The following is a 70,053-nucleotide window of genomic DNA, read 5'->3' on the forward strand; positions in this document are numbered from 1 at the left end:
ATCCCCATCAGAATCCCCTTCTATTCCATTCTCCCTCATGTTTATCCCGCTTCCCCTTAAATACATTCACCCTGGTTTATCTCAATGAAATTTGTGAGATCCACAATTGCCCCTTTCTCTGGGTAAAAACATTTCACCTGAATTCCTGATTGGATATATTAGTGAGAATGTCTTGAGCTTTGAAATCCCCACCCAATGAAATATCTTCTCCGTGAGTTCCCTATCAAGCCCCGAATAATTTAAATGATCTCGAAGTGGTCGCCCCTCGGTGTTCTCACATAAAGAGCAAAGAGAGCAGGCTGGTCCAGCTTTGTCTTTGATTTCAGTGCTGGGATCTGTGAGGTTCTGTTGAAGGAGCCTTGGTGAGGTTCTGCATTGATGATACACACAGCTGCCAGCGTGTGTCAGTGGTGGAGTGAGTGAATGTTGAAGGTGAGCTTTATCCTGGACAGTGTTGAGTTTCTTGAGTGTTGTTGCAGCTGCACTCACCCAGCCAAGTGGAGTTTTCCATCGCAGTACTGGTGGAAAAGCTTTGCAAAGCCAGGAGACTGCCCACAGAATAATACTTTTTAAAGTTTATTTATTAGTCACAAGTAAGGCTTACACTGACACTGCAATGAAGTTACTGTGTAATTCCCCTAGTCGCCACACTCCGGCTCCTGTCTGGGTCAATGCACCCTAAACAGACATCTTTCAGATTCTGGGAGGAAACCCATGCAGACACGGGGAGAACATGCAAACTCCACACAGACAGTGTCCTAAGCCGGGAATCGAACCAGGTTCCTGGTGCTGTGAGGTAGCAGTGCTAACCCCCTGTGCCACATTGCCACCCATCTGCCTGACCTGCTCCAGCAGCCCTGGCTGGTTCAGGGAAATTTCCAATCAATGGTCAGCCCTGAATATTGATGTCTTTTATATATGAGTGGCACAGTGGCACAGCGGGTTAGCACTGCTGCCTCACAGCACCAGGGACCCGGGTTCAATTCCCGGCTTAGGTCACTGTCTGTGTGGAGTCTGCACATTCTCCCCGTGTCTGTGTGGGTAATTATGTGGGGTTATGGGGATAGAGCCTGGGTGGAATGTTGTAGGTGCAGCCTCAATGGGCCGAATGGCCTCCTTCTACACTGTAAGGATTCAATTCTATTCTATGGCCATGCTAAATTGCCCTCAGTGTCAGGGGATTAACAAGGTAAATCCCTGGGTTTATGGGGACAGGGCCCGGGTGGGATTGTTGTTGGTGGACGATGCTCGATGGACTGAATGACTCTTTCTGCAGTGTAGAGATACACACAGATGGCAAATGGAAGGGTGAAGATTGAGCAGATATGCAGAACCTCAGTGAAGAGAAAATGTCCCAATCTGCCAAAGCAGAGATTGAGAAGAGGGGGAACATAGACCTGACTGAGAAAGTGAAGCAGAATCAGTAACAGTCAACGGCCAAGATGTAACTGGAGTAACACCTGACCTAACAGGAACTGGACTGGTTGTGAATGGAGAAATATCAAGTTCCACAGACTCAACGTCAGAAACATGGGAGACCAACACTGACTTAATTCCAGAGGTGCCCGCCAGAGTGGGAAACAACTGGGTGCAGACAAAGTGCTTATGGAAGCAGAGAGCATTCGCAAAGAAACAGATAATACTGCGGTCGTGCCTGATAACTCAGGCAATGAACACGTTGAAAAGATAACTCTTGAGAGAGGAATGAACAGTAATTCAGAAGTACAGATGGTCAGTCACATCCAGTTCTTCCGAGAATCCAAACAGGAACTTGAGATTGTCAAATATCCTCATGGACAGATTGTCAGCTTTTCAAATCTCTTCCATAAAGTGAACTTGAGTCACGGTCCATTTTATAATCGTATCAAATACACAAAGGACGTCCTCATTGGCATCAGGTAACTTCCTGTTTCTTAACCTTAACATTGTTGATGTAAATTCTTTAATAAGAAACGTTGACGTGGGAATGAAATTGGGACTGTTCTCCATGGGTAAGGGAAGGCTGAGAGAAGATTTGATTGCGGCGTTCGAATTAATGAGCAAATTGGACAGAATAGATAGAGAAGAACTGTTCCCATTGGTGGAAGGATAGAGAAAAAGGGGACACATATTCAAGGCAACAGTAAAGGAACCAATCACGATATGAGGAAAAATTCTGAAAATAGCGAGTGGTTAGGATCTGGAATGTACTGTCTGAGAGTGTGGTGGAGACAGATTCACACAGCGAGTGGTTAGGATCTGGAATGTACTGTCTGAGAGTGTAAGTGATTCTATGAATTAAGTTGTGTGGCCATTATTACACTGCTGTTTGTGGGATCTTGCTTTGTGCAAATTGGCTGCCTTATCTCCCATGTTCCAACAATGACTAATACTCCAAACACATTCCATTGGCTGTAAAGTGTTTCGAAAACATCCTGAAGTTGTGAACGGTGATATGTAAATGCAATGTTTTCCTCAAGTCAACACTCGAAAAAAATTAACAAAGGCAAAATACGGCAGATGTTGGGAATCGGAAATAAGAACTGGAAAAAGTCAGCAGGTCTGGCAGTGTCTGTGGAGAGAGATACAGAGTTAACGCCTAGAGTGTGAATGCCTCTGTGACAGATTCTGCCTGGGTTGGTGCAGCATTTTCAGTCTGGCTGTGAATATTGTCACATTGCAGCTAATGATGAAGATAAAACTCCCCTGTGACTGGGTTGTTTTTGTCCTTGTTTCCCGGCCTTTAGCAGCAGTTGTAGAGTTGGTGAATTAGCCGTGGCGAGGAGAGGGCGGAGAGGAGGGCCTGAGTGGGATCATCGTTCAGAGAGTCAGTGCAGACTCGAGGGGCCGAGTGGCCTCTGACTGCTCTGGGGGGATCCTGCAGACACACGGATAATGAACAGACTGGTTACGATCAGCAGTTTTCACTCAGCTCTTTACCCACATTTACCCCCTCTGTTGTTAATGTTCCAGTGACATTCGGGGTACGGTCAGGATAGAAACCCCCTTATCGCCGCGTTCCTGAGGCTGCTGGGAATAGCAAATGTTTTTAAACTTTAGAAACAGAATGAGTTACACGTTAACCTTTCCAGAAGTCTCACATAAATATTTAACACTTCTCATTCTGAGCTTTGCTATTTTAACCAATCCATTAACCAAAATGAACTTAAATGGATTCATCAACATTAAAATATAAAAACATAGAAACTAGAAGCAGGAGGAGGCCATTCGGCCCTTCCATCCTGCTCCACCATTCATTATGATCATTGAATTCAATATCCTGATCCCCCCCCTCCTCCCCCATATCCCTCAATCCCTTTAGCCCCAAGAGCGAAATCTAATTGTCTGATTTCAAGAAGAAATGTTTTGGCCTCAACTACTTTCTGTGGGAGTGAATTCCACACATTCCCCACCCTCTGGGTGAAGAAATTTCTCCTCACCTCAGTTCTAAAAGGTTTCCCCCTTATCCTCAAACTCTGACCCCTAGTTCTGGACTCCCCCACCATCGGGAACATTCTTTCTGAATCTACCCTGTCTAACCCTGTTAGAATTTTATAAGTTTCTATCAGATCCCCTCTCACTCTAAACTCCAGTGAATATAATCCTAACCCACTCAGTCTCTCCTCAAATGACAGACCTGCCATCCCAGGAATCATTGGAACACATCAATCTTAAATACAAATCGTCATTCCTTGACGATATCTGACACACGAGTAAATAAAAAGAGAAATTCCTAACGCTGGGCACTCTGGAATATTCCAGTTTCCTCTCCTTTTGCACAGCCTGGTAATTCCCTTGCCAGTATTGGGACATCGGATCCTTTTTCATTAAGCAGAACGCTCTCCAAAGATACATCAGGATTCTGCCTCGCTCCAAGGATTAATCTAGCTGCCTTTCAGGGGAATGTTGCTGGACGACAACAATAACCTTATATAGCGCCCTTTAACATAGTAAACCAGCCGGATTCTCCAGCCTCGTCCGCAGCTGGGATTCTCCAGTCCCGCTCCATGAATGGAGATTTGTCTGGGCCCTGAGTTCTCCACCCTCACTGCAGCGGCAACGGGGCTGAACAGCTGAAGAATTCCAGCCTTGGTAGGGTCGTAATCAGATAGGATTAGACACTGAGACGTATAAGGGGATGTTAGTGCGGGCAACCAAAGGCTGTTTAAAGAGATAAGGCTTAAAGAGCATCTTGTAAAGCGAGGTGGGGAGGTGGAGAGGGATAGATGTGGGGAGGGGGAGAGGTTTAGAGAATGTGGCCGCAGAATTTGACACCTCGGCACAGCGGGTTAGCACTGCTGCCTCACAGCGCCAGGGACCCGGGTTCAATTCCTGGCTTGGCTCACGGTATATATGGAGTCTGCACATTCTCCCCATGTCTGTGTGGGTTTCCTCCGGGTGCTCCAGTTTCTTCCCACAGTCCACAGATGTGCAGGTTGGGTGGATTGGCCATGCTAAAATTGATCCCTTAGTGTCAGAGGGACTAGCTAGGGTAAATGCATGGGGCTATGGGGATAGGATCTGGGTGGGATTATAGGCTGTGCAGGCTCGATGGGCCGAATGGCCTCCTGCACTGTAGGGATTCTATGAAAGCAAAGCTGCCGATGGCAGAATGATAGCAGCTGGAGGGTGCAACAGGGTGGAAACTCTGTCGAGATGTTAACTTGCAAATCATTCTGTTTCCAAAGGAATCTCCAACATTCATTCAATGCAAGAAGTTAATAAGTCGGGTCAAATTCCAGTTCCTGATCAGCGGGGAATGGTGAAAATTAATCAGATTTATAAAGTTAAAAATAATTAGCAAGTTACTCTTCATCTTCAATGCTAATCTGAGCTGGTTGGCTCACTCACACTCACTGGGAACTCAGTCAGGCTCAGCTGTTCCACAGGGTCAGCTGGTCACCCGACTACAGACCTGCTGGAAGACCAGAAACGGTGCCTCCAGCGTGGCATTAATCACCGGTTAATCCCGGTGAACCCACAGGCGGCACCACCAGGTACAGGGAGAATTAACACTGAGCAGATATACTGCTGGTACAGGACTTTGCGATGGAGGGAGAGCAGTGCTCAGAATTCTCCAGAACCAGACACCAGCAAGAATGGAGAATCTGGAGCTCCATTCACAGCAGCAAGGCTGGATAACCCTCCAGCAAGCTCGGAGAACCCAGGCCCACATTTAATCATAGAATCCCTAAAGTGCAGAAGGAGACCATTCGGCCCATTGAGACCGCACTGACCTCAGTCCCACCCAGATCCTATCCCCATAACCCCATGTATTTACCCTAGCCAGTCCCCCTGACACCAAGAGGCAATTTGGCACGGCCAATCCACCAAACCCACACATCATTGGACTGTGGGAGGAAACCGGAGCGCCCGGAGGAAACCCACGCAGACACGGGGAGAATGTGCAGTCTCCACACAGACAGTGACCCGAGCTGGGAATCGAACCCGGGTCCCTAGTGCTGTGAGGCAGCGGCGCTAACCCACTGTGCCACCTACATTTTTACAGCACCTTCCATGACTTCAGGATGTCCCAAAGCTTTTGGTAGCCAAATGAAATTCTTTTGCAGTGTGGTCCCAGTTGTAATGTGAGAGGCGCTGCAGCCCATTGGTGCACAGCAAGATCCCATACACTGCAATGTGATAATTACCAGGTAAACCTGGGGTTGGCTGGTTGGTGGGGTAATTATTGCCGTGAATTTGAGAGAACTCCCCCCTCCCCCCAACCCACCACCCCCGTTCTTTATCAGATGGAGACGGTGGATCTTCAATATCCACCCGAGACACAGATACAGTTTAACATCTGATTGGATAGAGGGGTTTTATAATAATTGGATATAGATTGGGCATCGACACGATCTGATTCCTCTCTCTCTCTCTCTCTCTCTGTCTGTCTGTCTGGTGACTCTCTGCCTGATCCTGGGTTGTGTTTTTTTACCCTATGAGAACCAATCGGGTTGGGATTCACAACAGCTCAGTCCAGTCGAGAGCTCGAACACCATTGGGCAAGAATAAAAAATTCAACAAAGGTTAATGAATGAGAACGAGTCAGTAAATGTTACACACACCCCCCCACCCACCACCCCCCCACACCAGCCCCAGGGTCTTCAGCCAATGACAATGGAAAGAATAATGACATATTTCCAAATTAGGATAGTGTGTGACACAGGAACAGGAGGAGGCCATTCTGTCCCTTTATCCCGTGACACAGGAACAGGAACACCAATCACAGCACCCCGTAACGCTCCGATACAGCCAATCACAGCACTCTGTACAGTCCTAGATGCTGCATCCTCTCCTCGGAATAAACTCCCGGATGATATCCCACTCTGTAACTCATCCCTCGAGAGCCAACAACCTTCCTGGGTTTGCACTCACAGATTACTCACAACATCTTAACCAGAACTTTGTACAGCAAGGGAACTCACCAACCATGGAGTTCCCACGTGGCTGTGTGTCCAGAATGGTTGGTGAAGTGTTGGGAAAATGCTGAACCTGGGCAAGGGCAGAGGTACACATTACTGCCCCGTGTACTGGTGGTGGAGAAGATTGGCACAGTGGGTTAGCACTGGACTCGGGTTCGATTCCTGGCTCAGGTCACTGTCTGTGTGGAGTCTGTACGTTCTCCCCATGTCTGCGTGGGTTTCCTCCGGGTGCTCCGGTTTCCTCCCACACGATGTGTGAGTTGGGTGGATTGGCCGCGATAAATTGTCCATTAATGTCAGGGGAATTAATGTCAGCGTAAAAGTATGGGTTACAGGAGTAGGGATTGGGTGGGGTGGTTGTCGGTACAGGTTTGACAGGCCGAATGGGATTTGATGATTCTAAGGTGCCAATCACACTGGCTTTGGATGGTGTCAGGATTCTTGAGTGTTCCTGCCTCGGAATAAAATCGATCCATTAGATTCACAAAATCTTCTCACTGGATTCCTGAGATGAATAGGAATGAGGAAGTTTCTGTTGCAACATCCTAACCCCTCAGCTGGCTCTCAGAGTGAGTCGAGGATGTGGGTGAGATGAAGGGGGCTGGAGAGAGGCTTGTGCAGAGCAGGAACGAGGCAATCTAACCTGAATAAAATCTTTTTGCGCAGCTACAAACTGCCTGAGTAACCGGGAGATCACAGGCTATGATAGGGAAACAGCAGCACGTTTAGGAGGATAGATGCAGAGAGAGAAATCTGTGTCATAATAGTGAACATGGAGAACCACTGATGAAACAAGTCTAACACACAGGGCAAGCTTTTTGGAGAGTATTATTTGATTTGATTTATTATTGTCACATGTATTAACGTACAATGAAAAGTATTGTTTCTTGCGCACTATACAGACAAAGCATACTGTTCATAGAGAAGGAGAGAGTGCAGAATGTAGTGTTACAGTTATAGCGAGGGTGTAGAGAAAGATCTACTTAATGCGAGGTAGGTCCATTCAAAAGTCTGACAGCAGCAGGGAAGAAGCTGTTCTTGAGTCGGTCGGTACGTGACCTCAGACTTTTGTATCATTTGCCCGACAGAGGAAGGTGGAAGAGAGAATGTCCAGGGTGTGTGGGGGGTTCTTAATTATACCGGCTGCTTTTCTGAGGCAGCGAGAACTGTAGACAGAGTCGGTGGATGGGAGGATGGTTTGTGTGATGGACTGGGGCACATTTACTCGTAGGGAGTGGTGTGGTGAATGGGTGATCATTGGTTTAGAATTACCTTGTTAATTTTCCATAGAAAAGATATTTTAATGCAGTGAGTAAGGTTAACTACTTTTTAAAGCTGGAATGGCCAAGATTTTGAACTTTGATAGCAGCGCTGTTTACCAGGAAGCCTGGGGTCCACAGAGAAGGATACAGGTCGAATGTTCGTATTGCCGGTGTGTTACTCACTCACTCCGTAGGTTTGTGGGTCCCACAGGGTAATCCAAACAAACAGATTAAACTGATGAGGTAGAGTTTCTGCTCATTTACACTGTCTCCATCAGTGGGTGAAATCAGCACAGTTAGCGCCACTGATCAGGGGAATTTTGAATTAAAGTCAAGTTGAAGGTGTGTCAAATTTCTGCAATTTTTATTGTTGATTTTTAAAAAAGCACGTAGTCCAAAACAGGCCCAACATTCAGAGGGTGACGATGGTCTAGTGGTGATGTCACTAGACTACCGGGTTAATGTTCTGGGCTTGCAGGTTCAAATCTCACCGCGGCATCTGGTGAAATTTAAATTTAATTAATAACTGTGGAATATAAAACTGTTCTCAGTAATAGTGACCAGAAAACTATCAATGATTGTCAGAAAAACCCATCTGGTTTACCGGTGTCCTTTAGGGAAGGAAATCTGCTGTTCTTACCCGGTCTGGCCTACATGTGACTCCAGAGCCACAGCAATGTGTTTGATTTTTAATGATTCACTAAGCCACTTGGTTCAAAGCCTCTGCGTCTACACCAGAGGAAAGGATGTTTAACTGGACCAAAGAGAATGGAGAATTTTTTCGAGGGATTGGTGAGATTTTTACAATAATTGACACATTTTGAAAGGTCGTGCTAAAGGAATCATTCTTCACTATCACAAACCACAAAATAAAGTAATTTCTATACGGTAATTCCTCAAAATCATTCCTAGTGATTTAAAACTGTTCCTCACAGGTGGTGAGGAATCTTCATTCAGCTCACTGATAATTTAACTGAATTCACAAAACCACATCCAATTTCACAAAATATCAAGAAATATTTTACTGCAAAGAAAACCATTAAGTTCCGCGATGTAATCGTTTTTGTTTGTAGAAGTTTATCATTGGATTCTCCCAACAAAATTCTAAGTTCCCAACACGCGATAAACGGAAATATTTTCCTCCTTTTTTAGCGTAATTGCCAGAATGAATCTCCCACACTCTGAGCACTGCAGAATGCACTAGCATGATTCCCGTGAGAAATACAGGGGTGGGTCCTATTCCCGCTGGAGAGGCCGGCAGCATAGAGCAGAGTGCGCCACTGCGCATGCGCCGATCTGTCAGCACCGAGATTGGCACATGCACAGCAGCCCCGCACTGCCAGCCTCCCGATCCCTGACCAGTCCCTTGATTGTTAGCCTCCTGGACCACCCCAGGCCAGGCCCTATGATCCCCCTCTTCCCCGCCAGCCCCAATCACCTCCTCCCTCCCTCCCTCTCCCAGTCATCCCAAATCAGAGTGACAGCAGGACCCCCCCACAGTGATTTTCCCCCCTCTGCCCAACTCCTCTGCACCCTCAATAGGACCCTAAAGCAGCACAGTGAGTTGGGAGAATCGTACCCCCCCCCCTCCCATTTATGTTGGTGATTTTGCAAAAAGAATTACTGCAGGAAATTGGGACCTGGAGCTGAACTCGCTCATTTGCTCAGCGTTTCCCACCCAGTTTCTGGATGGGACACAGAGCGGGATTTCTACCCCCGAGTTCCTGTTTAAGTTGCTGATATTCGACAATCTCTCGTGAATATTGAACCATCTGGGGTTAGTTAGAATTAAAGTTTTACAGCGTGTGTTCAGCCTGAGTCAGTGACTGGGGAAAGTGAACTGAGTGACGGCTGCTTATTGATCCCAGATCCCACGCTCAGGGATCCAGTGGATTACAGTTTAATCCTGTTCTTCAATCATTGTGAAAATCTAATTCCTTTATTTTCCTTCCTTTACAGAACTGGGCTTTTGTTTTGTTTTTATAGTTAATTGTCCGATGTACAGTAGCATCTCCAACGTTGAACTCCTAATCTCAGAAAAGAAGATTTTCCTGTAAGTGTTATTTTGGTGACAATGTAACAGGGAAGGAATCAGGGAGCAGGGTTTGGGCTTTCTCCGGACAGTGTTCAAAGTGGAATTGTGCAGCACTGAAAGGAAACCATTCGGACCATCACACCTCAGTCAGGGGAAAGAACAATCCAATTGGACAGCACGGTGGGTTAGCACTGCTGCCCCACAGCGCCTGGGACCCGGGCTCAATTCCAGCATCAGGTCACTGTCTGTGTGGATTCTGTACGTTCCCCTCGTGTCTGTGTGGGTTTCCTCCGGGTGCTCCGGTTTCCTCCAAAGATGTGTGGGTTAGAGTGATTGGCCGTGCTAAATTGCCCCTCGGTGTACCCAAACAGGCGCCGGTGACACTAATAAATAAATTTTAAACTTTAGTCCTATTGCTCTGTCCTCAGAGACCTTTTTTAAAGTTGATTAAAGTTTATTTATTAGTCTCAAGTAAGGTTTACATTAACACTGCAATGAAGTTGATGTGAACTTCCCCTAGTTGCCACAGTCCAGCGCCTGTTCAGGTCAATGCACCCTAACCAGCATGTCTTTCAGACTCTGGGAGAAAACCAGAGCACCTGGAGGAAACCCATGCAGACACGGGGAGAACGTGCAGACTCCACACAGACAGTGGCCCAAGCCGGGAATCGAACCCAGGTCCCTGGCGCCGTGAAACAGCAGTGCTGACCACCGTACCTCCCCTTTTTAATAAATACTACCTATAATTCTTTTTCAAGTATTTATCCAACTCTTTTTTGAAAGTTCCTGTTGAATCTGCTTCCAGAGCCCTTTCAGGCAGTCCCTTCCAGATCACAACAACTCGCTGTGTTTAAACATTCTCCTCACCTCCCCCTCAGGTTCTGTTGCTTGTTATCTTCAGTCTGGAGTCAATCCCAGTCACTATAAACATTATTTACCCTGTCAAACCTCTTCATAATTTTGAACACCTCTATTCAATCTCCCTGAATCTTCTCTGTTCTAAGGAGAAGAATCCTATTTTTTAACTATATTAACTCTCTGTTGAACTTGGCTAAGCTGTTACATTTCAAAGAGTTTCTTGAGAGAAAGAGATGGATTATTCCAATAATTTCAAAACTTACTCACGGGTAATAAGAAAAATGTAACGACAACATTTTAAATTCCGCGATACAAAGAACTATTCACCAATGATTATGGAAAATATAACATTCTGTGCAGGACTTATTTTTATGAGCTAAAAATTGAACTGATAGTTTGTGTATGGACAGCAATGAATGTTTAATATTGACTTCACAGATATTCTGAATGGGTATTGAGGAGGGGAATTGTCATTGGGTCAAAGAGGTTTACAGTATGGAACATAAGAACATAAGAACATAAGAAATAGGAGCAGGAGTAGGCCATCTAGCCCTTCGAGCCTGCCCCGCCATTCAATAAGACCATGGCTGATCTGTCGTGGCTCAGTTCCACTTTCCCGCCCTCTCCCCATAACCCTTAATCCCCTCTCTTATCAAGAACCCATCAACCCGCTTCTTAAAAATATTTAGCGAGGCAGCCTCCACCACTTCAACGGGCAGAGAATTCCAGAGATTCACCACCCTTTGAGTGAAGAAGTTCCTTCTCAACTCCGTTCTAAACCGCCTCCCCTTTATCTTGAGGCTGTGCCCCCTAGTCCTACTGTCTTTTTTGAGCGGGAAGAGTCTCTCCACCTCTATCCTATCCATCCCATTCATCATCTTATACGTCTCAATGAGATCTCCCCTCATTCTTCTAAACTCTAACGAGTACAAGCCTAGTTTATTCAGCCTCTCCTCATAGCTCAATCCCCTCAACTCCGGTATCAGCCTAGTAAACCTCCTCTGCACTCCCTCCAGGGCCCCTTCAGCCCAACTTGTCTACGCCACCCAGTTTTTACCACTAAGCTAGTCCCTATGGCCTGTATTTGACCCACATTCCCTCTATACCCATCGTACCCATGTAACTATCTAAATGCTTTTCAAAAGAAAAAATTGTACCCACCTCTACTACTGCCTCTGAAAGCTTGTTCCAGACACTCACCACCCTCTGTGTGAACAAATTGCCCCTCTGGACACTTTTCTATCTCTCCCCTCTCACCTTAAACCTATGCCCTCTAGTTTTAGACTCCCTTACCTCTGGGAAAAGATATTGACTATCTCGCTGATCTGTGCCCCTCATTATTTTATAGACCTCTATAAGATCACCCCTCAGCCTCCTACACTCCAGAGAAAAAAGTCCCTGTCTATCCAGCCTCTCCTAGAATCATACAGTGCAAAAGGACGCCATTTGGCCCATCAAGCCTGCACCAACCACAATCCCACACAAGTCCTATCCTCGTAACGCCATGCATTTACTGCATTTACCGCATTTACCTTAGCCAGACCCCCTGACACTGAGGGACAATTTAAGCATGGCCAATTCACCTAACCCTCACATCTTTGGACTGTGGGAGGAAACCGGAGAAAACTCTCCTTATAACTCAAACCATCAAGTCCCGGTAGCATCCTAGTAAATCTTTTCTGCTCTCTTTTCAGTTTAATAATATCCTTTCTATAATAGGGTGACCAGAACTGTACACAATATTCCAAGTGTTGTGAATAATATTAAGTAAGAAATAGTAAACTATAGCACAATGTTAGGGAAGGGTCATGTTTACGATGAGAAGGTGCCAAATAAATACAAATTATTGTTCATTAATTATATTATAAAAATGTTACCAAACACATCTACCTTTGTACATCAGACATCAAGAATTGTGAGCACATATTTTGAAAGGATTCTAGACAATTACAATCTGAATATCATTTATTAAACTTCATTTTTACAATAGAATTATTATAATTCTGAGCCAGGATTCTCCGGCCTCGCCCCTCCCCGCCCCCCCCCCCCCCCCCCCCCCACGGCTGGGGTTCTCCAGCCTCGCTGCAGCCAATAGAGTTTTGACTGAGTGCCGAATTCTCCGTTTTCGCTGTGAGCAGCAGCAGGGGTGTGAACGGTCAGAGAATTCCAGCCTCGTTCTCTGCTTATTTCCATTGATAAATATCCAGAAATTAGCTCTGTAATTTTAAGTGTCATTCACAATTGCACCTGAAAGGGAAATTTAACCCCACAAATTATTTCACCCACTAATTATTATTCATTTTCCTCCACAATAGCCATGGATATATCAGTGGGTACTATTCTGTACTCGCGGACTTCATTTCCCAGTTATTATTCGATTTGATACCTCTGAGAACCGTGCCGAGTGTTATTTACAACAGTGCAACTTACTTCCTCATCGGAGAGTGAAGATCAGCACATTCCTCAATCTCTCCTCACTCCAAACACAGAACATCTCAGGAAACACACAGACAGACAGACACACTCACACACACCCAGAGGCACACACTCACAGACACACACACACTCACATACGCACACTTGCACACGGACACACACACTCACGGACACGCACACTGGCACACGCACACAGACGCACGCGCACACACGTAGACACCCTTACTCGCGCGCGCGCGCATACATTCACTCAGTCACTCACTCTGAAACTCGCTCATCCACTCACATACACACACACCATACACAGATGAACTTTTAAGTTTGATTTTTCTTAAAGTTTATTTATTAGTCACCAGTAAGGTTTACATTAACACTGCAATGAAGTTACTGTGAAATTCCCCTAGTCGCCACACTCCGGCATCTCTTTGGTTCAATCCACCTAACCGGCACATCTTTCAGAATGTGGGAGGAAACTGGACGAAACCCACACAGACACGGGGAGAATGTGCAAACTCCACACAGGCAGTGACCCAAGCTGGAAATTGAATCCAAGTCTCTGGTGCTGTGAGGCAGCAGTGCTAACCACTGTGCCAGAGTGCCACAGATTAAATATTCTCTCAAAGCCCTCGATATTTAACAGTCGTTAGGTTTTGAGAGATTGCTGAGTTGAGAGTTTACCGGCTTTACAATGTTTTTTAGGATTGAAACAGACAGTTCTTGCAATCTCCATATCGGTGCTCACCTTAATGATGGTCTCCCACACATCTTCAGCCTTGGCCCTGTCCGTTCCTGCTGGGGGACAGGTGGTAACTGTCGCTAATATCATCCTGTCTCTGATCTTTGTCCTGATGACCGTGAGTATCTCACAACAAACTGTTTATTTTCTTTGCGGAAAGGAACCAGGAGGCACTGGGGGTGATTGAGATGGAATTAGAAGGTCAAATGTTTACAGGATACATTGGGATTTTTATCTTGGGAATTCCCACATCAGTGGGGAAGCACTGATCAAATATCTGGGACAATGGGATCAGACTGGACCCTGGCCTGTTCTTCCCAGTGTTGGATTGGGACATTTCTTCGGACACTCCCATTTCTCACCCTCATTCATTGACCCCAATTAGTTCCTGCTCCCAACTTCCCAAATTCAAAACTTTCATCCTTTTATTTCAATCTTCCCAGCTTCCTCTGGATCTGCTGTCCTGCCCCGATTCCTTATCCATGTTCACAGTTTTATTTCAGGTCCCTAAATCAATTCTTGACAAAACTCCTTCCTTCATCCCTCCATACATCACAAAACATTCCAAAGTGACATTTACAGAGAGTGTAATCAAACTCACCTTGTCTCCACACTGTGTGACCACTCTTAGCTGCCTCGATTTAATTGTAATTCTTTTGTTATTTACAATAGGTTTTCCAGGTCTGTTAAACAGTGTTCCCTCAGCACTGACCCTCTGACAGTGCGGCACTCCCTCAGCACTGACCCTCTGACAGTGCGGCACTCCCTCAGCACTGACCCTCTGACAGTGCGGCACTCCCTCAGCACTGACCCTCTGACAGTGCGGCACTCCCTCAGCACTGACCCTCTGACAGTGCGGCACTCCCTCAGCACTGACCCTCTGACAGTGCGGCACTCCCTCAGCACTGACCCTCTGACAGTGCGGCACTCCCTCAGCACTGACCCTCTGACAGTGCGGCACTCCCTCAGCACTGACCCTCTGACAGTGCGGCACTCCCTCAGCACTGACCCTCTGACAGTGCGGCACTCCCTCAGCACTGACCCTCTGACAGTGCGGCACTCCCTCAGCACTGACCCTCTGACAGTGCGGCACTCCCTCAGCACTGACCCTCTGACAGTGCGGCACTCCCTCAGCACTGACCCTCTGACAGTGCGGCACTCCCTCAGCACTGACCCTCTGACAGTGCGGCACTCCCTCAGCACTGACCCTCTGACAGTGCGGCACTCCCTCAGCACTGACCCTCTGACAGTGCGGCACTCCCTCAGCACTGACCCTCTGACAGTGCGGCACTCCCTCAGCACTGGAGCGTCAGTCTTGAATTTTTGTGCTCGGTGTATGCTGGATCCACATTCTTGCACTTCAGAAACAACGGAACTGCAAACGGAGCCAAATATAAGGATTTAGGAACAGGAGGAGGTGATTGTCATCCTTCCAGGATATCTGGAATCAAACTGAATGATTTACATGCAAAACCAATTGTTTTGTGTGTGTGAAAATGACTAACTGTGTAATTGTCCTTAGGTCTATTCTGGACTCTTGGTGCATCTTCCGCGAATCGTTAAGTGGCTGGCTTGGTTACAGTATCACTCGGTAAGGCCTCACTGTAAGTGTAATATCAGAAGTATCAGCAATAAGCTACCTGTATGGATCACATCTGTAACTTGGTGTAGACAGAAAGAAATGACCATCACATCTGTCACTAAGCCACATAAGGAGATATTGGAGCAGGTGATCAGGTTAAAGAGAGACGGGCAGAGACCACGCTGTAGATATACAAATAGAAATATAGAATCATAGAAACATAGACACCAGAAGCAGGAATAGGCTGATTGGCCCCTTTGAACCTGTTCCACCATAACTCTCGATCATGGCCGATCATCAAATTCAATATCCTGACCTCCTCATCTCATTGATGTTATCATGGAATGACTACAGTGCAAAAGGAGGCCATTCGGCCCATTGAGCCTGCACTGAACAATCCCATCCTATCCCTGTAAGCCCACATATTTACCCTAGCTAGTCTCCCTGACACTAAGGCACAATTTTAGCACGGCCAATCCACCTAACCCGCACATCTGTGGACTGTGGGAGGAAACCGGAGCATCCGGAAGAAACCCATGCAGACATGGGGAGAATGTGCAGACTCCACACAGATAATCACCCAAGCCAGGATTCAGACCCGGGTCCCTGGCGCTGAGAGGCGGCAGTGCTAACCACTTATATTTGAGAATGTCCCAACATGAAAGACTGGTTTGGAGTGGCGTATATTTATTTAGATTAATGTGAGGAACCACATAACATTCAGTGAGAAAACAGAGCAGCCTTTGTGTGTACAATTAATAGAGTATTTACTAAAATAAAGAAAAAATATCCAAGATTAAAATACAGACTGACAATTTAATATATGAATGATTGAACATAGTGTTTCTCTGAAATTACCTCTTATTCCCAAACTATACCCACATTCCCTGAACACTCAGATACCCCTTTTCCCAAACAACATCCAATGTAGTAACTCAATAAGCCAAATTCAGGTCGATGTAACCACATGATACAGCTAAGATGGTCGTTGCTGCTGCTGATGGTCCAGAGCGTGTCAGTTTTGAGTTGTTAGATCAGCTCAAAATCTATCCTACTGCGCGGGGTGATAGTGCCACACAAAATGATGGCGGGTATTCTCAATGTGAAGGCGAGACTTTGTCTCCACAAGGACAGTGCAGTGACCATTCTTACCCATACTGTCCTGGACAGGTGCAACTGTTAACGGGTGGAGTGATGTAGATGAAGTCAATATGCTTTTCCCTCTTGTTGGTTCCCTCACTACCCGCTGCAGTCCCAGAGCGATGTTCTTTAGGACCCAGCCAGCTCGGTCTGTGCTGTTATTGAGTCACTCTTGGTGATGGATATTGAAGTCCCCCATCCAGAGTCCGTTCTGTGTCCTTGCCACCCACAGTGCTTCCTCCAAGTAATGTCCAACATGGAGGAGTACTGCCTCATCAGCTGAGATCACTAGTCTCACAGCGCCAGGGACACTGGTTCAATTCCGGCCTTGGGTCACTGTCTGTGTGGAGTTTGCTTGTTTTCCCCATGTCTGTGTGGGTTTCCTCCGGGTGGTCCAAAGCTATGCGGGTTAGATAGATTGGCCATGCTAAATTGACCCTTAGGATCAGGGGGGACTAGTGGGGTAAATATGTGGGGTTACAGGAATAGGGTTTGGGTGGGATTGTGGTTGGTGGAGACTTGATGGGCCGAATGGCCTCCCTTGGCACTGTAGGGATTCTATGAATCTTTCTCTCTTTACAGATGCTGCCAGACCTGCTGAGATTTTCCAGCATTTTCACTTTTGGCTTCAGATTCCAGCATCTGTGTGATTGTAGTCCACTATAATAAGCACTACGCTGTCATTTCCAGTATCGTGTGGCTGTTTGCAAATAACCAAATATTGTCTATCTGTGCTGTGTGTGTCCTATCCCGGTTCCGATTGTAATTATTTGTTTAATAGGTGCTGATGATTAATGAATCTGTGGGCCTAAACTTCTTTTACAACATCTCAGCAACAGGGAAAGACTGTCACTACCCAAATCCAACCCCAGTTCGAATCTCGTAAGTTGTTCTATTAATTAAATGGATCAGAGATCACCAAAGTGTGAATCAGGGGAAGAGGGGAAACAGGGAAGGTGCAAAGATTTACTAGAAGGATATCAGAACAGAGATTTTCCCGGGAGATTGAACAGGCCACGGTTCTTTCCAAGGCTGAGGGTGACCAACCCTAAACACTGTCTCTGAGATTTAATCTCTGTGCATGCCACACTACGGGCTCGGGAGCTATACAAAGCTCACCTGGACTCTGAGTGAGGCCCACAAGAGACTTTGTTCACTGTTGCCCACATACACAGTTGCCACATTCTGATTTCCATCTATGTGGTTATTTTTCCTACTGGTACAACTGAAGTGATATATACGCGAGTGAAGTGAGATGTGTGCTGATTGTTCACAGGCAGTGTGTGAGAGCCGTGTGCTCCCTCTTGTGTCCAAAGTGTCAATATTTCTTTTATTTTTACCATTTGAAGTTGATGATAGTTTGATTACTATGTTAATGATGAAGCATTTTATATAACTCATTATGAAATACTCAGTGTGTATTAAACGTATTTAACCTTACCTGTGGCATCATGGTCAGGCTCTGAAAGCTCATGATTCCAAAATAAACCGGTTGGACTTCAACCTGGTGTTGTGAGACTTCTTACAACAAGATGCTGGGATGGACCCCACCATTCAGAAGAATGAGGGGAGATGTTATAGAAACACATAAAATTATGAAGGGTTAGATAAGATGGAAATAGGGAAGTTGTTTCCATTGGTGGGTGAAACTAGAACTAGGGGGCATGGCCTCAAAATATGGAGAAGCAGATTTAGGACTGAGTTGAGGAGGAACTTCTTCACACAAAGGGTTATGAATCTGTGGGATTCCCTGTCCACTGAAGCAGATGAGGCTCCCTCATTGAATGTTTTTAGAACATAGAACATAGAACACTACAGCACAAACAGGCCCTTCGGCCCACAAGTTGCGCCGATCACATCATCACCTACCAACCTACAGACCTATCTATAACCCTCAATCTCATTAAACCCCATATACTCATCCAGAAGTCTTTTAAAAGACCCCAGCGAGTTCGCCTCCACCACCACTGACGGCAGCCGATTCCATTCACTCACCACCCTCTGAGTGAAAAACTTACCCCTAACATCACTTCTGAACCTCCCTCCCCGCACCTTAAATCTGTGTCCTCTCGTAGCGACCATTTCAACCCGGGGAAATAGCCTCTGAGAGTCCACCCTATCTATTCCTCTCAACATTTTGTAAACTTCTATCAGGTCGCCTCTCAACCTTCGTCTCTCCAGGGAAAAGAGTCCCAGCTCCCTCAACCTAACTTCATAAGGCATGCCTCCCAGTCCAGGCAACATCCTTGTAAATCTCCTCTGTACCCTTTCAATAGCTTCTACATCCTTCCTATAGTGAGGCGACCAGAACTGCGCACAATACTCCAAATGAGGCCTGACAAGGGTCTTATAAAGTTCCAGCATTACCTCCCGACTCCTAAACTCAATCCCTCGATTAATGAAGGCCAGTACACCATACGCCTTCTTGACCACCTCCTCCACCTGCGAGGCCGATTTAAGAGTCCTGTGGACCCGGACCCCAAGATCCTTCTGCTCCTCAACACTACTCAGACTTCTGCCCTTGATAGTGTACTCGTTCATCCCGTTGGTTCTGCCAAAATGGACGACTACACATTTATCCGCGTTGAAGTCCATCTGCCACTTCTCTGCCCAGTCCTGCATCCTATCTATGTCCTGCTGCAACTTTTGCCATCCTTCCAGATCATCCACAACACCACCGACCTTTTTATGGTAAGGATATGGATTTTTGATCAGTAAAGAAATTAAGGGTTATGGTGAGCGGGCGGGTAAGTGGAGTTGAGTCCACAAAAAGATCAGCCATGGTCTCATTGAATGGCGGAGCAGGCTCGAGGGGCCAGATGGGCTTCTCCTGCTCCTAGTTCTTATGAAGATCACAATATTCTGCTACAATGCTAGTAAACAGAAGTGAGGCGGGGTGGAAGGTGGGGATAGTAGGGATTATTAAGCCTCAGGTAATGAACGTTGGTACTTTCATAAACCAATTAGCACGGGTCTGCTAAAACTAAATGAATTTGTGGTCATTCAGAAGAAATGAAAAGCAACATCTATTCAGAGACTGGGACATTTTTCTCTGGAGCGTACGAGGCTGAGGGGTGACCTGATAGAGGTCTATAAAATAATGAGGGGCATAGATCAGCTAGATAGTCAATATCTTTTCCCAAAGGTAGGGGAGTCTAAAACTAGAGGTTTAAAGTGAGAGGTGAGAGATACGAAAGTGTTCAGAGAGGCAATTTTTTCACACAGAGGGTGGTGTGAGGAACAGGCTGCCGGAGGTAGTAGTAGAGGCGAGTACAACTTTATCTTTTAAAAAGCATTTGGCCAGTTACATGGGTACGATGGGTATAGAGGGATATGGGCCAAAAGCAATTGAGATTAGTTTAGGGGTTTAAAAAAAGGGCGGCAGTGGGGAGGGAGGGGAGATTACAGATTACCATCAGATGGAGAAGTTGCTTCCTAGGGTGGTATGGTGGCACACTGGTTAGCCCTGCTGCCTCATTAGTGCCAGGGACCTGGGTTCGATTCCCAGCTCAGGTCACTGTCTGTGTGGAGTCTGTACGTTCTGCCCGTGTCTGTGTGGGTTTCCTCCGGGTGCTCCGGTTTCCTCCCACAGGGTCAATGTACCTGAACAAACAAACACTGGAGTGTGACGACAAGGTGATTTTCATAATAACTTAATTGCAGTGTTAATGTAAGCCTACTTGCAATACTAATAAATAAACTTTTAACTTTTTGATTTTATTCGCTAATAGCCTGGCTTTTAATTTCCCTTGCTCTGGACTCCCTGATCTCCCTTCCCCTTCAATCACAAGAGGAAATAGTTTCTCTCTTTCTAACTGCTCAAATCCTTTAATTATTTTGAACACTTCAATAAGATCACCTATAGGTTGTCTAATCTTTGGAGAATATAAGTCACCTATGCAGCATTTCCACTTAATGAAACCTTTCTGACCCAGTGCTGTTCTACGTTCCCTCCAAGGTCAATATATCTTTCAGATTCTGTCACCACCTAACCTGTTTTATCAAGCGGTTAGCCAACCAGGTAACCAGACTGCTTTTATCACCTGGTCCTCAAACCATTGTCTGAACTTCCTGTCAGGACATTTCAGTTACCACAGCAATCAATACTGGCAGCTCTGTGTAAACACCATCAACAGTGAATCCAAGGATCTGTTTTTCTGTAGAAATAGAAATACAGAAATAAAAGTTGAGGCTGTGGTCAAGAGTAGATGACACTGACCTGGTAGAGAGGGGCAGAGAGATAGAACACATCCAGTTATGAGCATCGGGTTGAAGACCATCTCACAGCCAATGTCTGCCAAGATTTTAGACAAAAATAAACACAGCAAGCACACACTCAGTCTGTATAAAGAAATGGCAGATGAAATATTTCAGCTGAAATTTAAGCCCCATGGCCGTAATCATTTGTCAATTACAGGGACCTTTGCCCAGCAGAATCGGGAATGATCTGACTTACCTTTTAACATTTAGAAATTTATCTACGACATGCTCCTGGACATTTAGAAATTTATCTACGACATGCTCCTGGATTCCTGAGATGACCTGGCTGAAAACCACCATCCTGGGCCCTAATTTATTGAATATCACACTTACTCTGTTAGATCAACAGCTGGTCAAATATTGACTCAAGTATGCGCATCAATCACAAATCAGCATACGGTTAGCAATATTTCCAAAACACCAAGCAAATGACTGCTGTGTTGTCTCAAAGAAAACACAAAATCTGAAGGCATAAGAAAAGCATTTCAAAACTTTTGAAAGGCAGCCTTGGGAAACAGTTTCATTGGCACATGTTATAACACATCAAAGCCAATTTCTGTATCACACCCACTTTACATTGACAAACACAGGCAGATCATTAATTCAGCAGAAAATGATATTGTTTATTAAGTAAAGTGCTTGAATACAAGAGGCTGGTATAAAAGGCTTACAATCTATCAAAAGTTGTTCCTCTACCGTACATCTTGATTAAAACTAAATCAGGAGTTACACTGCACACAGATTAAATTGTAGCAAAATATTTGAGATAAAATGCAGAAAGTATAAAAACACAATTTCTACAAAACTACATTCTTTATGCATTGGTACGCACAGCGTCAAGATACGACATGGATAGCCCATGATATAATGCACTTCAAAATGAAGTTTGTTAAAGTTCCTACACATCACATTAATAGACTTCATTTGGTTTACTGTGTGATGCATTAATAGGTACAAGTCAATTCTTGTTCGACATTACTTAATGTCAAACCTAAGCGATTTAGGAAAAATATACAATAGATAAAAAGATAATCTTACATTTCATTTGGTAAATGCACTTCCCTTCTCAATTCAAAATGTAATCACTTAAATATAATTTCTTCTTTTTTGAAAAACCCGATCCAATTCTCATTCTCTCCTCCATTAGATTAATAGCAAAATTCCCAAGCAATCTGTGCAAATATCTGTATTTAATGATTATTCAAAAATAGTTTACAATTTTAAGCATTCACTTCACGTAACATACTTACTGAGACGGTTCACATGTATGTAATTACTGCCCTCTCGGAGACGGATCGAGTGCCCGCGAGGGATCGCGTGCCTGCGAATGACACTCGAGGGACTGTGTGTGAATTAATAGACTAAACGTGACTGCCCCCGAGCCCCCCAGCCTCGACGCCATCAGTAGACTGCGAGGAGGATGGGCGGGAGCTGCGGGACCGAGATCTACCGTTTATTCCCAGCGGTGTTGCGAGGTGTTGGCTCAGCTGTGAGACAGTTTCATCAGACTCCCAGCGTTCCAGCTCCTCTCGCACCAATCGCTCCATCTGTTCGCGGTGAATGTCGTTGTCACGGCCCAGTCGCTCATCCTGTGGGATAAGTGGATATTTCCTCAATTTGAGTTCAGCATCTTGCTACAGAACCAACATTCTTGGAGTGTTAGCACCCCAGCAGAATAATTAACATTGCTATGTCACTTCCATTGCTGCCCTCGGTTTGTCTGATGCCCCATTTAAAAATGAACCTGTCGCTTGTAATCCAGCTTCTAAGTGTAAGTAAAATGTTTATAGAGTTGATGCAACTCTTTTACCTCACAACTTCTGTTGATTTTTAAATGATATTTTCTGAACACAGGCATGTCAGAACACAAGGTGACCGCTCTGCCCCTCAAGTTTGTCCAGCCATTCAATTAGATTATGGCTCATCTGTTTCTAACTCCATCTCCGCACCCTGGTTCCATAACTCTTTCCTCCTGAAAATTTCAATTGATCTACAGAGTTTTAGGGAAGAGGGTCCTAGATTTCCATGAGTGTTTGTGTGAAACCAAAAGAGAAAACGCTGGAAAATCTCAGCAGGTCTGGCAGCATCTGTAAGGAGAGAAAAGAGGTGACATTGAGTCCAGATGACCCTTTATCAAAGCTTTGACAAAGCACATGTGCCAAAACATCAGCACTTTTCTCTCCTTACAGATGCTGCCAGACTTGCCGAGGTTTTCCAGCGTTTTCTCTTTTGGTTTCAGATTCCAGCACCTGCAGTAATTTGCTTTTATCCAGTGTTTGTGTGACGAAGCATTTCCCCATATCACCATATTAATCCAGAATCTCAGCTGATGTTCAGGGACCCGGGTTCAAATCCTTCCATGTCAGATGGTGGAATCTGAATTTTTAAAATCGTCTGGAATTATGAATCTACTGATGACCATGAAAACACAGCCGATTGTCAGGAAAACCCATCTGGGTCACTAATGTTCTTTAGGGAAGGAAATCTGCCATCCTTACCCAGTCTGGCCTACATGTGAATCCAGATCCACAGCAATGGGATTGACTCTCAACTACCCTCCAAGGGCAACTAGGGATGGGCAATAAATGCTGGCCCAGCCAGCGATGTGCATGTCCCAGGAATGAATAAAAAAACTCTTGAATAGACTTTACCTAATTTTAAGGTTATGCCTGCTTCTTCTGGACAACCCCAGCAGGAAATATATTTTGTATTTTTTCACTCTGTTGATGCTGAAACATCAAACCATTCAATAAATGTTTTTTTCAAAAAGTTAAACTGATGACAGAATTTTCAATAGGTAGTTTGCTTTGTTCAAATTGAAAAGCTTCGAATTGTTTATTTTGGGGCTGGCTGCCTGGGAGAGAACTAAAATATCCTGTTGCCGAACAGGATCATAGCGACTGCCTGTACACTTAAACCATTAACAGCAAAGAAAGCCCCTTATCCACCCAATAATCAAATAGGTTCACCTCACCTCTGTAACACCATCCAGCAACCTGCCCAGCACATCTCTCCTTTTCAGCTTAGCTCTCTCCATGGCCTCCAGTTTAACAATGACTGCATCGATTTTTGACACAATGCTCCCGATGGAATGTTCCATACGGTCCACTCGCCTCACCAACCTGAGCATCAAGAAATCAAATCATTAGATAAGAATCTGCTTTCAAACTAATTCCTGGGCTATTTATGATAGCAGCTGTTTAAATAGCCTCTACTTTATAGAGATAGGTCCTTTAACCCAACTGGTCCCTGCCATTGTCACTGCTCCACATGAACCTCTTCCCAGATCCCTTCATATCCCGATCAGATCATCCTTCTACTCCTGCCTCCGTCAATGTGCTTCCCATTAAGTCCATTTATTATTCCCCAAACTCATTAAATAACCAGACTGAACATTCTGAGCATGCATTTTAACTGTAGGAATAAAACAGCAATTTTGTCAATGCTCTTTTTGAGTTTCTGCTGAAAGTGAATGGTCTCTGTCCGGATGGAAAGTCCATTGGATAGTCATAAGTTTTTTTCCCAGGGTGGAAGAGTCAATTACTAGGGGGCACAGGTTTAAGGTGTGAGGGGCAAGGTTTAAAGGAGATGCACGAGGCAGCTTTTTTATTAAACACAGAGTAGTGGGTGCCTGGAACTCGTTGCCAAGGGAGGTAGTGGAAGTAGATATGATAGTGACTTTTAAGGGGTGTTTGAACAAATACATAATAGGATGGGAATAGAGGGATATGGTCACAGAATCCTACAGTGCAGAAGGAGGCCATGCAGCCCATCAAGTCTGCACCAACCACAATCTCAGCCAGGCCCTATCCCCATAACCCCATGCATTTAGCCTAGTTATTCCCCTGATACTAAGAGGCAATTTACCATGGCCAATCCACCTAACCTGCACATTTTTAGACTGTGGAAGGAAACCCACACAGACACAGGGAGAATGTGCAAACTCCACACAGACAGTGACCCAAGCCAGGAATTGAACCTGGGTCCCTGATGCTATAAGGCCGCAGTGCTAATCATTGTGCCACCGTGCTGCCCCTTTGGAAACAAGTTTATGATTTTAAATAACATAATATCCAGAAGGGTCAGGGGATTTTAGTTCAGACGGGCAGAAGGGTCTGTGCAGACTTGTTCCCGTGCTGTAATTTCCTTTGTTGTTTGAAACTCCCCAGCAGCCTGGCTGCTCCACTCGAGTACACGCTGGCATACCCACATCATGCTCCACTCGAGTCATTGGTTTGAAACCTGGCCCCTGCTGAAGCAGCTGATCCCTGCTGCAATCACAAACTGCCCTTAGTATTCTCAGACAAGGGAGAATGGCAAAGATTCACACTCCTGATTAACAACCAATAACCTCGGCACTGACTCTACAGATAAGGACAATGGATGAGAACTCTGTCATGCTGGGCTCTGATATTTTCTCAAGCTTAGAGCACCCACTGTCCACAATCACATACAAAGGGGAGGTACTAAAAGAAGTTCGAACTTGTGAAAACTTCCCCCCGCCAGCAGAAACCACAGAATCACAGAGGAGACCATTTGCCAACCAAACCTGTGTCAGCTCCTAACATGAGCTTTCCAATTAATTCTACCCACTGCCCAACACCCCCATCCCTGCTCCTCCCCATTCTTTCCCCAGAGCCTTGTTAAATATTCCCCTTCAATTACTTATCCAATCTTCTTTTAAAAGATATCAAATCTGTTTCCTTGCCTTTTAGACACTGCATTCTAAATCACAACTCAGCGTAAAAATGCTTCCTCACATCAGCTCTGGTTACCACCCCTCCGCACGAGAAACAGTCTTCACTTCCTTCCTAGTGCCGAGAATTGAGCACTTGACTCCAGTTGAGGTTTAGCCAATCTTTTTACAAAAGTTAGCATTATTTTTGCTTTTATATTCTAGAGCTTCTATTAATAAAGCCAAGGATCCCATACTCTTCACCAGCCTTCTCACGTTGTCATGCTAGCTTCAAGGATTTGCTTACTCACAGCCTGATTTCTCAGTTCCTGAATTGCCTCTACACTGTAGTGTTTAATTAACTTTTTAGTTTTAATTTTATTTAAACAATGAGTGAATTAAGAACCAATTCTCCTGTACAAAAATGATCTGGCCAAGAAACCAATGCTTCAGTGACAGAAATTACACACTGATTCCACCATTCCATCAGTCTGTTCTCCTGGTCTGTTTACTGTCCTCTCACTGCTGACCATAATTCAGACTTTTAGATCACCTGTAAATGTGGAAATTATCTCTGGATGGGAGATGTTACCTTCCATAAATGAAGTGCAAATCTAAACACTTACACTTGGAACTCTTCGTAGGAAACTCCACTGGAGCTGCTGCCTCTCCTCCTCGAACTGTGGCCACTATCTTCTTCATCTTCCTCCTCAGAATCGTCCAGGCTCCGCGGGAAGCTTCGGCCACTGGTTGATCGAGGTAATGAGCTTCGATCCAAGTCCAAATCATCCTTTAAAACAAAATCCCAGTATTTTGGGCATGACTTTACACTGACAGAACTGAAATCTGAACCCCTGCAGGCTAATAAACGTCACACATCTGCACGTCCCCTGCCCCGCACAGTGCAAATGTCACACTCAAAACTAGTGTAAAATTTAGAAATGAATGTGGATTTAGTGCAAATCTCTTGTAAACACACCCACTGTGAACAGGTTTGGTCCCCTTATCCAAGGCAAGATATACTGGCAGTGGAGGCAGTCCAGAGAAGGTTCACTAGATTGATCCGGGTATGGAGACAAAATGCTAGAGTCTGTTATAAAATAACAATAGCAGAGCACTTAGAAAACAGTCAGCATGGATTTACCAAAGGCAATGGAAGGCACAGTGGTTAACACTACTGCCTCACAGCACCAGGGACCTGGGTTCAATTCTGGCCTCGGGTCACCTCCTGTGCAGAGTTTGCACATTCTCCCCGTGTTTGCATGGGTTTCCTTCCACAATCCAAACATGTGTGAGTTAGGTTGATTGACCATGCTACATTGGCACTAATGTCAGAGGATTAGCAGGGTAAATATGTAGGGTGACAGGGATAGGGCCCAGGTGGGATTGTGGTCAGTGCACACTTGAAGGGCCGAATGGCCTCCTCCTGCACTGTAGGGATTCTATGATCTATGAAATCATACTTGACAAATCTACTGGAATTCTTTACCAGAGTAGGCTGGGTCATTATGAATGTTCAAGGCTGAGATGGATTTTTAATCAGTAAGGGAATCCAGGTTTACGGGGATCAGGCAGGAAAGTGCAGTTGAGGATTATCAAATCAGATCAGCCATGAATGGCAGAGCAGACTCGATGGGCTGAATGGCCTAATCCTGTTCTTATTTCTTATAACTGACCATTTTATGCCAGAACAGATTACTTTAAAAACACCACATTTCTGAGTTATTTCATGAGATCACCAGTCATTTCTGAAAGTGGACCCCATTCTCAAAGATGCGGAGTTTCAGCCACCTTAACAAATACTTCTCCAAAGAACTTCTTCATAGAATTCCTACAGCGCAGGAGATGACCATTCAGCCTATCGTATCTGTACCGAATCTCCAAAAGAGCATCTTACCCTGACCCAACGCACTCCTAATCCCCATAACCCCATGCATTTACCATGACTACTCCACCTAACCTGTACATCTTTGGACTGTGGGACGAAACCCACGCAGACACAGGGAGAACGTGCAGACAGTGACCCAAGCCGGGAATCGAACCCAGATCCCTGGCACTGAGAAGCAGCAAGCTAACCACTGTGCCACCGTGCTCAAAGCTATGCTCAAACTCATCTTTGATTATTATGATTTTGTCTGCAATTAGGGAAATTCAGTAATTTATCCCTGTGCCGCAGCAGGAAAAATGAGTGGAATACGGCAAACACTGCAGTACTCTCCAGCAACTACAAGAAACAACGCGGGCAATCTTTGATAATAGCACAAGATGGTTGGGATCCTAAAATAACAGCCCCATCTCCTGGCTCAACCCAGCCTAGCACTGTAGAGGTCAAAACAGACACAGCTAAAGAAGTTCTTTCCTAGGCAGCTCACCCGTCAAACTCTGTTGATGCGAAGTTTCATGTGTACAAATATCTGCTCAAAGAATCAGTCGAGACAAAGATCCATTTCATTATCATCTTTACACTGCTTCAATACTATCTTTTATGCAAACTTCACAGTTACCCAGCAGACTATAACTTAAATATAATTCACTAAATGAGCACTTAGAGGGTTCAATAAGATGGAATGTAAATATAACTCTAAGTGTGACTGGTTAACTAGATTCTAAGCCTCCATCTACAGCACATTGAGAAAATTTCCAGAAGATTTTATTTCTTTGAAAAAGGTTAAAATTCAAACTGAAATTAGTCAGGGGAGTCTGTGTTTATACCATCAATGATATGTTATATTATTAATCTATTATCTGAATCACATTATTAATCTATTATCTGAAACAGATTCAATCAACTCATACAACTAACTTACATTCACATTGAGGGGTCAGTCACGAGGGGGCATAGTTTTAGGGTAAGGGGCAGAAGATTCAATGACAGAAAAAAAAGACATTGACTCAGTGCTGGGAATCTGAATGCGGTGCCCGGGAAGGTGGAGGAGACCAGAAATCTTACAACCTTTAAAAAATATCTGGATGAGCTCTTGAAATATCATAGCATTCAAGATATGGGACAAGTGCTTGAAAAAGGGATTAGAACATTTTAGTGGTAGTTATTGTCAGTTCAAACTCGATGGGCTGAAAGGCGTTTTCTGCACTGTATTACCCTACGACATTACCATGTAGTCTGATTAACAAATGTAGAAAACATGTTACAACTTACACAAATGAAACCAGCTAACTCACCCGCTCTTTCTCCAAGTCATCCCTCATCTGTTGACGTTCATGTTCCGTCAGTTCTTGATCTCCATCCTGATCATACTTGGCAAAGATTGCTTCTATCTCTGCATCAGTATGACCCTTCCTACACAGAGTGAAAAATGCATATGATTTTTTAAAATTAACTGTACACCAAGCAGAAAACGTTCCTTGTGTAATTTTCACTGTACCCCTTCAAATCCTGCCGTAACTCATCAAAATTCCGTTTGCCTCCAGCTTGACGCAGACTCTCTGTGATATCATCCACTGTTGTCTTTCTCAGCCGCAGTCTCGCCATGGCCTTGCTGCATCCCTAGTTAAAGAAAAGGATAAACAGTCACTGGCGAAGGCAAGGTAACTAATAGGAAAGGAATCAGATTAAAGATCAAAACTTTACAAACACCTGAGACTTCTGGTAACCAGACAACTGCTCAATTTCCTGTAATCGTGTATGTATGCGTGAGTGTGTGTGTGTGTGTGTCTGTTTGTGTTGGGGGGGTGGGTGCGGGTGGTTTCCACTGGTGGTACATTTACAATTTGTATGCACGAGTGATATTTATCACAGGACTAAGCTGCATGGTATCTTCCAGACTCCTGCACAGCTGAACATGTCTGCATCTTAGCAGGAACACTGACTGTGCTGTTATACAAGCCTGCTCTTTGAACTAAAACTCTATTATCACAGGTCCAACATTTGTGCTTTAGTTGTGCATGTATTGGTCAATCACCTAAAGCAGGATATGCTTTGGTTACGGTGGCACCAGCATTCTGAACTGAGCTGTTCCTGTGGAAACATTACTAATTGTGCAGAGATGGAATGCAATGGAATGTAAAGCAGGTATCCACAGGGACAGACAGGAGAAATGAACGTATATGGATCTTTCCCATTGAAAATAGCATTTGCTTGAGATAATAGTGGAATGTGGAAATTCTAGGAGCCTTGGAGCAGAGAACCATTAATAAAATTGGCAAATGGCAGAGTTAGCCACTGTGATTAGAACAGGCTCAAGACAGCACTCCACCAGAACACATCAATACTCCAGGCCAGGTAATACATTACAATAAAAACACAGAATGCTGGATAAACTCAGCAGGTCTGGCAGAACCTGTGGAGGAAGAAACAGAGTTAATGCTTCAAGTCTATATGATCCTTCTCCAAAAGCAAAGAGGAAAATATGATAAATTATTTGGGGGAGTGGGGGGTTGGGGATTGACAATGTCATAGAATCATAAGGGGCAATTTATCATGTCCAATTCATCTAACCCACACATTTTTGTACTCCGGGAGGAAACCGGAGCACCTGGAGGAAACCCACACAGTCACGGGGGAACGTGCGAACTCCATGCAGACAGTGACCCAAGCTGGGAATTGAACCTGGGTCCCTAGCACTGTGAGGCAGCAATGCTAACCACTGTGCCGCCATCATGGACACGAGACAAATTCCATGGCATCTTTGTCAATTTCTCCTTAGCTCTGACCTATCTCTGACCTTTCATTCTTCCCCACCCCCACTCCAATAATATAATTCATTATATTTCCCTCTTCAGTTTTGTAAAAAGGGTCATATTGACACGAAACATTAACTCTGTTTCTCTCTCCACAGACCTACTGAGTTTTTCCAGTATTTTCAAAAAAGACAGTAGGACTAGGGGGCACAGCCTCAAGATAAAGGGGGAGCGTTTTAGAACGGAGTTGAGGAGGAACTTCTTCACTCAAAGGGTGGTGAATCTCTGGAATTCTCTACCCGTTGAAGTGGTGGAAGCTGCCTCGCTAAATATTTTCAAGAAGCGGGTTGATGGGTTTTTGATAAGAGAGGGGATTAAGGGTTATGGGGAGAGGGCCGGAAAGTGGAACTGAGCCACGACAGATCGGCCATGATCTTATTGAATGGCGGGGCAGGCTCGAAGGGCCAGATGGCCTACTCCTGCTCCTATTTCTTATGTTCTTATGTTTCCTGTTTCTATTTCAGGTTTCCAGTATTTAGCTTTTATTATCAGGTAATGCACATTTTTGATCCACACAAAGGTGTCACCAGTTTTGGTTAAATTAAACAGCAAACATCTATATTTCAGGTGTCCAAAGTTACCAATGACACAAACACCTAGTCTGAATCCACAAAATGGCAAAATAATAACCAGGCAAAAGAACAAAACCCCAATAAACAATCTTCAAATTAGGAGTATGGAACATCAAATGGTATGGGATTGTCTCTGCATCGAAGATCAGAAACAAGGAATGGAAGGTGACAACTGTCAACAGCACTGATCCAAGAGTAAGCAGCATCCAGAGGAAAATCAAGCATGTAGTCTTGGAGCTCTTCATGTCACAGCGCCAAGTTGTCATCTGGGCACCTTCCATGCGAAATTCTGAGAATAACCATCACGCACGGCAATTAAAATTTTATCTGAGGCTTCCAGAACCAAATTAGACCAAGAACCATTAGCCGGAAATGCAAAACATGACTGCAGTTAAGGATTTGATAAATTATCAGTAAAATTATCAACCTAGACATATCACAAGACAGCAGCATCTTAAACAGTCAGAATGTTAAATTCTTAAACCAAACCACAAATGTGCCCGTTAAAAATCCCTTCTGCACACGTAACACATCAGCAATGCTTTCCATATGAGAAAATCCAAATAATACCCAAAATCCAATCAATACCTTCTTGATAAGGTCAGCGAGCTCCATCTCACTTTTCTGCTGGGCCATGTCAGATTTCACTTCAGAATAGGTGTCATTAATGATGGCCAAAAACATGTTCTGTTGAAATAAGCAGAAATCAACTGGGAATCAGTCTCAAGCAGAAATAAACAGGATTTTATAAGGTATAAAACGTTTACTTATTAGTATCACAAGTAGGCTTACATTAATACTGCAATGAAGTTACTGTGAAAATCCCCAAGTCACCACACTCCAGTGTCTGTTCTGGTATACAGAGGGAGAAATTAGCATGGCCAATGCATCTAGCCAGCATGTCTTTCGGACTGTGGGAAGAAACCGGAGCACCCAAAGGAAACCCACTCAGATACGGGAAAGTGTGCAGACAGTGACCCAAGCTGGGGATCGAACTTGGCACTGTGAGGCAGCAGTGCTAACCATTGTGCCACCCTACTACTTACGAGGCAATAATAAGAACATAAGAAATAGGAACAGGAGTAGGCCATCTAGCCCTTTGAGCCTGCCCCGCCATTCAATAAGATCAATACTTTTACAGAATGGTAGATCTCCTGTGGTACTGATCATAAAGTGTTAAAGGATCAGTTACTGTGTAAAGAGAGGGGTTATAGACAGTGTACCTCTCTGCCCCTGAATATTTATTAACACAAGATGGTAATCCATTCCCTTTCAAATACTGGAGTCTGCATTGAGAGGTCAGCTTTAGGATAGGATGGTTTACAAAATGACAGGTCTTTGCATCAATCTCCCTGTTTTGGAGTTTCAAGCTCAAGACCGGGTACGATTCAATGAAACTGCGCGCATATCCTCTGGATTTCACCCAGTATCAAGCCAGATTGAACCGTAGTCACTGTGAACGTAACCACAACTGAATTTTGCTGACCTGGACATCACTTGATTTGCAGTCAAGACCAAACCTTGCACTCCTTCAGCCAGCACCAGTGACTAAATACACAGACATGCACGTGCGTGCGCGTGCACACACACACACACACACACACACACACGCACACACACACACACACAGCTGAAACAGTGAGTCTTGTAGCAACAGAAAATAGTGCAGTAACCATGAATGGGGGAATCAATTGCAAGTATTGTGCAAAAACTTTTGTCGTTTCTCGTTCGGGATGATTGCAGTCATTACTCACCAGGAGAATGAAGAAAATGAAGAAGACAAAAGTAACAAAATAAATTGGTCCCAGAACCCGGTCAGCTTCTTCAATCTTGGTGAAATCAAAATCTCCCAGAATGATGCGAAATTGAGTAAAGCTAGAAATAGAAAAAAAGATTGCAATTTCAAAAACAGGCCCTGCCACTTGTGAACAATCACCTCTATCTATATTCAATACCAATAAGGATAGCATACAGAATTTAATTCAGAAATAAGAAATATGTTCTCGATAAGGGAGATGATATCTCCATTGGTTGTAGTTGTACAATGGGTTTATCCAATAAACACTCCAAGAATTGAACAGAAAATGGAATCTTTTGCCAAACATTCCAATCTATATCCATGTATGCTGCAGAAGCATGTACAATGGATCTGTCTAACCCAACTTGTGCAGTGTCAGGGAATGTGACAGTCCCACCCTTCTGCCCATCTTTCATTTCCAGCCTCTCATTGTGCAGCTTTATGGACAGAGATGAATGGCTAATTTCAGTGGGACTGGGTAAAAAGCTGAAGAACTAAGAACTGAAACACAGACAAAATGTCATCAAGCTTCTTCCTCTTACAGCTGAGGCATGTGGGGCTCAGTAAGACAGTGATCACTGAGTATTTCATAAATCAAGGAGAGTTAAACAGCAATATAAAGGAGGAATTAAACTAAACCATAAGGACTGCTGCCTCACAGCACCAGGACCCAGGTTCGATTCCCAGCTTCGGTCACTGTCTGTCTGGAGTTTGCATGTTCTCCCTGTGTCTGCGTGGGTTTCCTCCCACAGTCCAAAGATGTGTGGGTTCGATGGATTGACAGTGCTAAATTACCGCTCATTGTTAGGGAGACTAGCTAGGGTAAATGTACGGGGTTATGGGGATAGGACTGGATGGGATTGTAGTTGATGCAGACCTGATGGTCGAATGGCCTCTTTTTGCACTAGAGGATTCTACAAATAACAGTGAAGCACGACAGTGATTGGAGACCGATGCAGAGAGTAACTGAAAAGGAGACTGAGATCTGCTGTGTGCACATAAGAAAATACATGTAAACTGATGGTTGCCAGATTACATTTTTGGATGTGCCTAAACGCAGCAGGGATTTTGGAGCACTCCAACCAACTGAGACTCAAATTCTCAACCCAAAAGACACTTACATGCAGGTGTGGAAAGTGCTGAAGTCATCAACCTGAGTGCCAAAGACGAGGTATGCCAGCTGAGCATATGCCAAGAAAACAATAAAAAACATGATGGCAAAGCCCAGGACGTCTTTGGCACAGCGGGACATGGTGGAAGATAACTGGGTCATGGTCTTATTGAAGCTAATAAATTTGAAGATCTGTGAAAATAAAAATTTAGTGTCATAAATTCATTTCACTTTCTAATTGCATGATGGCACAGTGGCTAGCGCTGTTGCCTCACAGCGCCAGGGATCCGGTTCAATTCCGGCTTTGGGTCACTGTCTGTTAGGAGTTGGCAAATTCTCCCCGTGTCTGCGTGGGTTTCCTCCCACACTCCAAACATGTGTAGGTTAGGTGGATTAGCCATGCTAAATTGCCCCTTAGTATCCAGAGATGTATAAATTAAGGAGATTATTGGGGTAACTGAATTTGGGTTACAGGGATGGGCAGGATGCTGGTAAGATGCTGTCGGACAGTCGTCACAGACTCGATGGGCCGAATGGCCTCCATGATATTGTATAAAACGAGCCTCAACTCTTAAATGGTACCTCCACATTATTAACTATTGGTGCTGGCACGACATTGCACAGTACCCCCCAGGGCCTGTTTCATCATTTTAATCAGATCACGCTGATCTGCATCTTAACTCCCATCTAACCATCTTCATTCTGAGACTCTTTAACACCCTTCACCAACAAACATCTATCAATCTCATTTTGAAAATTTTAATTGAAGCACAGCCTGGACAAACAGCTGTCTGATATGGAAAGGAAAGTGTGTCTTTTGAAGCACTGAGAGTTTGAGTACAGAATCATAGAATAGAATCTCTACAGTGCGGAAGGAGGCCATTCCCACTCAGGCTCTATTCCCGTACATTTACCCCCTGACACTATAGGGCAATTTAGCATGGCTAATCCACCTAACCCACACGTCTTTCGGACTGTGGGAGAACACCACAGCACTCGGAGAAGACCCATGCAAACATGGGGAGAACCTGCAAACTTCACACTGACAGTGACCCGAGGCCAGAATTGAACCTTGGTCCTTGGCGCTGTGCCACCCAGTTACAGTTTGTAGCTGTTTGCATTTTACGAACCTACCTTTGTCATGTCATGCTGTTCTCAATACGCAGATAAACTTTAAGCCTTATTATGACTTAATTCCAAGTAAAAACAGATACAGAAAATATTTGGAGCTGAAAGACTTAAACAAGGAACTTAATCTTCTGGATGCTCAAGTTATGTAGTTTAACAATAAATATACCTTAATCCATGCAAAAAACACCACCACTGCAGCCATGTTGTTAAACTGAATCTGCCAATATGCCAGAGACTCGAGGTTGGGATACGAATTCTGGTTCTCAAGTAACTCTCCGAGTAATTCTCTGACTATTAATGTGCGATAGAGATTGATGCAAATTGCTACCAAGGACAGCTGGAAAACAAGAAAGAAAAGCAATTACTACCCCTATTGAATCAACATCATCTCTACTTGTTCTCTACTACATTCAGCCTCTGATCTTTGGGCAAGTGTTCTCCAAGGCGGGCTTCAAGACACACGACAATAGAGAATCACCGAGCAGAAACTGATAGCCAACTTCCGCGTGCATGAGGATGGCCTGTACTGGGATCTTGGGTTCATGTCACTCTACCTGTGACCCTCATCATACTGCCTGGGTTTGCAAAATCCTACTAACTGTTCTGGCTTGAGACAATTGACACCTCTTTAACCTGTGATTATCTCTGTCTCCACTACACTATTTGTACCTGTAAAGACTCGCATTTCAATCAGCAATTTTCTTGCAATTGTGCCTTTGCCTCTATATGCTGTGTTTGTGAACCACACCTGTTGAAGGAGCAGCGCTCCGAAAGCTCGTGATTCCAAATAAACCTGTTGGACTTTAACCTGGTGCTGTGAGACTTCTTAATGCCAGTCCAATGCTGGCATCTCCACATCATCTCTACTTGGGGAGACAGAGCAGCATCGTCATAGAACAAAGAACAACCCAGCACGGGAAACAGGCCCTTCGGCCCAACGAGCCCACGCCGCCACTTTAAAGCATTTTCCTACACCTACCTTGCCCCGTTTGTATGCGATGTTATGTCACACGCGATTACATTTAATCAGCTGCTCATAACTTTGTTAAAAGGATTTTTGCCAAGTCGCAGCACTGACCTCCAAATTACTGCTAAATTTGTCCTTGTGAAAGTCATTAAGATTCAATTTCCTTTGGTTACCATAATGCCTAAGAGAATACAAGGAATTAATTATCTGAGTTGTTGGAATCCACTATTGATCTGTAGGGATTTGCATTCTCTCGCCTTTTTTTAATATATATAAAAGATGTGGCATCACAGAATTCTTGCTTTGAATGCTAAAGTTAGTGATTTTAGGGGATTTCTACAGATAATGTAACAAAATCATTGCATTCATTTCACTGTCAGATACTTACCACAATGATCACAATATCCAAACAGTTCCACATGCTCCTGAAGTAATACAATTTGTGAATTTGGATTTCCAGAATCTCCTCAACAATGTAGTAAAATATGAAAACACAGAAGGCAATTTCACAGGCTGCCACAAAATAGTCAAATGAGGATACATAGCGAATAAGTTTCACTGTCTGGAATTGCCAAGATGAAAGAGCACCTCCTGTTGCTGGGAACTCGACGACCAACCTGTCCGATAGGGACAAAAATAAACTGTTAACAATCACAAGGCAGGACTAACATGAGTCAATTCCTGATTTAACACAGAATACATTTCAAATACCTCTTCCTATCCATACAGCTTCCATGGTGAGCGATGAACAATTATATTTGCTAAACTGAGGGAATATGTTATATCCAACTTTAATGTGGTCATCTGTGATTAGGCTAATTTTTTTTTCTCTCTTTTGCCATTTGGTTCATTTTGCAGACAAATCCAAAGAATTTCCTGTGAACATTGCTCACTGGCTTCAGTTTCCTAGGGGAGACATGCCTGAAGGAGTGCTTTCTGGGAGTTTGGGAGGGGAAGGGGATTATCCCAGCTCCGAGTGCCTCATACACTTCACTCTTTTATGGATGCTCCAGCTTCCTCAGATCTGGATTCATTTAGAATCACCATTCACAAAGGCATCTTTACACCTGCTCCTTTCTGATTATTCATATTTCTAAATATTAAAACAACTGACTTTGTCTTTTGTACTAACATTGGATCCCATAATTATTCTATGCTTAAGGCTAATTTAAACCCTTTTAACTTCTGATTTACTCCACCCCTACATCGGAACATTAACAGCAAAAAAATATTCCCTTCAATCAAAGTTGTTAATGACACAGAAACATAGAAGATAGGAGCAGGAGGAGGCCATTCAGCCCTTCGAGCCTGCTCCACCATTCATCACAATCATGGCTGATCATCCAACTCAATAGCCCCATCCTGCTTTCTCCCCATAACCTTTGATCCCATTCACCCCCCAAGTGCTCTATCCAGCCTCCTCCTGAATACATTCAATGTTTTGGCATCAACTACTTCCTGTAGTAATGAATTCCACAGGCTCACTGGGTGAAGAAATGTCTCCTCATCTCTGTCCTAAATGGTCTACCCTGAATCCTCAGACTGTGACCCCTGGTTCTGGACTCACCCACCATCAGGAACATCCTCCCTGCATCTAGCCTGTCTGGCTCTGTTAGAATTTTATACATCTCAATGAGATTCCCCCTCATTTGTCTGAGCACCAGCAAAAACAATCCTAACCTAGTCAATCTCTCCTCATACGTCAGTCCCTCCATCCCCGGAATCAGCCTGGTAAACCTTCGCTACACTCCCTCGAGAGCAAGAACATCCTTCCTCAGAAAAGGAGACCAAAACTGCACACGATACTCTAGGTGTGGCCTCAACAAGGCCCCTGTATAATTGCAGCAACACATCCCTGCTCCTGTACTCGAAACCTCTCGCAATGAAGGCCAACATTCCATTTGACTTCTTTATCGCCTGCTGCACCTGCACGCTTACCTTCAGTGACTGGTGCACAAGGACACCCAGGTCCCACTACACACTCCCCTCTCCCAATTTACAGCCACTCAGGTAATAATCTGCCTTCTTGTTTTTGCTTCCAAAGTGAATAACCTCACATTTATCCAAATTATACTGCATCTGCCATTGATTAGCCCACTCCCCACTAGTTACTGCCGGCCAATTTGAAAAACACTCATTAATTCCTACTCTTTGTTTCCTCTCTGCTAACCAGTTTTCTATCCATCTCAATACACTTCCCCCAATCCCATGTGCTTTAATCTTGCATGAACATCTCGTGTGGGACTTTGGCAAGCGTTTTCTGAAAGTCCAAATATACCACATCGACTGGCACCCCCCCTTGTCAACTCTACCAGTTACCTCTTCAAAGAATTCCAACAGATTTGTCATTTGATTTGCAATTATAATTCAAATTGCACAAAATTGGTCTCCAGTTTGGATTAAAATTCCTAACAGTTAATAATTCCACTGTTTACCAAACAATGTCTAAAAACAAGACTACAGGGTGATATCATGAGACACAACTTGCGCTCTGCAGTTCTCTGGTTTACACCAGTAACTTATGTACAGAACATTATACAGATCTAATCGCATCTTCCTATCCCTAAGCCACTGCAGGCTCTGTCACTTACAGGGAAAGCCCGTGTTTTATTAAAAAAAGCTAGAGAGTTTGCGGTTTCTAACATAGCCACAAATAAAACGGGTCGTACCTGATCACACAAAACAAGTTAATGTTAGCATTGTAGACAGAGAAATCAATAAACACAACCCTGGTGCCTCGGTCAAGCCAGAGATTCTCCTTCAGCACTTTTAGCTTTGTTGCTGTCTCGTCTTTATTGCCTGCCAGGTCCAGGTAATATCCACCTCCGCCGTACGTTGCCACTAATCCCCAGTAGCTGGTCTCTTGCAGTTCTTTCTCACTTGTATAAATCCAGCTGGTTTAATTTGAAAAGAGAAGCAAATTAACCAACACAGAAATGATTCTACTCAGAGTTAAAAATAAAAACTCTAGATCATACTTCAGTTACTGCAAGCAGCCTAAGTGAGACAGGAGAATGATTGTTCCAGGCTATTTGACGATAGAAGACATCACAATCAAGCCTGATGCAGCCTTCAATTAAATATCACATATACACTCTTTCCTCGAGTCACCAAATCCCAGTCAAAGCCCAATGCTGTCACTTTCAGTCCTGAAATGTGCCCAGGGTTCCTCTGGAAGGGCAAGGTATGTAAATATCTGAGCAACAGGTCATAGAGTCATAAATGTTTACAGCATGGAAACCGGCCCGACTTGTCCACGCCACCCTCTTTTTTAAACCACTAAGCTAGTCCCAATTGCCCACATTTGGCCTATATCTCTCTATACCCGTCTAAATGCTTTTCAAAAGACAAAGTTGTACCCACTTCTACTACTACTTCTGGCAGCTCGTTCCAGACACTCACCACCCTCTGTGTGAAAAAAATGCCCCTCTGGACACTTTTGTATCTCTCCCCCTCACCTTAAATCGTGCTAGCCATTTTACGCTGTTACCCTGCAGTTGCAACACAAGTGCTATTTGCCACTAACGCAATGCTACCATCAAGCCAAAAGACATTCTCCCTATCAACAACTGAATAATGTGGTATATGGATTTCAGTGGCAGTGTGATGCCAGGTATGTAGGTTGTACTTCCCAAAAACTGGCGAATCATATCAAACAGCATGCCCCACAACAGACACAATACAGACTGGAACAAATCAGCCTGTGATTGCAGAACTCAAAACACATTAGATATGATTCCGCGACTGAACATCATTTAGTAATGAGTCCTCCATGTGGTAAGAATTAACCTAATAACCAATTTAAGATCATCAGTCAGCTTCATAGAGTGGTATATTTACACATCCTAGAAGCTACATATATTAATACACTGGGTCCTGTCCATTCTGGACAGAAAGAACAGGTACACACATTGTGCCTGTTTCAGCTAGCAGCTGGACAAATGAAAAGCATTCACTGGTTCATTCCTCAGGGCAGTGCTGAGACCGGAATCAAGCTGTCTGGTTTAAATTTCCAGCAATGCTTGGCAATTCACTGTCAGTCACCATCAACAGCTGCATTCTCCATGGCAACATTGCTATCAACACCTCTACACTCTCTTCTTATATGTTTCACAGGTCAGCGCAACATCAAGGGCCGAAGGGCCTGTACTGTTCTGTAATGTTCTATACACTGTATAAAGCCGTTTTAAAAAGCTTTGACAAAATGTAATTTTTCAGCAATATTGAAGTTCTGGAATCAAATATGGAAGTCTGAGTCTATTTGGCTTAGAAACAAACTCCACAATGTGGCAACCAACCATAATTATCAAAGGAGTTATGAATCATTTGATAATGACGCATTGAATTATCTTAAAAGATTAACTAAAATTGAGCAATAAATGGTACCAGTTGACAGGCAGCACTGGAATGGCACTGTATTTCCAGTGCAGCTCAGGTTTATACCCATACAGAGGAAGTTGAAACAGCCACCAGAAGCTGCAATAATAAGGTGTCAATAATCGGACTACAACACACTAAATCCAATTCTCGATTACAAGATTATCCTGTATTTCCTTCAAGCCATTCAGGGTGAGAAGCAAGGTCTCATTGGACAATATCAGCACATTTTGTAGTGAATGCAGTTAAAACATAAAACTATATTCATATCCCTATGCTCAAAAATTTACATGGAGAAAACAGAGTGGTCCCATCTTCCGATGGGCAAGTGCTCCATTAAGGGGGGAAAAAAACTGGATTTAAATAATTCAATGCCTGCTCATAACACAGAGCACCATTTTAAGAATTTATTTTCCATTTGTGCAGTTCAGTGATCACTCCTATAAATAATTTTCATAGTAGGAATAAAAAGTAAAATGACACCTACGCTGTTTTATCCATAAGGCCAAATGGTGCCTTATCTTCATTTGCAACTGAATAGACATCATAGCATTCCTTGATTTCATCTTTTAGATCTTCATGTATTTTACAAGATTCATTCTTCACTTTTAACTGCCTGATGCGAGGAACTCCCAAAAGCAGGTTTTCATAATAAATGAAACTTTTGTTCTCAACCAGTGTTTCGTTGTTGTACCACAGGTCCCAATAAAGCCCATTTAATAAGGGGCCTTCTGTGAACTAGAAGGGAAGACATTTAATTAACAAATGCACAATATTCCCAATTGTCCATAAAATCTATCAACATCTAAACAACCATCAGTGTGTACACAAACCATTCTGTAATTCTGACCCAAGATCTCCTCCCCCCCACCCTGCAACAAATTTATCAGGAGGGTTATTTTATTCATTCTCTCCAAATAGAATGGACAATGTTCATTGGGGTGTTCTTCTTTGAGAGCTGTTTCATCAGCCCTAGACCCTGGACTGGAGACATGGCCCATTTTGGTTAGAGACATGTCCTTCCACAGACCATGTACAATCTGATCTACCATGGACTCGATTTAAGCCATCAATTTATTCTTTTACACCCTCTCTCAAGCCTGATGTCTTCTTAATATCAGATTTGTCATGCACTTGTGTCAACATTTTCCATTTTAAATTCCCATGTTGCCTACATTTGTATCAGAAATTTGCCACAAGGCTATATCCTCCCAGCAAGTAGTGGTTTAGTGCCTCAGTTTCGCCTGTCATACTCCTTACTAAACCTGTAGCACAGAGAAACTATTTTCCAAATAGCTATGGATCTCGCTATTTAAATTCTTTAACTCTGCTCTATGTGTCTCCTCATACATTCCCCAAGCTGGTCCAAACCCACTTCCTTTTAAGAAAAGCTCTCCCAGTTATTTACGAATGCATTTTCAAAGGTGTCTTTTCTTTAACCATCTCGCAATAAATGAAAATTTTGATGCATCCAACTTGTGGCCACAATGAGAAAATAAGTACATGCATAAACGATGATAGTGATAACTAACTCATATAACCAAATGCTCTTTTGTGGTTGCATTTCTACTCATTAATTTAAAAGTATTAAATTTGCAACTGTACCTTCCAGAAATCATCCATGTTGGATACACTTCTGAAACTGGTTCTCTCATTTTCAGAGAAGGAAGAGTCCAGGAAAAGGCTGGCCATGACTTTGGTGTAGTAATACATATTGGAGCTAACCATCCCACATGTCACTGCAACAGAAATCAAAACATGCCAATGGAAACTTTGCTTTAACTCTCATTCTGGAACCTTTAATCTAGATAACCATTTACAACAAGGTCGTGGGGACCTCATGAAACTGCAGTATTTTAGAGGTTCCACATCAGAGCATAAACAAGTGCAGGTGTAGGCCACGTGCCTTCTCAAACCAGCTCTGCCATTCAAGATTACAGCTGATCTTATTGATTTGACTCCAGACTGGAGTTTTATGGAGGATCTGGCCTTATTTATACATAGTGACAGCAAAAGACCCAGCAAGAACAAAGACAACTCTTCAATCCGGTGAAGGAAATGGGATCACCGCATAGCTTAAAGGCACTCAACACTGACTTGCTGCCGGGTATAAATACAAACATCTGATCAAAAGCCAGAGTGCAGGTTTTATCTTCCTCAAGACAGAGTTTGTCACATCTGTACAGCTTTGTGTCTGAATGATGTAGTATTGCAATATCGTATAGCTGCCACTACTAAACCTGCAGCACCCAACTTCAGAGTCGCTTAACCAACTATACCAAGCCAGATCCAGCATCTCAAATTGTTTACAAAGACAGGGGGCCATTTGGCTCTCTGAAAGGACAATTCACAATGCCATCCCCCCACTTTTGCCCCACAACCCTACACATTCTTCCATTCCAGATAATGCAATTCTTTCCTGAATGCCTCAATTGAATCTGCCTCCACCACAATCAGACAGTGCATTCTACTCACCGTGTGGAAAAGATTTTCTTCACACCATCATTGCTACTTTTGTTAACTCTCTTAAATCTGTGTTCTCTCGTTTTCCATCCTTCCACCAATGGGAACATCTACTCTGTCTGGACCCCTCATGATTTTGAGCACCTCGATAAAACCTCCTCTCAACCTCCCCTTCTCCGAGGAAAAGTGTCCCAACTTCACCAATCTATGTGACTGAAGTTCCTCATCCCTTGATCTATTCTTGTGAATCTTTTCTGCACCCTCTCTAATGCAGATTCTGCCAGCGTGCTTGTACGACTTTGGCTGCTGGGTTTTGCAGCTTGTTTCTACTTTGTACACCTCTATTTCTACCACAATGTTTGGTTATCATGGAGCATGAACCCAAAGCATGTAGGATGGGGAGAAAGATACAAAATATATTAATTATTCATCCTACCCCAATACTGATGCCAATGCCCCATAAATTCAAACCCATTCCTCCCACACCAATCCCTGAGCCACCCATTCACTTCCTTAATCTTTGGCCTTGGAGGGAGTGCAGAGGAGGTTTACTAGGCTGATATTGGAGTTGAGGGGGTTGAGCTATGGAGGAGAGGCTGAATAAACCAGGCTTGTACTCGTTGGAGTTTAGAAGAATGAGGGGAGATCTCATTGAGACATATAAGATGATGAATGGGATGGATAGGATAGAGGTGGAGACTCTTCCCGCTCAGAAAGGACAGTAGGACTAGGGGGCACAGCCTCAAGATAAAGGGGGGGCAGTTTAGAACGGAGTTGAGGAGGAACTTCTTCACTCAAAGGGTGGTGAATCTCTGGAATTCTCTGCCCGTTGAAGTGGTGGAGGCTGCCTCGCTAAATATTTTTAAGATGCCGGTTGATGGGTTTTTGATGAGCGAGGGGATTAAGGGTTATGGGGAGAGGGCGGGAATGTGGAATTGAGCCACGACAGATCAGGCATGATCTTATTGAATGGCGGGGCAGGCTCGAAGGGCTAGATGGCCTACTCCTGCTCCTATTTCTTATGTTCTTATGTTTCTTATGTTCTTTGAGGATGGCTGAAGCCCTGACCATGACTTGAATGCAAGCTTCAAAAATAATTCGCTTCACTTTGTATCTAAAATATCCATAGGAGTGAATCACAAGTAGACAGCTCTATAAAGATGCTCCTTCTCTCTGTCTCTTCCCACCAATTTGCTCTTCCTCCTTGCTGGAAACACAAGTCTCTTCTGGAATGGTTCAACTGCCCACAGTATTTTTCATTATACAATGGGGATGGAGGGGGAGGGCCAACCAATCAACACCCTTTTCTCATGTCATATCAATCGTTGCTCCCTTTGAAATTTGGTATTCTTGCATCTGCCCTGATGAGAGCAAGGTGAAAAGCTTCAATGTCATGTTTTTTTTCAGCATTACTCAAGTTCCGTACTGCTAACTGACTGTTGTTTCTGGTTTGTGGATAATCCAATTGAATCGCTCAATGTTTTTCAAGAGATTTCACCCAGTATTTACTCTCTCAACAACTGAAATGTACATTCTAAAAAAAAATTAAATTAAAAATGTAACAAGTTAGATAAACTTTAAGAATGGAATTCAATTTATCCACTCAAATGTCTTTAATCATATTTCTTTTTTAACTCCAAGCCTAGATGACAAATGGTTATTTTTTTTCCATTTTAGTTAAGAGTTTTTCAGTCATATTTGGTCATTCTAGCAGCATGTGCAGTTTGCAGCTTGCAATCTGTGAATCAACAGGAATTACAAGCATCCTGCGAGAATTCAAGAATTTAACTCTTTCCAAAATAAGCAAATTTGGGAATAAATTCCAAGCAGTTATTTTAAGTGAGGGATTAATTATATTAAATTATTCAATATAATAAACTGTTCAGACAGGCAGGAATTACCTAGGCTACTTTGTTGATAGAAAGGAAAATGGATCTTTTGTTTGGGTCATTTGCCTCTATATTGATTTATTGTTAAGGTTAAAATCTCCCCAAGCTTTTGCAATCTTGAGGAAGTTTCATATTTAAATTTAGTGAACTGCACATACAATGACCTTGTGTGTTTTACCATGTAATTTATGGAAATTTATGGTTACTAAAGTTTGGATAAATCAGCAAATTCATTAATAGAGCACAAAGATACATTTAACATTTCTGTGCTCCTGATCCCAAGATCCTGAAACTCAAGCCCAGTATTGGCTAACCCCAGGTCTCTTTCATGTGCTCACAGTCCACAAGACCTCTCTCAGTTATGTCAGTGTCAATGCTCATGTGAACCCCTATTTCTTACAGAATAGTCAATGTGGATAATGCCACAGGAAATGCATCCAAATTTACAGCCAGACACCAGTTTTGTCCTCAGTAAAAGATTCTGATAATGCAAAAAAAATTTTTTTAACTTAAAAAATAGCTAGTTGCTTCAATTTGGGATGTGCTGCATTAAAGGGTGGTGGAAACAGATCAAATAGTGTGTGCCTGTGTTGAAATAAAAGAAAAATACAGGAATATGAAGAAGTAGGGCAGTGGGACTGAATGGATAGCTTGTTTGAGAGCTAACAACAGCATGACGGGCTGAATAGCCCCTATACTGTACAATTTGAAATGTCATATTTTGTCCCAATTTCACATAGAATCAGATCATCCCATTGCTGCCAACCTTGACAGCTGGTTACATAACCGGAGTTGAATGATCTCAGATCATATGGACTCTATTGGGTTTGCCACTGCGAATACACTCGTCTTTTTATAAGCACACCAATTACTATCAGTCTTCAACAGCTCAAATGCATTTTCTATAGAGAGGAAGATGCTCAAATATCACAATAAACTGCTTGATATTGCTGCTATTTCATTACTAAATTTACTAACAGTAGCAATCCACACCAAACTTAGCCAAATAACTTGGAAGTGACAATGACTGAGTTGAGTTTGATACCAGATAGGAACAATTACATAGTTTTTAAAGGGAAGAATGAACTCTCCAGTTAATGGACCTGACTCCTGAAGTGATGCCACTGCACACACACTGGTTTGGTCACTTGTCGGAGGACCCTCTGATCAGTCTTTTATCTAATTGTGATAAGACTAGATGGTATCACCCCATCTATCACACATTAAAGCAGCACACTGGCCATTCCTCTCTTCAAAACAGGTCCAACTAACGTGGGTCATTGATTATACTTCAGTGTTTTGTACAGCTCCCATTCCAAATTTTATTTAATCCTATAAAATTCTACTCCTTTTCATTCAGGTAAGAAAGCGATGGCACTTACAGATACAGAGAATCACCATGAAGACAATATACGTCACCAACTCTCGCAGCATGTTCTTCAGGTATCTTTCTCTGCTAACAGCTTGATCCACAGTCAGTCGTGTTCCCCATAAAGCTAAAGAAAGAAAACGGAACAATGACACAGGCTTTTGAAACGAGGCTAAAAAGTAGCAAGCACCATACAGAATTTAAAACAGGAAAAATTATAAAAGTTAGCAGTTTTTAAAAAATAATCATTAAAAAGAAAACATTAATTGAATACACAGCCCTATAGAGCAGAAATATATTTAAATTTCACAAGATTTAAAATAAGACAAGTCTATACAGAGTGGTTAGGGTGTGGAATAGACCGCCTGCTGTGATAGTGGAGTCGGACACTTTAGGAACTTTCAAGTGGTTATTGGATAGGCACATGGAACACACCAGAATTATAGGGAGTGGGATAGCTTGATCTTGGGATTGGACATAGCTTGGCACAACATTGAGGGCCGAAGGGTCTTTACTGCGCTGTAATGTTCTATAACTTTTGCCACTGATCGGCTTACATCACTACAGAATCAATTCTTTTATCAAAATCAATCCACGTATGATGCATTGATCCTTTTAAACTGTTTAGACTTTGGACTGGCCAAGGTCTCTGTGCAGGCACTCAATATCAGTGGGTCACCAAGACCATCCAGGCTGCTTCCAAACAATGACACATATTGTCGAGGACTGTCTGCTGACTAAATGTGAAGGTGAGTTTAAATAATTCCGTCTAACCACTGGCAAGGCTATCAACAGGTTCTGTGACTCTGTACACACTGAACAAGTAACGCACAATGCGTGGCGTAACTCTGTCAAACTCATTCTTGCTTTGGTATATTGCATAATCTACAAAAGTCTCACATAACTATTGATGTTCCATCAGCTGCGGCTTATATGGTACAAACAGCCTACATTCAAATGAAGAACACATCTACCAACCTGCCTCTACGGTCAGCTTCTCAGAGAACAACCTCAGAATGAAATCTCACCATTTCTGCATTAACACAGTGGCAATGCTTAGCCAAAGTGATCCTAATATATATTTATATAAACATAACGTGTGTGCCAACAGGCTGTCCATAAGATATTCCAAAAGATGAGCTGCAACTTTTTTTTCCAAGTGTGACTTGAGATGGGCTACAATTTCAGACAACAGCAACTTGGTTGGTATCAAATTGCCGCTCTTCACAATGCAGGCTAGGTGGTATTGGCACACCTCAAATCACCTGCCTCACCATAAACAAGGGTCTAACCTAACATCCACACTGCTTACTGTTCAAAATTAAAAGAGAAGATAGGGGTGCAGGTTAGTGATGAGGCAGATTGTTACCAGAAAAGAAACTGGACAGAATGTGTGAACGCCATTTTGCAACAAGGAACTATACAAGAGTAGGGAAATTTGATAATAGAACCAACTTAAAGACACTGAGTCTCATTTGCGTGTTTCGCCCAGCTTTTATTCCCTCCCAAGCGAAAAACCACACGACCTCCTTAGAAGACAAATGCGGGACATAGCGGACAGAATACCCTTCGTTGTCCAGTACTTCCCCGGAGTGGAGAAGCTACGACATCTTCTCTGGAGCCTTCAACACGTCATCGATGAAGACAAACATCTCGCCAAGGCCATCCCCACTTCTTGCCTTCAAACAACTGCATAACCTCAAACAGACCATTGTCCGCAGCAAACTATCAAGCCTTCAGGAGAGCAGTGACCACAACACCACACAACCCTGCCACAGCAACCTCTGCAAGACATGCCGGATCATCGACACGGATGTCACCATCTCAGTGAGAACACCATCCACCAGGTACACGGTAAATACTCTTGCAACTCGGCCAACGTTGTCCACCTGATACGCTGCAGGAAAGGATGTCCCGAGGCATGGTACACTGGGGAGACCATGCAGATGCTATAACAACGGATGAATGAACACCACTCGACAATCACCAGGCAAGACTGTTCCCTTCCTGTTGGGGAACACTTCAGCAGTCACAGGCATTCAGCCTCTGATCTTCGGGTGAGCATTCTCCAAGGCAGCCTTCACAATACACGACAGCACAGAGTCGCTGAGCAGAGACTGATAGCCAAGTTCCACACACATGAGGACGGTCTCAACTGGGACCTTGGGTTCATGTCACACTATCTGTAACCCCCATGACTTGCCTGGGCTTGCAACATCTCACTAATCTCCTAGCTGGAGACAATACACATCTCTTTAACCTGTGCTTAACCCTCTCTCCATTGTATCTTTAAGACTTGATTACCTGTAAAGACTCGCATTCTAACCATTATTTCATAAATTGAGTTTGTGTTGTTATATGCCCTGTTTGTGAACAGAACTCCCACTCAACTGATGAAGGAGCAGCGCTCTGAAAGCTAGTGGCCTGTGCTACCAAATAAACCTGTTGGACTTTAACCTGATGTTGTGAGACTTCTTACTGTGCTTACCCCAGTCCAATGCTGGCATCTCCACATTATGATTACGAAGAACAAGAAAGGAATTCTGAAGGGGAAATTGTGTTTAACTCAGTGAGCTTTTTGAGGTAACGGTAAGGCTCAATGAGTTAAGCTGTTGATGGGGTGCACATGGACTTTCAAAAGGCATTCAAAAGTGTTCATGGAATAAAAGCGACAGTGATGACATTGTCATTACAGGTCAGATCACAACAAACTGTCCTGGTCCCCCCATGCCGACACTATAGTTAAGAAAGCCCACCAATGCCTCTACTTTCTCAGAAGACTAAGGAAATTTGGCATATCAGCTACAACTGTCACCAACTTTTACAGATGCACCATTCTTTCTGGTTGTATCACAGCTTGATATGTCTCCTGCTCTGCCCAAGACCGCAAGGAACTACAAAAGGTCATGAATGACGCGTAATCCATCACACAAACCAGCCTCCCATCCATTGACTCTGTCTACACTTCCTGCAACCTCAGCAAAGCAGCCAGCATAATTAAAGACCTCAAGTACCCTGGACATTCTCTCTTCCACTTTCTTCTGTCAGGGAAAAAGATGCAAAAGTCCCGTACCAACTGACTCAAGAACAGCTTCTTCCCTGCTGCCGTCAGACTTTTGAATGGACTTAACTTGCATTAAGCTGATCTTTCTTTGCACCCTAGCTATGACTGTAACACTACATTCTGCATTGTCTTGTTTCCTTCTCTATGAACGGTATGCTTTGTCTGTACAGCACACAAGAAACAATACTTTTCCCTGTATGTTAATATATGTGACAATAATAAATCAAATGAAACAGATACAAAATTAGCTGAATAATAGGAAGCACAGAGTAAGTTTTCAGGTGGAGGAAGGTTTGTAGTGATTGATGTTCCTTGGGAATCTCAATCTTGGTGTGCAGCAGGCAATTTCAAAGTTTGCAGATGATACAAAACTTGGAATCAGTTGGTGGAGTAGGCAGACAGATGGCAGATGAGGTTCAATGTGGAGAAGTGCAAGGTGATGCATTTTTGTAGGAAAAACAAAGAACAAAGAAAATTACAGCACAGGAACAGGCCCTTCAGCCCTCCAAGCCTGCACTGACCATGTTACCTGATTGAACTAAAACCCCCTATCCTTCCCGGGATCATATTCCTCCATTGTCACATAGAGGGACAGTATAAATAAGGGTTGTAGGAGCAGAGGATCCTGGGTCTATCTGTACAAAAATCATTGAAGGTGGCTGGACAGATGGACAGAGCAGTTAATAAAGCAGATAGTCTCCTCAGCTTTATTAATAGGTGCATAAAGTACAAAAGCACAGTCCAAAAGATGTGCTGGTTAGGTGGACTGGCCATGTTAAATTCTTCTTCAGTGTACCCGAACAGGGGCCACAGTGTGGCAACTAGGGGATTTTCACTGCAGTGTTAATGTAAGCCTTATTTATGACGCTAATATGTTCAGCTGTCAAGATAATTTCTTGGGTGGGAATTTGAAAGCCTAATGCAAGATCTTCTGGCACAAAAATTAAGGTAACAAATGTGTTATTTTTCCCACGCTTGTGCAGGAGAGATGATTACAGAAAAGTAAGCCTGACAGTGCTGAATCAGTATGTCATTTTACATTATGGTTTATTCTATGGATAACTGATGTCAGATAATGGCCAGTACATCAATTACATAAGTACAACCTACACAAACATTACAACAGTGCACCTTGGATTCATAGAGTTGTGTGGGATTACAGCCAGTAGAAGAATGTAGATGGTTTCGGAATGAAATCATCCCATCAAGCAAAGACCAACACATTCAAGCACAGTGCTGGATTCAACTTGCAAAGCAGCTTTCAAAAATACCATCTGCTGTCCCATGTCAAGAAACATTAGAGACTGGAGTGGGAAGAACAGATCGTGGAACAACAGAATGCTTTCCAAGTCTTCTCAGAGCCAGTTTGGATAATCATTTATATGTCTCTTTGATAATTAGATTAATCAGAACTCGATTAATCAGATTCTTATGTGCATGAATCTTTGAAACAAATGCCAGCTAGAATTCTGCAAGTCTCCCAAACACAGATGGCACTATTGTATATGAACAAGCTGAGTATAAATGAGGTATAAGTGATTAATGGGGTTTCTCATATTCACCTATACTAGGCAAATTGAATCATGCTTTGAGGTTTGGACTTCACTTCTGCCACGAACGATAGTAAAACACACCATTGCTCCGAGGAGATTCTCCGAGCTCTCCTTTCCGCTCCGAGGAGATTCTCTGAGCTCTCCTTTCCGCTCCGAGGAGATTCTCCGAGCTCTCCTTTCCGCTCTGAGGAGATTCTCCGAGCTCTCCTTTCCGCTCCGAGGAGATTCTCCGAGCTCTCCTTTCCGCTCCGAGGAGATTCTCCGAGCTCTCCTTTCCGCTCTGAGGAGATTCTCCGAGCTCTCCTTTCCGCTCCGAGGAGATTCTCCGAGCTCTCCTTTCCGCTCCGAGGAGATTCTCCGAGCTCTCCTTTCCGCTCTGAGGAGATTCTCCGAGCTCTCCTTTCTGCTCCGAGGAGATTCTCCGAGCTCTCCTTTCTGTTCCAGCATGATCTGCGTTTAGACTATGCTCCTGGTCAGTTTTAATCATCTACAATTCTCCGCTCTGTCAGCTGAGCTATCAAATGCCCACAATCCTAGACATCCCAGTAGCAGAAACAGTTTCTCTCTTTATCCCATCCATTCCCTTTAATATCTTGTTAACTTTGATCAAATGACCCAAATCATCTAAATTCGAAAAATAGCCAGGTGGCCACCCAGATAAAATCCAGCTCATCAACAGGGCAATCTTTCGTCTCCATATTGAAGCAGCCTACATTATCCAATCAGATCAGGGGGATTAAAAGTTATAGCTTTGATCTAAAGATCTCTAATTCAGTGTCCAGGTTTGTACAGGAACCCATTGCTGTGCAGAACAGTCTCTAAACCAAGCTAACAAATCCACACATGGGCATTCTGTTTGACCACTGAGAACACATTATTTCTTCGAACTGAGGTCCCGTCTGCTGATTCAGACTTTCCCAGTGTGCTGCCAGCATTCTTTCCTCAATAGTCACTATATAAAAGATTAACTGACCATTAATCTTGCTTCTGTTTATGAGACTGTTTTTCTGTGCAGAATGGCTGTCGTTTGCAGCTACAAAACAAAGGGTGGTTGGAGTTTCACCAAGTTATTGTATTGTACAAAGTGCCTTGGGATATTGAGACATGATAAGGCTAAACAGCCATGAAAGCTCTTCCTTCAGTAAGAGACCAGGCACAATGATCACATTGCCAGATTCAGTGCATGGAATGTTTAACATACTGAATAATGTTCCCCTCAAACCTGCAGCTCAGCTTCTACTAACCAACTCACAATAACAGTTTCCACTATTTCTTGATTTCTTAACTTTAACAAATGCTAAAATGCAATCTTTGTAGCCAACACAGCAAACAGTGAATTCTGATTCAAGATTAAAAATCAATGTAGCACAGGATCAAATTTAATTTTTTGAAATCACAGAATCCCTACAGTACAGGTGGCTATTCGGCCCATGGATCCTGCACCAACAACAATCCCACCCAGGCTCTATCCCTGTATTTACCCTGATAATCGAGGCTTTCAAAAGGGAATTCAGTTATTAATCTGAGGGGTTATTAATCTGATACTAAGGGGCAGTTTAACATGGCCAATTCATTTAACCTGCACCCGGAGGAAACCCACACAGATACGGGGAGAATGTGCAGGGTCCGCACAGACAGTGACCCAAGGCCGGAATTGGCAGGAAGTGCATTTCAAATCTCAACAGGTTTACGGTTAACTGGCAAAAGAAGCAATGAGGAAAACCAGTTTAACACAGCGAGTGGTTAGGATCTCGAATGCACTGCCTGACAGTAAACCAAGGCTCCAAAGCACCTTTAAATGTCCAGTGGTCGGGAAAGGCATTCTGCAAACAGAAGTATTCCCACACTTCATTAATATAGGGATACAGCTGAAAACACAAACAGTTTTTGTTACAGATGCTGATGGATTTTATGGATTTCAATAACTTGCATTTATATATCACTGGCAACATTCTCAAGGTACTTCAAACGATCATTATCAGAAGTTGATATCTCCTTATTGAGTTATGGTGATATTAGGACAGGTGACCAAAAGATTCACCAAAGCTGCAGATATCACGGGGCACCTCAGAGGAGATGAGAGAGGTGGAGAGGGCTGGGAGCCAAGAAGGTCTTGAGCAGCTGAAGGAAACCAATGAAGGTGAATCAAAGAAATTCAGAGATGCACAGGCGTCAGAATTGGGGGACAGGAGAGACAGTGAAGGGTTGCCACAGGTAAACTTGGACACAAAGATGAGAAGAGTAAAAGCTGAGGGGTATCAGTTCAGGAGCTAATGTGGGTCAGCCAGCACAACGGGGCGATTGGGACTTGGTCTGAGTTAGAGCGTGGGCAGCAGAATTTTGAATGAGCTGAAGTTTATGGAGATTGATGAGGCTGGAGAATATCACAATAATCCAATATAACAAAAGCATGATGAAAGCTTTAACCAATCGGCTGAGGCAGGAATGGGCAGCAAAGATTAGCTGAAATTTACAGAGGGTAGGACACCAGAAATATCTCCATCACAATATCATGCAGCACAGGAGGCCATTCAGTCCATCAAGCTCTTTGAAAGGGCTGTCAAATTAACGTATCGGACATGGCTCAGTTGGTAGAACGCTCACTCGAGTCAGATGGTCGAGTGCCATTTCAGTGCCTCGAGTGCACTATTCAGGCGTGATACTGAAGGACTGCTGCTCTGCCAAAGATGCAGTCTTTCAAATGAGGCACTAAACCGAGGCGCTGTGCACTCTCTCGCACAAGTAGATGCAAAACATCCAGGGGCATTATTCTGAATAACGGCAGGGGTGATCCTCCCCAATTCTTCTGACCACTATTTATGAGGCAGCACAGTGGCACAGCGGGTTAGCACTGCTGCCTCATGGCACTAGGGACCTGGGGTGAACATAAGAACATAAGAAATAGGAGCAGGAGTAGGCCATCTAGCCCTTCGAGCCTGCCCCGCCATTCAATAAGATCATGGCTGATCTGTCGTGGCTCAGTTCCACATTCCCGCCCTCTCCCCATAACACTTAATCCCCTCTCTTATCAAAAACCCATCAACCCGCGTCTTAAAAATATTTAGCGAGGCAGCCTCCACCACTTCAACGGGCAGAGAATTCCAGAGATTCACCACCCTTTGAGTGAAGAAGTTCCTCCTCAACTCCGTTCTAAACCGCCCCCCCTTTTATCTTGAGGCTGTGCCCTCTAGTCCTACTGTCCTTTGAGCGGGAAGAGTCTCTCCACCTCTATCCTATCCATCCCATTCATCATCTTATACGTCTCAATGAGATCTCCCCTCATTCTTCTAAACTCTAACGAGTACAAGCCTAGTTTATTCAGCCTCTCCTCATAGCTCAACCCCCCCAACTCCGGCATCAGCCTAGTAAACCTCCTCTGCACTCCCTCCAAGGCCAAAATATCCTTGTGTAAGTACGGCGCCCAAAACTGCACACAGTACTCCAGCTGCGGCCTCACCAGTGCCCTATACAGCCGCAGCAAGACCTCCCTACTTTTATATTCAATCCCCCTCGCTATGAAGGCCAGCATCCCATTCGCCTTCCTGACCACCTGCTGCACCTGCAAGCTGGGTTTTTGCGACTCATGCACAAGGACCCCGAGGTCCCTCTGCACCGTCGCCTGCTGCAGTTTTTCGCCACGTAAGTAATAATCCTTCCCACCATTATTCCTACCAAAGTGGACCACCTCGCACTTGCCAACATTAAATTCCATTTGCCATTTCCTGGCCCATTCGCCCAGCCTATCTAGATCCTTCTGTAGACTCTCCACACCCTCCGCACAATTTGCCGTTCCACCAATCTTGGTGTCATCAGCAAATTTCGACACCCTACACTCGGTTCCCTCCTCCAGATCATCTATATAAATGGTAAATAGCTGAGGCCCCAGCACCGACCCCTGAGGCACTCCACTATGACACAGTGATTAGCACTGCTGTCTCTCAGTGCCAGGGACCTGGGTTCGATTCCCAGCTCAGGTCACTGTGTGGAGTTTGCACGTTCTCCCTGCGTCTGTGTGGGTCTTTCCTCCCACAGTCTGAAAGATGAGCTGGTTAGGTGCATTGGCCCGAACAGGCGCTGGAGTGTGGCAACCAGTGGAATTTTCACAGTAACCTCATTGCAGTGTTAATGTAAGCCTTACTTGTTACTAATGAATAAACTTTACTTTATCCATCAATTTACATTGTACAGATAAACAGGGCAAGATTATCTGGGTCATCATCATCTGGCAGTTGCAGGGTCTTGCCGTCCACAAATTGGCAGTTTCCTCTCCTACCTTACAACAGGGGCTACACTTCATTTCATCGGCTGGAAATCAATTTGGGCTTCCTATCTGGAGGTTGTGAAAGTCTATCTTTCCACTCTCAGTCCATGTGACGGTCTGGAACGCACTGCCTGGGAGGGTGATAGAGGTGGGTTGCCTCACATCATTTAAAAACTCAATGAGCACTTATCATGTCATAACATTCAAGGCAAGGGCCAAATGCTGGTGGATGAGAGTAGGTGGGAGTTCGGGTGTAATTCACACGTTGGACTGAATGGCCTCCTTCTGTGCAATATGGACAGGATGGGCTGAACGGCCCCGCTGGCCATGGAGGGGCTGAGTGGCCTCCCTGGCCGTGGAGGGGCTGAGTGGCCTCCCTGGCCGTGGAGGGGCTGAGTGGCCTCCCTGGCCGTGGAGGGGCTGAGTGGCCTCCCTGGCCGTGGAGGGGCTGAGTGGCCTCCCTGGCTGTGACACTCACCTCGGATTCTCTGCAGGAGGCAGTGCGGGAAGGCGGCTCTCAGTTGCTGGTTGTCCGGGTTGGGAGTGGGGCTCAGGCCGGGGTTCTCCTCGCTGCTGCCGCTGCTGGAGACGGAGCGGCGGCCCGGGCTGCCCCCGGCCCAGTCCAGCTCCATGTCCAGCTCCTCGTCCCCGGCCTCGTAGCCCGGGTTCTCCCGGCTCCAGGCCTGGCGGGAGGCCGAGGCCGCGCTGCCGGACCCCGGGGCCCGGATCCGCCGCATCTCCAGCTGCTCGGCTGCCTGGGCGCGGGGGCCGGCGGCCGGGGTGAAGCGGCCCGCTGGCGGCGGCTGCTGAGGCCGCACCCGGGAGCTCATTGTCCTTCCCGGCGAGTCCCAGGCTGCGCGTCGCCCCGGCAACCGAGCAGGCCGCACGCTCCAGCTACTGCCACTGCCCGCTCGGAGCGAGCCCACAAGGACAGAGCGCGGGGGCCGGGCCGCACTCACACCCCCCGGGCATCTCGCCAAATCCAGCCCGCGGCTGCAGGCCCAGCTAGTCCCTGACTGACAGCCAGCCGAGCCAATCAGAGTCCGGGACATGGGGAGTGGGCGAGCCCACAGCGTGACCCACCCAATCAGCGTGTGGTCCACAACCACCTGCACCAATCACAGCCCTAATCCTAACAGGTAGGCGGGACACGCCTCAAATCCCACCCGTTCAGGGTGACTGGCGGCCGTCTGCACCAATCACTGTCTAATATTCCGTGTGGGCGGGAGCAACAGCACCCCTCAACTCCTGACTAACGGTCATTTTAACCAACCAGAGCCCGCGACCTGGAGGGTGGGCGGAACCATGACGGGAACCATCCAATTAACGTGTAGCTGGTGGAGATTCCAGCCAATCCAGTATCGACCCCGTGGTGGTGGGCGAGGCTATAGACAGAATCCGCCATTTAGGCCGTGACTGACAGCCACTCAAACCAATCACAGCTCGGGGTCTACCAGGTGGGCGGAAACCGGGGAGACTGACAGCCGGTTAGACCAATCAGAGTCTGACTATGGCTGGTGGGCGGGATTCCAGCCAGACCCGGCCAATCACAGCATGGACTGAGACCATTCAGCCCACCATTGCTGTGCTAGCTCCCCCAGGTCTATCCCTTGAGTTGCCTCCATAGATATTTATCCAATTCCCTTTTGAAAGTTAATATTAAATCTGCCCCCCGCCACATTCCAGACAGTTCACTCAGTGAACACAATCTGCCCACTGACCGTCAGTCCCTGGTTACTGCGGCTGCCAGTGAGAATGTCCCTCTCCATCGACTCCGTTAAACCCTCGGAATACCGTTCCGAAGGGAATTGGACAGTTACACACAAAGGGGGATATTTTGATGTGTCTGTATCAGGACAGTGGGACTATTTGGATAACTCTTTAAAATATTAGTTTATTACTCTATAAAAGTAAGGTGGCCATAGTCCCAGGTGACCATCGGCTGTGACTGGTGGTGATTTCAGGTGAGGGTCACCGCACCTTTGTTAAGGGGCAAGGTGGCATTATCTCAGCCAGTACAGGAATTGAACCTCCATCGCTCTGCATCAGTAACCAGCCATCTGAGCTAAACCTGACCCCTTTTATCCGAGGAACACCACAATTTAATTCCCCATAACATCCTGTTTGTGTGTGTGTGTGTGTGTGTGTGAAAGATAAATTGTGTGAGAGCGAATTCTGTGAGAGTGTGCACGACAGAGTATGTGTGAAAGGGAGAGTGTTTGTGTGTGTGAGAGGGAGAGTCTGTGAGAGAGAGACAGTGTGCGAGAGAGTGTGTGTGCAAGAGAGAGAGCATGCGAGAGCGAGAGTGTGTGCACGTGAGAGTGTGCGCAAGAGAGTGCACGACAGAGAGCATGTGCGAGAGGGTGTGTGTGAGCGAAAGGGTATGTGTGGCAAGTGCGAGGTGGTCCACTTTGGTAGGAATAATGGTAGGAAGGACTATTACTTACATGGCGAAAAACTGCAGCAGGCGACGGTGCAGAGGGACCTCGGGGTCCTTGTGCATGAGTCGCAAAAACCCAGCTTGCAGGTGCAGCAGGTGGTCAGGAAGGCGAATGGGATGCTGGCCTTCATAGCGAGGTGGATTGAATATAAAAGTAGGGAGGTCTTGCTGCAGCTGTATAGGGCATTGGTGAGGCCGCAGCTGGAGTACTGTGTGCAGTTTTGGGCGCCGCACCTGCGCAAGGATATTTTGGCCCTGGAGGGAGTGCAGAGGAGGTTTACTAGGCTGATACCGGAGTTGAGGGGATTGAGCTGTGAGGAGAGGCTGAATAAACTAGGCTTGTACTCGTTAGAGTTTAGAAGAATGAGGGGAGATCTCATTGAGACGTATAAGATGATGAATGGGATGGATAGGATAGAGGTGGAGAGACTCTTCCTGCTCAGAAAGGACAGTAGGACTAGGGGGCACAGCCTCAAGATAAAGGGGAGGCGGTTTAGAACGGAGTTGAGGAGGAACTTCTTCACTCAAAGGGTGGTGAATCTCTGGAATTCTCTGCCCGTTGAAGTGGTGGAGGCTGCCTCGCTAAATATTTTTAAGACGCGGGTTGATGGGTTTTTGATAAGCGAGGGGATTAAGGGTTATGGAGAGAGGGCGGGAAAGTGGAACTGAGCCACGACAGATCAGCCATGATCTTATTGAATGGCGGGGCAGGCTCGAAGGGCTGGATGGCCTACTCCTGCTCCTATTTCTTATGTTCTTATGTTCTTATGTGTGCGAGAGAGGGAGTGTGTGTGTGCGAGAGAGGGAGTGTGTGTGTGAGAGAGAGTGCGCGCAAGAGAGTGTGCGTGAGGGACAGCGTGCACGAGACAGTGTGTGGGTGAGAGGGAGTTTGTGTGTGTGAGTGTGTGTGAGTGTGAGGGTATGCCGATTGTAATGATCTGTATTGCCCAGGAGGCTGCAGCATTTCCTGCTGTTTGTGATTCTGTCTCCATCTCAGCTCCTGACGGTGCTGACACAGCCACAGCTCATTGAGAACCTGCTTGTTCCTGAGGTACTGCCTAAGGAGAAGGAGTTTAATCTATCTCCACCCTCCTCCTTCCCCCCTCCCACCTAAATAACAGAAAATGATAGTTTTACAAGAAATCAACGAATGATCTTCCTGGAAATAGTGTTTGGTTCAGTTGGGTTTAAGAAATCACCTATTGCCAATCACTGTAACATGGACACTCACAGCTAAGGTCAGGACAGATTGGGAAATGTAATCTTTCACATTCCCTCCACCTCGCTGTATAAATGGAAACAAGAGGTGTGTCTGCTCTATTCTGGCCCTTATCAATGTACTGCTATCCTTTTCCCATGCTGTACTCAGCTGTTTCCATACCCTCCTCCAGTGTGTCAGAGTGGTAAACAAAACTCTACACTCCCAAGGAACACACTAAATAGGAGCAGGAGTGGGGCATATGAGACGTTCCTGGGACAGAGATTAGTTTCCTCAGGTCCCGGCAGTTACTATGAATATCTGAAGCACGCAGATGTCAGGGAGTGGCTCAGAATATCCCCTCAAGCCTGCCTACCTGACATAAGAACATAAGAAATAGGAGCAGGAGTAGGCCATCTGGCCCTTCGAGCCTGCCCCGCCATTCAATAAGATCATGGCTGATCTGAAGTGGCTCAGTTCCACTTTCCCGCTTTCTCCCCATAACCCTTAATTCCCTTGTCTGTCAAAAACCTATCTACCCGTGACTTAAATATATTTAGCGAGGCAGCCTACACCACTTCAACGGGCAGAGAATTCCAGAGATTCACCACCCTTTGAGTGAAGAAGTTCCTCCTCAACTCTGTTCTAAACCGCCCCCCCCCTTTATCTTGAGGCTGTGTCCTCTAGTCCTACTATCCTTTCTGAGCGGGAAGAGTCTCTCCACCTCTATCCTATCCATCCCATTCATCATCTTATACGTCTCAATGAGATCTCCCCTCATTCTTCTAAACTCTAACGAGTACAAGCTCAGTTTATTCAGCCTCTCCTCATAGCTCAATCCCCTCAACTCCGGCATCAGCCTAGTAAACCTCCTCTGCACTCCCTCCAGGGCCAAAATATCCTTGCGTAAGTACATGCCTGACCCCCCTGCAAACTCCCAGTCAATATCTGAAGGACTGACATCTTACACATTGCATCAAAGAACAAAGAACCGTATAACACAGGACCAGGCCCTCTGATCCTCCATGCCTGCGCTGAACACATTTACCTACCTAACCAACCACTTACATCCCTCTGTTCCCTGTTTGGTCCCAGGCCCCCACCGCTCTCTGTGTAAAAAACATCCCCGTACATCACCACTCATCCTCCCCCTCCTTATCCTGAACTGGTGTAATTGTCATTTCTACCCCGGCATGAAACTCCATAAACCTGAAGATAACAGAAATGATGCAAGCACACAGAAACTCTTTGTCTGAGGTGCCTTCCATGCACTGAATTCCTACACAAGGCTGAAGGTATCTCACAATTTCAAATGTTAAACAGCTGTTATAATTAGTCAGTTTTACTTTTAAAAGGCTGTTTGACAAACACACGATCGGCACTGAAGGAATTACACAAAACACATTAAAAGAAAAGCTTGTATTTATTTCCCCAAGGGCCTTGTCGCCAATAGAATACTTGCCGCTGTGTTGTGGCGTAGGAAAAGCAACACCCAATTTGTACCCAGCAAGATCCCACAGAAGCAGTGTGACAGCGACTTGAGAATCTGTTTCCCTTAACGATGTTGATCGTGGGATAAACACCGAGCCAGGAGCCAGGTAGAAATCTTCATCAAAATACCATCGTGGGCTGTTTCACATCCATCTGACAGGAATGATGGGACATTGGGTTAACTCTGCATCTGATGGCCAGCATCTCCAGCAGTGCGGCGCTCCCTCAGTACTGACCCTCTGACAGTGCGGCGCTCCCTCAACACTGACCCTCTGACAGTGCGGCACTCCCTCGGCACTGACCCTCTGACAGTGCGGCACTCCCTCAGCACTGACCCTCTGACAGTGCGGCGCTCCCTCAGCACTGACCCTCTGACAGTGCGGCACTCCCTCGGCACTGACCCTCTGACAGTGCGGCACTCCCTCAGCACTGACCCTCTGACAGCGCGGCACTCCCTCAGCACTGACCCTCTGACAGTGCGGCGCTCCCTCAGCACTGACCCTCTGACAGTGCGGCGCTCCCTCAGCACTGACCCTCTGACAGTGCGGCGCTCCCTCAGCACTGACCCTCTGACAGTGCGGCACTCCCTCAGCACTGACCCTCTGACAGTGCGGCACTCCCTCAGTACTGACCCTCTGACAGTGCGGCGCTCCCTCAGTACTGACTCTCTGACAGTGCGGCGCTCCCTCAGCACTGACCCTCTGACAGTGCGGCGCTCCCTCAGCACTGACCCTCTGACAGTGCGGCGCTCCCTCAGCACTGACCCTCTGACAGTGCGGCGCTCCCTCAGCACTGACCCTCTGACAGTGCGGCACTCCCTCAGCACTGACCCTCTGACAGTGCGGCACTCCCTCAGCACTGACCCTCTGACAGTGCGGCACTCCCTCAGCACTGACCCTCTGACAGTGCGGCACTCCCTCAGCACTGACCCTCTGACAGTGCGGCGCTCCCTCAGCACTGACCCTCTCACAGTGCGGCACTCCCTCAGCACTGACCCTCTGACAGTGCGGCGCTCCCTCAGCACTGACCCTCTGACAGTGCGGCGCTCCCTCAGCACTGACCCTCTGACAGTGCGGCGCTCCCTCAGCACTGACCCTCTGACAGTGCGGCACTCCCTCAGCACTGACCCTCTGACAGTGCGGCACTCCCTCAGCACTGACCCTCTGACAGTGCGGCACTCCCTCAGCACTGACCCTCTGACAGTGCGGCACTCCCTCAGCACTGACCCTCTGACAGTGCGGCACTCCCTCAGCACTGACCCTCTGACAGTGCGGCACTCCCTCAGCACTGACCCTCTGACAGTGCGGCGCTCCCTCAACACTGACCCTCTGACAGTGCGGCACTCCCTCAGCACTGACCCTCTGACAGTGCGGCGCTCCCTCAACACTGACCCTCTGACAGTGCGGCACTCCCTCAGCACTGACCCTCTGACAGTGCGGCGCTCCCTCAGTACTGACTCTCTGACAGTGCGGCGCTCCCTCAGTACTGACCCTCTGACAGTGCGGCACTCCCTCAACACTGACCCTCTGACAGCGCGGCACTCCCTCAGTACTGACCCTCTGACAGTGCGGCACTCCCTCAGCACTGACCCTCTGACAGTGCGGCACTCCCTCAGTACTGACCCTCTGACAGCGCGGCACTCCCTCAACACTGACCCTCTGACAGTGCGGCACTCCCTCAGTACTGACCCTCTGACAACGCGGCACTCCCTCAACACCGACCCTCTGACAGTGCGGCACTCCCTCAGTACTGACCCTCTGACAGTGCGGCACTCCCTCAGCACTGACCCTCTGACAGTGCGGCACTCCCTCAACACTGACCCTCTGACAGCGCGGCACTCCCTCAGTACTGACCCTCTGACAGTGCGGCACTCCCTCAGCACTGACCCTCTGACAGTGCGGCACTCCCTCAGTACTGACCCTCTGACAGTGCGGCACTCCCTCAGTACTGACCCTCTGACAGTGCGGCACTCCCTCAGTACTGACCCTCTGACAGTGCGGCACTCCCTCAACACTGACCCTCTGACAGTGCGGCACTCCCTCAACACTGACCCTCTGACAGTGCGGCGCTCCCTCAACACTGACCCTCTGACAGTGCGGCACTCCCTCAACACTGACCCTCTGACAGCGCGGCACTCCCTCAGTACTGACCCTCTGACAGTGCGGCACTCCCTCAGCACTGACCCTCTGACAGTGCGGCACTCCCTCAACACTGACCCTCTGACAGCGCGGTGCTCCCTCAACACTGACCCTCTGACAGTGCGGCACTCCCTCAGTACTGACCCTCTGACAGTGCGGCACTCCCTCAGCACTGACCCTCTGACAGTGCGGCACTCCCTCAGCACTGACCCTCTGACAGTGCGGCACTCCCTCAGCACTGACCCTCTGACAGTGCGGCACTCCCTCAGCACTGACCCTCTGACAGTGCGGCACTCCCTCAGCACTGACCCTCTGACAGTGCGGCACTCCCTCAGCACTGACCCTCTGACAGTGCGGCACTCCCTCAGCACTGACAGCTCGTGTTTAAAGTCCTCCGAGTAAGATTGGAACCCACAGGTTCAGAAGCCTTGTAATTTTTGGGGCTCAGACCCCGGTGAATTGCTGCAACTGGATGTTTATTGGTAAAAATGTTCTCCTTCAGCTGGTAACAGCCTTCGGAATAACGGCCCATTCTCTTAATGTGGCATAAATCATGTTCTGCATTTGATATTAACCAATCTATCAGCAATCACTAAGTGATATCTCAGTCTAAACAGAGCGAGGTGCCTCATTGTAACTGCTTGGGAGTTAAATCCAAAGATGAATCATCCTGAATCATCAATCTCCAGGTCTGGAGGTAACAGAGCAGCTGATAAATATCAACCACCAAACCAGACAACAAAGTCCAGATACCCACCACCCTCCGGGTGAGGAAGCTTCTCCTACTATTTCCTCTAATCCATCTACCAACCATCATAAATCTACACTCCTCCTCCCCCCCTGCCCCTGTTACTGACCCCTCAGCTAAAGAGGAAGAGAGTCTTTCCTATCTACCCTGCCTCGCTCCCTCACCATTTTGTGCACCTCAGTGAGGTCACTCTTCAGCCTCCTCTGTTCTAAGGAAAACAACCCCAGCCTATCCAATCTCTCTGCAATTTTCAAACCCTGTTGACATCCTTATAAACCTCCCCCGCACTCCCTCCAAAAACATTCGTGTCCTCCCTGTAATGTGGTGCACGAAACCCCAGCTGTGGCCTAAATAGCTTCTTACACAATTCCATCATTACATCCCTCTGAGGAGGCGACAGCCTCGTGGTATTATCACCAGACTATTAATCCAGAAACTCAGCTAATGCTCTGGGGACCAGGGTTCAAATCTCACTGCGGCAGATAGTGAAATTTAAATTCAAATTAAAAAATAATCTGGAATTAAGAATTTACTGATGATCACGAAACCATTGTTGATTGTCGGAAAAACCCATCTGGTTTACTAATGTCCTCTAGGGAAGGAAATCTGCCGTCCTTACCCGGTCTGGCCTACATGTGACTCCAGAGCTACAGCAATGTGGTTGACTCTTAACTGCCCTCTGAAATGGTTTAGCAAGACACTCTGTTCAAGGACAACCAGGGATGGGTAATAAATACTGGCCCAGACAGCGATACCCATGTCCTACTGACGAATAAAATAAATCCTGCTGTTGTATTCAGTACCTTATGCAATAAAGGAAAGCTTTGCTTATGCTTTCTTGATCACCATCTGTGTTGTCACCTTCAGGGACTTGTAGACATTCACACCAAGGCCTCACTTCCTCAATCACTCTCAATACCTTCCTGTTTATTGAATATTCCCTCACTTTGTTTGCCCTCCCCAACTTTATCAACTCACCCTTTTCCAGATTCCGTTACCCACTTTTCCACAAAACCAAATCATTAATACCATTCTGAGTCCACATCCTCTTCACTACCAACTGCACAGATGGGTTAGAGCTCTGACAAAGGCTCATCCAGACTCGAAATGTTGGTTCTATTCTCTCCCCACTGACGCTGTCAGACCTGCTGAGATTTTCCAGCATTTTCTGGTTTTTGTTTCAGCATCCACAGTAATTTGCTTTTCTCTCTCAGAATCTGTCCTGTCAAACCTCCTGAGATTCTTATACATCTGAGTAATTATGATGTGGTTAATCTTTGAATTCCGTCCCACCCCCCCCCCCCCCACCCACCCAAACCCCGGCTCCCAAATACTCTTGAATTTCTCCAATAGGCCAAAACTCTAAGGTGAGGGATGATGTAAGGTGAGAAATCAGCCTGAAGGGCAATGGGAATCGCCAAGTTCCGCATACACGAGGACAGCCTCAACCGGGATCTTGGGTTCATGTCACACTATCTGTAACCCCCACAACTCGCCTGGATTTGCAACATCTCACTAACTGTCCTGTCTGGAGACAACACACATCTCTTTAACCTGTGCTTAACCCTCTCTCCACTCACATTGTCTGTACCTGTAAAGACTTGGTTACCAGTTAAAACTCACATTCCAGCCATTACCTTGTAAATTGAGTTTGTCTCTATATACGCCCTGTTTGTGAACTGAACTCTTCACTCACCTGAAGAAGGAGCGAGACTCTGAAAGCTCACGCTGACAAATAAACCTGTTGGACTTTAACCCGGTGTTGTGAGATTACTTACTGTGCCCACCCCAGTCCAACACCGGCATCTCCACGTCCAAAAGGAGGGATGTAGATTTCAGCAAGGGAGAGCTGAGATGAGGATGGAATTGGGTGATGTGTCTGAGGTGGAAATATTCGACATGTGTTACTTGCTGAAGGTTTGAGACATTGTGGCTCCTTTTTTTAATTCTTGCTTCTTTCCAGCTACCTTTAGAACATAGAAAATCACAGCACAAACAGGCCCTTTGGCCCACAAGTTGCGCTGATCATATCCCTACCTACCAGGCCTATCTATAACCCTCAATCCCATTAAATCCCATATACTCATCCAGAAGTCTCTTAAAAGACCCCAGCGAGTTCGCCTCCACCACCACCAACGGCAGCCGATTCCACTCACTCACCACCCTCTGAGTGAAAAACTTACCCCTTTATTTTGTGTTGTTTGGTGGAATTAGCCAGGCCTGTGGTGCTGCCTCTGTGTGGGTCATTCTGCTTTGAATGATGGGAAAACTTCCCACAGCAACCGGCGGATTCTGGGACCCTTTTTCCAGCTGCTTTTCCGTATTTGTGGTGCGATGGTGCGGGAGTGGATCTGGTTTCTCATCTGAGGCCATACAGTCTGAATGGATGCCCAGGGGAGGCATCGTTCTGTCATTCTGCTGTCTACAGCGGGGCAATGCTTGTACCCGTCATGGGAAGCTGCGTGTGGCCTCAATGCCAATCTGTGTAGTAGCTGAGAGATGATAGTGGGCAGGACCCCGTCGCCTCGGTGTCTAAGGACTGTCACTTTGCTTCTCTGCGAGGAATTAGACAATTTCAGCCCAAATGGCACATACTCAGTACTTGGCAATCCAGGATGGGATTAATCTACACGGACATTGTGTTCCCCTACTTGATAAGAAAACACATTGTACTCAGACTTACTTTTGGCAAGTTAACCAAAGAAAGACTTGCATTTCTATAGCACCTGGCATGACCTCAGGATGTTCCAAAGTGTTTTCCAGCCAGTGGTGTACTTTTTGAAGTGTACTAACAGTTGTCACACAGGAAACGCAGCAGCTAATTTTCACACAGCAAGATCCCACCAGCAGAAACGTGATAATGAGCAGATAACCTGGAATCTGTCATCTTACATAGAAGAAACCCGACAATAGTCCAGCTCAGAGAGTGATGGACTTCAGGGCCAATACCAAAGCCACACCGGAAACCACCAGGTACCGATAACAGCCCGGCTACTGGTACGAGAAGCAACACAGGAAAAGGCGAGCTTGGATCGGGGTGAGGAATGGCAGCTACTCTATCCTCACCAAAATCCAATCTAAATATTGAGAGGCCCAGATAGGCTAAGAATACTGCGGTGAATAACTCAGAGCCTGTCCACCATCTACAAGACACAAGTCAGGAGTGTGATGGAATACTCCCCACTTGCCTGGACGGGTGCAGCTCCAATAACACTCAAGAAGCTCAACTCCATCCAGGACAAAGCAGCCCTGCTGGATTGGTACCACATCCACAAACATCCACTCCCTCCACCAGCCGCGCTCAGTAGCAGCAGTGTGTACTATCTACAAGGTGCACTGCATTCACCAAAGATCCTTAGACATCACCTTCCAAACCCACTTCCATCCAGAAGGACAAAGGCAGCAGATTATTGGGAACACCCCCACCTGTAAGTTCCTCTCTAAACCACTCACCACCCTGACTTGGAAATATCTCACCGTTCCTTCACTGTCGCTGGGTCAAAATCCTGGAATTCCCCTCCCTAACGGCATTGTGGGTCAACCCACAGCGCACGGACTGCAGCAATTCAATAAGGCAGCTCACCCCCACCTTCTCAAGGGGTAACTAGGGATGGGTAATAAATACTGGCCCAGCCAGCGACGCCCATGTCCCACAAATGAATTTAAAAAATGACAAAATTGGTGACAATGTTTTACTGGATACCAGCATTCATCAGACTGTGCCTCAAGGCCTGAATTTGATGCTCCCCGCAGCAGGATTGGAGGCAGAGGGGGAGGACCATGCCATTGCATGAACAGAATCCCTTCCGGGCTCTCACCAATGCTGACCCAATGATTTTACAGATGGGGTGCCGAGACTTGGTCCAACTGGTGACTTAATGGCATCGGAAGCCCCTGTCTGACTGGGGGAGCCTTCCCCTCATGGCTTAGATGCCTCTGCTTAGCCCCCATGAAGCCAGTCACCTCCTTGCAACACTCACAAAGCATCCCCTGCTCTCCCCTCCCCAGAACCTCTGCTACTTACCATCAACAAAGTTCCCAGGACTTAGCCTCAGGCATGGCACTGCAGTTTCTCTTCCGGCCACCGCAGCACTGTACCTGGATGAGCTGGAAAGCTGTCGGCCAATCTGACACCTGTGGGATTCAGTGTCTTCTGGTGCAGTGAGAAATTGAATTTCTGCCTTCAGCTTCCAAGCCTTTCTTTGGAGCTTTTCTCTGATGAATTCTTTGTGTGTCTTCATTTCTTGAGCTTTTCTTCATGGCAAAATGATTGTTTGATATTTCCTTCAGTTTTATGGATATTTAATATTTTTCTGAAGTGCCTGTGAGGTTTTGTGTTGTTCTGTTCACTGCCACCATGTTGTGAGATGTTGGGTGTGGTTGGGATTTCCTTCCAGATGTGGGCAGAAGGTCCACTTGCTGCTAATTCAATTCAGCCTAAAATGGCAATGGGTCTGTCCAACCCTTGCCATCTGAAAACTTCCGGGACAAGTCACTGGTATGGGATATGAACACATGAATTAGAGAATGAGAAAACTCCCAACTGGGCCCGATTTTACCAATTTGACTCAAAGTGCTGAGCGGATTGAAACTGGGAGTGTTTCAGATCCGACTTTTAGACCCGTTCTCAGGCACCCCCACATATGCAACCTGCCTGAAAAAATATCAGCGATTCCGAATCGCGCTGCAGAAGCCTGTGGGTGGGGCTTAACATGCCCGAAATCCTGCAGCTCCGATCGGAGCCTCCAACTGCGCATGTGTAGAAAAAAAAAGATAGACTGCTGCTCCCCTGCCACATCGCTCCCAGGCGGACAATACCTCCCCCTTAGCCTCCACACACGTTGACCCACCCCCATAACATTACTGACCCCCGTATCCCCTAACCCCTCCCCGGCCACCCAGACCAATCGTAGGCCCCCCTCCCCTTCCCCCCCTCACTGATCTCAGGCAGGGTGGCTCGGGCCTCCTCCCCCCCCGCCACCATCACCAATCTGAGGCAGAGAGCTGTCAGATCCACCTCCCTCCTCCACCGATCTCAAGCAAGGGGCCCTCGGACACTCAGCACCTACCTCCTCACTAACTGGAGCGCCCAAATCACGGAGCATGTCTGTTTCACTCCGATTCTGGACGGGCGAAGGCGGTGGTAAAGGGGGGAGTGCCGGTAAGATTGGGCGTGAGACCCATTAAGTCAATTTAAATGCATGCAAATATATTTAAATGGCCGTCGTGCCCCTTTCAGGGGCAGTCCCAATCGGGGCTATTTTCGGGCCTTGGGGGATCTGGTGCGGACGCAGATCCCACTACTGGCCTCACGCCTGACTCTACCAAGATTTTGTGATGGCAAAATTGGGCCCAGAGCCGATAAGTTAATAATAAAAACATTAAAAACAAACAAACTGCACAACACAGCGGAAGGTCACTTGGTTCTTTGAAGGAACAATCCAGTTAGATATTCTCTCCTATAAAATCCTACAGCACTGAGGGACGATACAGCATGCCAGAATCATAGAATCCCTACAGTGCAGGAAGAGGCCATTCAGCCCATCGAGTCTGCACCGACCACAATCCCACCCAGGCCCTATCCCCATAACTCCACACATTTATCCTGCACACACTAGGATCAATTTAGCATGGCCAATCCACCTAACCCACACATCTTTGGACTGTGGGAGGAAACCAGAGCACCCGGAGGAAACCCACACAGACATGGGGAGAATGTGCAAACTCCGCGTAGACAGTGACCCGAGGCCTGAATTGAACCCAGGACCCTGGCACTGTGAGGCAGCAGTGCTAACCACTGTGCCACTGAAAGCACAAACCCAAAGGGTAGATTCGATATTTCGTGACTAGGTTTTCTCTCTGGGGTTGCGTCATGTATGTCTCTCCAACCACATAATGAGTTGAAGTTATTTTAAAAGGTTGGGACGACATAATGAACCCTCCATTCTGTGGGATTTCTAATTGCAATGATAACAGTGTGCTGTGCGATAGAATTGCTGATACAACCACACATGACAGTAAGTGTGGAGGTAGATGGAATAGTGTGTGCATTGTTACGTGAACTGAGTAATAAACAGTCTTAGTTTTGCAACACTCAGTGCTGTCTGCTGACAGAAGGTTGGGTAGTTCCAAACTCAGCACGTGTCAGACGCAGCAACATTTAGTCAGAAAAAAATTATTATTTTAGTTAAAGTCTAACAAACCTCCGATATTCAGTCTGTGCCTGTGTCGGAATCCCAAGATAAATTTGATGGTGAAAGGCTTTGAAACTCTTCTTAGCTCACTCATCTAAACCTTACTCTCTCATCAATATAACTGATTCCACGACTGTCCAAATTGACTTGTTGTGGGATCAGACTCTGTGTACAGAATTTCCTGGTAACAGTTTCACATGTTTGAATCTGATAGCGTAATCTCATGTCATATTGATCTGTGTACCTTTCTGTACCAGATACCACCCGAAACAGCCAGAGATCACCCCCACCACCACCCCCCCCCCCTCCAACTACCACCACCACCACCCACCACCCCCCCCCCCCCCCCCACCCCCCCAACTCCCCCACACTTTCAGAGCTGAAATGCTTAGACTTCTCCATTCATTGGGCCAAAACCTGAGTATTGTGTCACCTCACTACAGAAAGGATGTTATTGTATTAGGATGGCATGGTGGCACAGTGGTTGGCACTGCTGCCTCACAGCGCCAGAGACCCAGGTTTGATTCCTGGCTTGAGTCTCTGTCTATGTGGAGTTTGCACATTCTCCCCGTGTCTGCGTGGTTTTCCTCCGGGTGTTCCAGTTTCCTCCCACAATCTGAAAGACTTGCTGTTTCGGTGCATTGGCCGTGCTAAATTCTCCCTCAGTGTAACCCGAACAGGAGCCTGAGTGTGGCACCTGGCAGATTTTCACAGTAACTTCATTGCAGTATTAATGTGAGCCTTATTTGTGACACCAATAAATCAACTTTATAAAAACTTAGCAAGGGTGCAGAGGAGATTTACAAGGATGTTTCCAGCACTGGGAATTGGAGTTCCCAAAGGAAGCCCACGCTGACACGGGGAGAACATGCAATCTCAGCACAGAACCAAGGCTGGGAATCGAACCCAGGTCCCTGGTGTTGTGAGGCAGCAGCACTAACTACTGTACCACCCTGTCACCCACTTTTCTTAAGCAAGGAGATAAAAATTGTACACAATATTTTAGATGCAGTCTAAATAAGACCCTGTTGCTATAGCAACACTTCCCTGCTTTCATATTCTATTTGCCTTGCAATAAATATCAGTTCCTCATTTACCTGCCTAATCACCTACTGTACCTACATTCTAACCTTCCGTCATTCAGGTAGCAGGAGTCTCTCTGCTCCATATAGTTCTGCAAACTCTCACCACTCAGACAATGTC

The 70,053-nt window shown here is 45.6% G+C and overlaps 1 protein-coding gene across 2 annotated transcripts; it reads right to left on the reverse strand.

Annotated features, from left to right (window-relative positions):
- Positions 1-21,315: 21,315 nt before the first annotated feature.
- On the reverse strand, positions 21,316-55,644 carry pkd2 (polycystic kidney disease 2). Of its 2 annotated transcripts, none has more exons than XM_080196176.1 (15): positions 55,120-55,644; positions 45,777-45,890; positions 41,648-41,781; positions 40,530-40,780; positions 38,335-38,559; positions 36,054-36,282; positions 34,865-35,035; positions 33,578-33,759; positions 32,413-32,533; positions 31,247-31,345; positions 28,793-28,893; positions 28,569-28,686; positions 26,015-26,178; positions 23,688-23,835; positions 21,316-22,302 (listed from the first exon to the last, which is right to left on the reverse strand). In XM_080196176.1, exons 1-15 carry the CDS (start codon positions 55,469-55,471, stop codon positions 22,075-22,077), a joined length of 2,637 nt encoding a protein of 878 aa, XP_080052302.1. In that variant the 5' UTR covers positions 55,472-55,644; the 3' UTR covers positions 21,316-22,074. The 2 variants fall into 2 exon arrangements, with proteins under 2 accessions (XP_080052302.1, XP_080052294.1); XM_080196168.1 differs by having other exon boundaries at positions 28,772-28,893.
- Positions 55,645-70,053: the final 14,409 nt, after the last annotated feature.

This window comes from Carcharhinus amblyrhynchos, chromosome 1 (genome assembly GCF_965287045.1).
Source record: "Carcharhinus amblyrhynchos chromosome 1, sCarAmb.v2.hapA, whole genome shotgun sequence".
Lineage (NCBI taxonomy): Eukaryota > Metazoa > Chordata > Chondrichthyes > Carcharhiniformes > Carcharhinidae > Carcharhinus > Carcharhinus amblyrhynchos.

Coding starts and splice junctions, on each gene's coding strand:
- pkd2 (XM_080196168.1), bottom strand. CDS start 55,471: ATGAGCTCCCGGGTGCGGCCTCAGCAGCCGCCGCCAGCGGGCCGCTTC. Junction 41,782..45,776: donor CATGGTGATTCTCTGTATCT/GTAAGTGCCATC, acceptor TTTCTGTTGCAG/TGACATGTGGGATGGTTAGC. Junction 33,760..34,864: donor TGTTTTTTGCATGGATTAAG/GTATATTTATTG, acceptor TTATTTTCACAG/ATCTTCAAATTTATTAGCTT.